General features: G+C 42.7%; 1 protein-coding gene across 2 annotated transcripts; it reads left to right on the forward strand.

Moving 5' to 3' along the window:
* The first annotated feature begins 15,510 nt into the window (after positions 1-15,510).
* SLC7A8 (solute carrier family 7 member 8) lies at positions 15,511-50,904 on the forward strand. Of its 2 annotated transcripts, XM_075276705.1 has the most exons (12): positions 15,511-15,758; positions 17,303-17,527; positions 29,572-29,776; positions 29,862-30,013; positions 44,150-44,275; positions 45,329-45,482; positions 48,157-48,280; positions 48,449-48,552; positions 48,839-48,935; positions 49,033-49,182; positions 49,413-49,590; positions 49,725-50,904. In XM_075276705.1, exons 2-12 carry the CDS (start codon positions 17,377-17,379, stop codon positions 49,871-49,873), a joined length of 1,590 nt encoding a protein of 529 aa, XP_075132806.1. In that variant the 5' UTR covers positions 15,511-15,758; positions 17,303-17,376; the 3' UTR covers positions 49,874-50,904. The 2 variants fall into 2 exon arrangements, with proteins under 2 accessions (XP_075132806.1, XP_075132807.1); XM_075276706.1 differs by lacking the exons at positions 15,511-15,758; positions 17,303-17,527; positions 29,572-29,776; positions 29,862-30,013 and adding an exon at positions 32,345-32,352.
* The last annotated feature ends 21,185 nt before the right edge of the window (positions 50,905-72,089 follow it).

Genomic DNA, 72,089 nt, shown 5'->3' on the forward strand with positions numbered 1-72,089 from the left:
GGGCACAGCCGGACACAGAAGGGAAGAAGGGTCATTTGGTTTTTGGAGCACAGACGGTTTGGTTTTTGGATGCCATGACACTTTTGTAGAGCTGAAACGCCAGTAATTTGGAATCCCCTGATAAATTACCTTATTTTGGAAACTACACCCCTGAAGGATTTATCCAGGGGTACAGACAGCATTTTTAACCCCCAAGTGTTGCTATAACTTTATATATATAACTATAACTGTAGTGGATTGTGAGAGGAGAAAATGACCATTTTTCCAGGAATACGTCCTTTCAGTGCCTAATATATTGTGCCCGACTTGTATCAGAGATGAACGCTCTAAAAGCTGTTGTGCCCGGGATACCCGTTTAACAGTTTTTGGAGTGTCTCTGCTGACATAAGTCGGGCACAACATGTTGCACACTGAAATGGCAAATCTGTAAAATTTTCATTTTTAACTTCTCTATCAGTTGCGATTTCATTTCTGGAAACTAAATAAATGCAACACTCAAGGGTTAAAAATTCTCGCTACACCACTTGATAAATCCCATCAGTGGGGTAGTGTCCAAAATAGGGTGACATGTCTGCGGATTCCACTTTATTGGCAATTCAGGGGCTTTGCAAAAGTGGCAAAAAAAACCAAACTGTGCTCCAAAAACCAAAATAGCGCTCCTTCCCTTCTGTCCCCGGTTGTGCCCAAACAGCCGATTCTACCCACATATGGCATTAAGTACGTTATCCGGGGTACACCAGTGTCATACATGTGGGCATACACTGCTATTTGGGTACCCAGCAGGGTGCAGATGTGAAGGAGCAATATGTGCTTTTGGAGTGCAGATTTAGATTCTTCGTTTTTGGACACCACGTCACATTTGCAGAGACCCTAAAATTGCCCCTACAAAATGGGGTCACTTCTTGGTGAATTCCAGTTTACTGGAACCTCCAGGGCTCTGCAAAAACATCATGGCGCCCAGAGGGTCCCTCTAAATCTGTATCCCAAAAGCTAAAACGCACAGTGGTCCTTCCCTTCTGAGCCCTGCTGTGTGCCCAAGCAGCAGTTTACACCCACATATATAATTTTTTGACCCCCGGGATGGCCCACTTAATAGTTTTAGGAGTGCAGGTCTCTGACAACACAAAGTGGGTGCAACGTATTGGGCACCGAAATGGCATATTTTTAAAAATTTCAATTTTCATTTTGTACATTAATTTTTGGGAAGCATTTTAGGCTCAAAATGATAATACCCCTTGATACATTCCTTGACAGGTGTAGTTTCTAAAATGGGGTCACTTTTGAGGGGTTTCCATTGTATTGATACTTTAGGGGCTCTGCAAATGCGACATGGCACCTGAAAACTATTCCAGCAACATCTGCCCTCCAAAATCCAAATAGCGCTCTTTCCATTCTGAGCCCCAGCATGTACCCATACAGCAGATTTTGGCCACATATGGGGTATTGCCGTGTTCAGAAGAAATTGTGTAACAAACTGTGGGGGGCTTTTAATTCTTAAACTATTTGCAAAATTAAAACTATGGCGCTAAATGGACAATTTATTGGGAAAAAAAGTAATTTTTCATTTTCACGTCCCAATGTTAATAAAATCTGTGAAACACCTGTGAGGCCAAAATACTCACTCTACCCCTAGACAAATTCTATGAGGGGTGTAGTTTCCAAAATGGGGTCACTTATAGGGGGTTTCCACTGTATTGGTACTTTAGGGGCTCTGCAAATGCGACATGGGACCTGAAAAATATTCCAGCAAAATCTGCCCTCCAAAAGCCAAATAGCCCTCTTTCCATTCTGAGCCCCGCCATGTTCCCATACAGCAGATTATGACCACATATGGGGCATTTCTGTGTTCAGCAGAATTTGTGTAACGAACTTTATGGAGCTTTTTCTCCTTTATCCTCTTGTGAAAATTAAAAATTTGGGGCTAAATTGACAGTTTGTTGAAAAAAAAGTAATTTTTCATTTTCATGGCCCAATGTTAATAAAATCTGTGAAACAGCTGTAGGGTCAAAATGCTCACTCTACCCTTTAATATGTTCTGTGGGGGGTATAGTTTCCCAAATGGGGTCACTTTTAGGGGGTTTCCACTGTATTGGTACTCTAGGGGCTCTGCTAATGCGACATGGCACCTAAAATTATTCCAGCAAAATCTGCCATCCAAAAGCCAAATAGCGCTCCTTCCATTCTGAGCCCCGCCATGTTCCCATACAGCAGATTATAGCCACATATGGGGTATTGCCGTGTTCAGGAGAAATTGTTTAACAAACTGTGGGGGGCTTTTACTCCTTTAACCCCTTGTGAAAATGAAAACTTTGGAGATAAAGTGACATTTTAGTAATTTTTCATTTACACATCCCAATGTTAGTAAAATCTGTGAAACAACTGTAGGGTCTAAATGCTGACTATACCCCTTGATGAATTCTGTGAGGGGTGTGGATTCTAAAATGGGGTCACTTTTGGGGGGTTTCCATTGTTTTGGTACTCTAGGGTCTCTGCAAATAAGGCATGGCGCTGAAAATTATTCCAGCAAAATCTGCTGTTCAAACACCCAGTTTCGCTCCTTCCCTTCCATGCACTGCCGTGTGCCCAAAAATCAGTTTACACCCACATGTGGGGTATTTCTGTGCACGGGAGAAATTGCACAATAAACTGTCAGATGCATTTTCTCCTTCAACCCTTTGTGAATGTGTTAATTTTGGGTCTAAATGAATGTATTAGTGAAAAAAAATGAAATGTCTAAATTTCACTGCCATATTATTTTTATTCTTATGAAATGCTTAAAGGGTTAACAAACATCCCAAATGCTGTTTTGAATAATTTGAGGGGTGCAGTTTTGAAAATGGGGTAATTTATGGGGGTTTCTATTATACAGGCCTTTATAATTACTTTCAGAACTGAAGTGGTCCCTAAAAAATTGGTTTGGAGAATTTTCTTGTAAATCTGGAAAATTGCTGTTACACTTGTAAGCCTTGTGACGTCCAAAATAAATTAAAATACAATCAAAAGATGATGCCAATATAAAGCAGAGATATGGGAGATAATATTTATTCATGTATTTGGATGGTATGACTATCCGCCTGAAAAGCAGAGAATTTCACATTTTGAAAATTGCAATTTTTTTCAAATTTCCATCAAATTTCCTAGTTTTTTTATAAATAAATGCAAAAATATTGATTAGTGTTTACCACTAACATGAAGTATAATGTGTTACGAGAAAACCATCTCAAAATCATTTGTGTAAGTTAAAGCGTCTCAAAGTTATTGCCATTTAAAGTGACACATGTCAGTTTTGAAAAAAGAGGCCTGGTCTTTAACATACTTTTGGGCCTGGTCCTTAACCGGTTAAATTTACTTGAGAAAGAAGTCGAGAGCTTTGAAACGTTGTAATCTGTCATCATTATGAGTTAGCCATTAAAAAAGGTATCGACTAGAGATGAACGAACACTAAAATGTTCGAGATTCGATATTCGTTTCGAGTAGCCCCTCAATATTCGACTACTCGAATCGAATATCGAACCCTATTATAGTCTATGGGGGGAAAATGCTCGTTTCAGGGGTAGGCAACGTTCAATAAAATTATACTTACCAAGTCCACGAGTGAGGGTCGGGCTGGATCCTCCGAGAAGTCTTCTCCATGCAGCGTCCCCGTGGCGTCTTCCGGCTCTGAATTCACTCTGCCAGGCATCGGGCCTGGGCAGAGCCAACTGCGCATGCCCGCACTACAAGCGGGCATGCGCAGTCGGCTCTGCCCAGGCCCGGTGCCTGGCAGAGTGAATTCAGAGCCGGAAGACGCCACGGGGAAGCTGCACGGAGAAGACTTCTAAAGGTAAGAGAAGAACCAGCATTGATTGGCCGACTGTATAGCATTCAGCCAATCAATGCTGGTTCTGCATCAAACTTTTACATTTGAATAGCGAGTGGTACTCGATCGAGTACGAGTATTTCGAATACCGTAGTATTCGATCGAATACCTACTCGATTGAATACTACTCGTTCATCTCTAGTATCGACTACTGAAGACTCTCAAGTTTGTTTGTTTTTTGTTTTTTTTTTAATATTTCCTACCCACTGGCTAACACGGTACAAAAACAACATTTTCCTTGCAGTAAAGTATAGGCACCTAAATATGATATCATTACAAAATGCATCTCATGATGCAAAAAAAAAGCCCTCATATGGTTAAATCACCAGAAAAATAAAAAATATAACTGGCTGCAGCAGGAAGGGAATAAATAAGCTGTGCGAGCGTATATTAAGATACACCACAAAGCTCATAAGGGAAAAGAAACCAGAAGTGACCCCCTTCTCCAATCAGAGCAGCTACTGGGAAAAAAATTGGGAATTTGGTGTTTCCAATATACTCCACACAGCTAGCATATTCACTTTTTACCATCTGCTCTACATTCATTTCTGGGAAACTAATGCTCTATTTACCCCTTGATAAATTCTATAAGGGGTGCAGTTTTTAAAATGTGATCACTCCCTAGGGCATTCCTCTTTACTGGTACTTTAGAGGCTCTGCAAACATGACATGACGTCCAGATACCAAACATCCAAATGTGCACTCCAAAAGACAGAGTGCACTCCTCTCTTCTGTGCCCTGCTGAGTATCCAAACTGAAATTTGTACCCAGGATAATATATTTAATGTGATATATGGATATAAACTGCTATTTGGGCACACAGCCGGGCACAGAAGGGAAAGAGCACCATGTGGACAATAAAGTGGAATGCCTTGACATGTGACACCACTTTGGAAACTACACCCCTGAAAGAATTTATCCATGGGTACGGTGAGCATCTTTAACCCCCAATTGTTCCATCAATTTATTTTTCCAGAAATTGAATACGTAGCTGATGATGAAAGGTGTAGATGGCAATTTTCTAGGAATACATCGTTTCACTACATATTATGTTGTGTCCAGCTTTTATCAGAGCTACATTGAGCACTGAAATGGAGTATGTCTGGAAAAACTTTAACTTCTCATCAGCTCCATATTCATTAATGGTAATTAAAAGAATGCAATGCTCAAGTCTTGAAAATGCTCGCTACACCACCTGATAAATCTTTTCAGCGGTGTGGTTTTCAAAGTGGAGTGACATGTCTGCAAATTCCACTTTACTGGCAATTCAGGGGCTGTGCAAAAGTGGCATGATGTCAAAGACTAAACTGTGCTCCAAACACCAAAAAAGTGTTCCTTCTGTGCCCGGCTGTGACCAAACAGCAGTTTATACCCACATATGATATTAAGTACATTATCCTGGGTACAATAGAGTCATACTTGTGTGCATAAACTATTGTTTGGGAACATAGCAGTGTGCAGACATGGAGGAGTGCTATGTGCTTTTCGAGGGCAGATTTAAATTGTTGTATTTTGGACGCCATGTTACATTTGCAGAGATCCTAAAATTGGCTCTACATATTAAGGTCACTTATTAGGGAATTCCAGTTTACTGGCACCTCCAGGGCTTTGTAAAAACAACATGGCCTCCAGGAAGTCCCTCTAAATCTATACCCCAAAAGCTAAAAAGCGCAGTGCTCCTTCCTTTCTGAACCCTACTGTGTGCCCAAAAAGCAGTTTACACCCACCTATACAACTTTTTTGTACCTGGGACAGCCCACTTAATATTTTTAGTTCTGTATGTCTCTGATGACACAAAGTGGGTTCAATGTATTGGGTACTGAAATTGTATATTTCTTTAAAAATTAAAATTTTCCACTTTGTACACAAATATTTGGAAAGCAATCTTGGGTTAAAAATGTTTATACCCCTTGAGAAATTCTATGTGGGGTGTAGTTTCTAAGATGAGGTCACTTTTGAGGGGTTTCCATTGTACTGGTACTCTAGGGGTTACATTGTATTGGTAGCAGGGCAGTTTTAACACATTGGTGAGCCCTGGACAAAGATTTCATAAGTGGGTCCCATCACCACCACCTACAAATACCTGACAATGACCTGCACAAATTATAATGCTCCCTCAATGGCCCCCACATATTATAACGCCCCTTAGTGGCTCTCACACAGTATAATGGTTCCCTAGATGCCCCATACAATATGCCTTTATAATGCAGGGTTGCACTTGTAACCCTGCAGCAGGGTTCAGCACACACTCAGCTCTGCTACATCTGAGATGCAGCAAAGCTGAGTGTGCAGCAGGGTTCAGCGCACACTCAGCTCTGCTACATCTCTGATGCAGCAGTGCTGAGTGTGCAGCAGGGTTCAGCGCACACTCAGCTCTGCTACATCTCTGATGCAGCAGTGCTGAGTGTGAAGCAGGGTTCAGCGCACACTCAGCTCTGCTACATCTCTGGTGTAGCAGAGCTCAACGCACGGCCAGTTCTGCTTCATCTCCAGTGTAGCAAAGCTGGCCATACTCTGAGCTTGATCTCCAGTGTAGCCAAACTGAGTCCCCGCCAGCTCTGCTTCATCTCCGATGTAGCAGAGCTGGTCGTGCGCTGAGCTTGGCTGCATCTCTGGAGTAGCCGAACTGAGCGCACGGCCAGCTCTGCTTCATCTCCGGTGTAGCAGTGCTGGCCGTGCGCTGAGCTCGGCTGCATCTCTGGAGTAGCCAAGCTGAGCACACGGCTAGCTCTGCTTCATCTCCCGTGTAGCAGTGCTGGCCATGCGCTGAGCTCGGCTGCATCTCCGGAGTAGCCAGGCTGAGCACACGTCCAGCTCTGCTACATCTCGGCATAGGAATGCATTGACCAGCGTTGATTGGCCGAATGCCATACAGAGTACAGCATTCGGCCAATCAACGCTGGTTCTGCCGGAGGAGGCGGAGTCTAAGATCGGTCTACAGCAGTCTCCATTCTGGTCTGATCTTAGACTCCGCCTCCTCACAGACGAGCCTCCGGCAGAACCGGCGTTGATTGGCCGAATGCTGTACTCTGTATGGCATTCAGCCAATCAACACTGGTCAATGCATTCCTATGGGAAAAAGTCAGCTCGCGCATAACGCAAGCTGACAGGGATCCCGACCAGATACAGCTGTGTGAGTGACATTCCCACCTAAATAAAGGTAATGTCTAGCTAACCTTGTCAGTACATTTATCCCTGTCTCACAGTCACATAGTTCACAGTCTCAAATTAACTGAATCCACCATTCGTATAAATTGGAGGTCTCTAGAGATGAGCGAACACCGTTCAATCGAATACATATTCGATCGAATATCAGGCCGTTCAAGGTATTCGATTACAATAGAACATCACGAGGCAAACGCAGTAAAAATTCGTACCCCCTCCCACCTTCCTTGGTACGTTTTTTGCACCAACAACTGCACAAGGGAGGTGGGACAGGAACTACGACAACGGAGGCAGTTAAAAAAAATCAGAAAAAGGAATTGGCTGGCTAAATCAGGTGACCTCCAATTTATATGAATGGTGGATTTAACATTTGACTAATTTGGGACTGTGAACTATGTGACTGTGAGAAAGGGACAGATCTACAGGCAGGGTTAGCTAGGGATTACCTTTATTAAAGGGGGAATGTTACTCACCCAGCTCTTTGGGGCTCCATCTCGTCGGGATCCCTGTCAGCTTGCGATATGCGCAAGCTGACTTTTTGGGAAATATCCACAAATCTGCAATTTCAAAAACCGTCATGTTGTTGTAAATCAGAGCATGTCAATGGAAATGCTGATGTTTTCCCTATAGGTATAACTGAAGCAGAAAGTTCACAGAGGAAAACTCTGCAGACTTTCTGTGAAAAGTGCATGCAATGCGTTTCTGTCGCAGATTCTCCCGCAGTACTTTATGCTTGCGGCTCCCTATGTAGGGCGTTAGGCTGTGTCCTTAAAGAGGATTTCCTGGCAAAAAAAATAATTTTCCCAAAAGTTCTATTAGTAATATTAATAAGTTAATAAGTGCATCCAAATACCTTTTCAGTGTTTTGAGTGATTTCTGGGTTCTCTTGGAACTACTGGCATTTGGACCCTGCATTTGTTTACAACAGGATCTTCCTGATCCTACAACTTCCATAATTTCTTCCTTTGCTCTCAGAGCTGAATCACTCCCCCCTCTCTCACACACACTCCCCCTTCTTGTTTAACTAGCCTGCCCACTATACCCTCAGTAGCCATCTTTAGGGTGCATTCACACGGAGTAAAATGGAGTGTAATTTGGAGTGTAATTTACAGTGTTGTTTTTTTTTTATGTTGTTCTTCCCCTGGGTCTCCGATTATTATACTCTGGGGTCTGAAAAGACCCCAGAGTATAATAATTGTTAATGGGTGTCCACAACGGGGCATAATAGTGGGTGAAGGGGCCACAATGGGGCATAATACTGTGTGCAGGGCCACTATGGGGGATAATACTGTGTGCAGGGGCCACTATGGGGTATAATAATGTGTGCAGGGGCCACTATGGGATATAATAATGTGTGCAGGGGCCACTATGGGGTATAATAATGTGTGCAGGGGCCACTATGGGGTATAATAATGTGTGCAGGGGCCACTATGGGGTATAATACTGTGCAGGAGCCACTATGGGGCATAATACTGTGTGCAGGAGCCACTATGGGGCATAATACTGTGTGCAGGGGCCACTATGGGGTATAATAATGTGTGCAGGGGCCACTATGGGGTATAATATTGTGTGCAGGGGCCACTATGGGGTATAATACTGTGTGCAGGGGCCACTATGGGGTATAATAATGTGTGCAGGGGCCACTATGGGGTATAATACTGTGTGCAGGGGCCACTATGGGGTATAATACTGTGTGCAGGGGCCACTATGGGGTATAATACTGTGTGCAGGGGCCACTATGGGGATAATACTGTGTGCAGGGGCCACTATGGGGTATAATACTGTGTGCAGGGGCCACTATGGGGTATAATACTGTGTGCAGGGGCCACTATGGGGTATAATACTGTGTGCAGGGGCCACTATGGGGTATAATAATGTGTGCAGGGGCCACTATGGGGTATAATAATGTGTGCAGGGGCCACTATGGAGCTTAATAGTGTGCGTAGGAATGCGGGGGGTGGGGTCGTGCAGGGTTTTCGGCGTTGGTCAGGGTTTTCGATGTCAGCCGGGGGGGGGGCCCATGTCAAAGGTTCGCCACAGGGCCCCGCCATTCCTAGTTACGCCACTGGCCCCTGCATAATATAATGCTCCACGGTGGCTCCTGAACAATATAATGTTATATGCTCCACAGTGGCCCCTGCACAGTATAATGCTCCATGGTAGCCCCTGAACAGTATTATGCTAAACAATGGCCCCTGCACAATATAATGCTCCACAGTGCCCCGGCATTGTATAATATGTTCCACATTGGCCCTTGCATGGTATAATGCTCCACAGTGGCCTCTTCATGGTATAATATGCTCCACAGTAGCCAACGCACAGTAGAATATTCTCCACAGTAACTCCCGCTCGGTATAATGCTTCTCAGTGTCCCCAGCACAGTATAATATGCTCCACAGTGAACCCTGCAAAACATAATGCTACAATGTGGTCCCTGCACAGGATAAGGCTCCACAATGGCCCCCACATGGTATAATGCTTTATAGTGGTCTCTGCACGGTATAATGCTTCATAGTGGCCCCCACAGAGTAGAATATGTTCCACGGTGGCCCCTACACAGTATAATATGTTCCACAGTGTTCCCTGCACAGTATAATAGGCTCCACGGTGGCCAAAGCACTGTATAATATGGATAGTTTATTTGCAGTCCATGGTATATGGCGCTAAATGACTCTGCTACAGGATTCCCCGCCACCCACTCTATTACACTTATCTTTGCTTCCTTTCAGGTCCACTGCGCATGCATAGGCAGCCGGCACACACAGCGAAGAGGTGGCCTTCCAGCGATGACGTCCCAAGATCAGGATATCCACAGGAGAAACAGGTAAGTATAATAGGGTGGAGGGGGCGGGCTTCTTTCTAGTGACGTTCCAGGGTGTGGACATTGATTAGCTGAAGACCCCTGATGTTTGGGCACATGGCAGGGTGCTGAAGGAAAGACATTCCAGTGGTCTTTTAAAGGGCAGGTTTTGCATTGATGCATTTGCAGAGGACCGGAGATAGCAAAACAGTGAAAACCCCCAACAAATGACCCCATTTTTAGAGTCTACACCTCTTAAGTAATGTATCAATGGTTATAGTGAGCATATTCACCTCACAGCTGTTTTACAGAATTTATTAACACTGGGATGTTAAAATAAAAGATTACTTTTTTCCAGTAAAATCTCACTTTAGGCCCAAATTTTTCATTTTCACAAGGACTTAAAGGAGAAAAAGCCTCCCAAAGTTTCTCTTGAATACATCAATATGTGGTTGTAAACTGTTGTATTGGTACATGGCGGGGCTTGAAATGGAAAGGGCGCTATTTAATTTTCCAGGGCAGACTTTGATGGAATAGTTTTCAGGTGCCATGTCACGCCTCCAAAACTCGTAAGGTACCAGTACAATGGACTCCCCCCCAAAAAAAACAAACAAACAAAAAACAACATTCCCCCCCCCCCACACACACACAATTTAGAAACTATAAACCTCAAAGAATTTAACATGGGGTATAGTGAGCATTTTGACCTTGCAGGTATTTCATAGAATTTATTACCAATGGGCCATGAAAATGACCCCTTCCCGACATCCACTGTAATAGTACGGCAGATGTCGGGTATTTAAATATGGTGGTCATTTAGGAACTGATCGGCCACCATAACCACGTGGTCTTTGCTGTATTTTACAGTATTTTCACCATTTTCCTGGTAGTACATGGGTGCCGCCATTTTGAGTAGGATCACCAGTGCCTGGAACAATAGGTAGGGGCCCAATCTGCATGATATATACGACTTTGTATGACCCTGCAGGGAAACTACTATATATACTAAGATGGGAAGAGGACATCGTTATGGCACTTGAGTTCTCAGATTGCTTAAAAATTGTAGGTACTACTGTGAAAATCTTGATCAATATGGCCTCAATTAATGTGGATTGGAAGGTCCTCTTATGATGGTATTTGATCCCTACTCAACTTGGTCCCTACTCAACTGGTCCTCCCCATTGTGTTTTAGGAGATGCATGGGTCGAGGGACCATGTATCATGTCTAGTGGAAATGTCCATTGGTGAGGCACTTTTGAGTATGGGTTTATCACTTGATACTGTCAGTCACAGGGGTTAACTATATTTTTTTAAAAAAAGCAGAGCAGGCCTTACTTAAAGCTCTGATTCCAGATATTGCAAAAGGGTACATGAAAATTAATTGGGTTTATCTTTTTATGGGCTAAACTGGTGATAGTGAGAAGTTAGAAGAAGACATCAATACCCTTGGGTATGGTTAATCAAAAATTACAGTGGATTATGGTCAATGATAGGCTAATTAGTTTGGTAACAGACTGATGTAAGAAATTAGAGGCCATTTGGTCCCTTGGATTACCCATCTGGAAAGCTCTGCATGAGATGACCCATCTCCTGGTCACTGCTCTGTGACAGTATTTTCTCAGGACACCCTCCCCCCTCCACCCCCAGCTCAGATTCTACGTTTGCCTTGTCTGTCTTTCTTTCTGTGACCATCTTTATCTGTGTGTTTTATTATTGCTCCTATCTGTCGCTAGGTTAACATTTGCACCGGGGGGGGGGGGAGGGGGGGGGGGGGGGGGGGGGGACCCGAACAATGGAGAACCGGACCGCTAAAACAGCATTTGACTATAACAGGGTCTGTCAGGTGTCCGCTGTTTTCATACAGAGAGCCGCGCAGATAACATTAAGTCAATTTTTGGCAGAGTCTTCAATGGAGATTCTGGTGCAGATGTGAACCCAGCCTTAAACATGTAACTGCTTATCTAAATTGATTAAATTGTTGATTATCGTTCTTCCTTAGGTTTGCATATCTTGTGTAACAAAGCAGATGCCTCTAGAATGTGACTGTTTGTGTATTAAATGGAACCCAGGAATTTTGAGAGAAAGCGAAAAAATCACACTTACACAGTAAATGAGGGTGTATCTTGGGACCATTCTCATGGTGCTTGAAGTTTAGGAGAATATTTATGATCTAGTATTGCTTTATTTATCTGTGTAATGACATTTCTATAGGGTATCTGTCATGGTAGGAGACACATTCACACTTTGCAGGTACATGATGTGAAGGTTTTTAGAGATAAACATAGTTGTAATTATTGTATCCTTGGTGAGACTAGAATAGACCCCTTGTCCTGAGAATTGTGCACAGATCAAAGGCATGTCTCACAGTGTAATGTGCTTCGGAAATAAAGGCAAAAGAAAACGCGTCATGTTTTCTAAATTGCAACTGAAAGATATTATCTTGCAAGCCATATGGATTCTGTGAAAAGTTCTCTTCTTTGTAATATGGGATCACTATATGTGGGCCAAGGAAAATATACATGGCTTCACGGAGATGCCAAAAAAAGGATTCATAATCTTTATTAAAAAAGCAAACAACCTGCCGAAACCAAAAGAGCGAGACAAAGGGCGGAACAATATCAGACCCAAAAGTCCATATCCAGGAAAACTGACCCACAAACGCTCCCGGTATCCTGGAGATGCTGGTGCTCCTGTAGAGAGGTTCCTCCTTTTGTTCCAATGCTTTGTTTAGTTCTCTTCTTCTTGAGTTATTTTTGAGTACTATGTGTGATTTACAAGCCTCAGTAAGGAGGGCAGCTTTTCTTTCACAGGAGACAGTTATATGTGATAATATATACTTAAAGTGAGTCTGTACAAAATGCCTCCCAAACTAATAATAGTGCTGTGTAGAAGAATATAATAGGAATAGAAACATACCTTTGTGGGCACAAACCAATGAAGCAATACAAAGATAAAAATCTTTTATGGCTGTGAAAATGAGTCTGCAATTTCATTAGGGAAAATTTTGCTTATAGACAGCCCCCTGCAAGTGCTCTGGCTCTTGCCAGCCTGTGCCCTCATCATCACTGTCCCCAGGTAAATTTGGGCTGCCTCTGATGCACTCGAGAAGGATGGATATATCCATGAATTGAGTTTGGGAGGGCTTTTGGACCTGATAGACTGCTTTTAAGCACTAATTTACTTGCAGAAAATGTTTTGTTGATAATATGTTCAGCATATAATATGCCTTCTATGTGTTAGGCTAAATTCACTTGGTAGATTTTGAAAGATACTTATTTTGTCCCCTAGCTGATTTTTTTTCAGCATGAAGAAAATGAAGTATTAAATTCCCATTGAAATGAATGGAAGGTGGAATTATTGTGGCAGATGTTGCAAATATTCTGCTATTTGAACTCACCTTTATAGGTTTTAAAGGGAGTCTGTCACCAGTGTGAAGCAATTGAAGTCAATAACACAGTTAGATAGGTTCAGGCTCACCTGAGTGTAAGGCCTGGTTCACATCTGCGTTCGGTATTCCATTCAGGTAGTCCGCTTGGGGACCCCCAAATGCAAACCAATACGCAGTAAAAGCCGTTACCTAAGAGACCACACGGACCTCATAGACTGCTTGCAGTAATTTTCTCTTCAAATGATTTTTATGAAACCACATGGACCCCATTATAGCCTATGGGGTATGTATGGTTTTTTAGATAATTGTTTTTTAATGCGTATAGGCTTCCATTCAGGAGGTCCCCGATCGAACTCCCCGAACAGAATATCAAACGCAGATGTTAACCGGGCCTAACATCCTTTTCACCATGAAAATCTGTGCCTCCATTGCCGAGATATTCATCTATTTCACAATATGGAAATGAAACAATCTGGAGCAGACCTGGGCAAAGCACGGCCCTCGGGCCATATCTGGCCCTCTGACTGATTCAGACCGGCCTGCACAGCTTGTCTAGGGGGCGTGTGTCTTAGTGCTGGCAGGACAGTGCAAGAAGATGGAGACATGTGGTGTGTGTCATAAGGTACTGACAGGAGAGTGTGAGATGCAGGGTGGAGAATGTGTGTGTGTGTGTGTGTCTGTCTGTCTGTCTGTCTGTGTGTGTGTCTGTATGTGTCTGTCTGTCTGTATGTGTGTGTGTGTCTGTCTGTGTGTGTCTATATGTGTCTGTACTTCTGTATGTGTCTCAGTAACCTAGGGGCAGAGATGGAAGGGGAATGTTATACTAGGGCAGAGATGGCAGATGGAGGGGGGACATGAAATGGGGCAAATGAAGGGGAATATGAAACTGGGGGAGAAATGGAGGGGGGGACATGAAACTGGGGGTAGATGAAGAGGGCACTTAAACTGGGGGGACATTAAACTGGGGACAACTGGAGGGAGCATTAAACCGTGGAGGAAGCTGTAGGGGGGACCTATCTGCCTCTAGTTGCCCCCAGTGTAATGTCACCCTCCAGCTACCCCAACGGTTTAATGTCTGCTTCCAGCTTCCCGATTTTAATGTCCCCTTCTAGTTGCCCCCAGTTTCATGTCCTGCTCCAGCTGTCAATTTATTGCCCCCCTCCAACTACCCCCACTGTTTAATGTCCCCCTCCAGCTGCCCTAGTTTCATGTCCCCTCTAGTTTCCCCCAGTTTAAACTAGGGCACCAGGAGAGGGACTTAATACTGTGGGGCAGTTGGAAGGGAACATTATAATGTGGGGGCATATAATGTACGGCTGACTGTAGGAGGATTATACTTTGTGGGGGCACATGGAAAGATGATTGGGAATGGGCGGAGTCAATGTAGAAGTGGGTGGAGCTAAATTTGCCATGGTGCGGCCCTCTAGCATAGTTTCAATTTCTTATGTGGCCCCATGGGAAAATTAATTTCCCACCCCTGATCTGGAGCAAAGAGGGTAACTCTATTACTACAAACCACTACACCACACTCTGATCTAATATGGCCTTCTTCCCTTCCTGGTCCTGTGAGTGACAGAAATTTCTTAGCCCTAATAGATAAAATACTAAAATGATAGGGTCATACAAAGCATAAAGAGTGACATTTTTTTGTGCATTGCGCAATAAAATTGTGACTTTTTACTTTGCACTTCTGGGTCGCTGACGTCATTTCTCCTGAAAATGAGAAAAGCAAATTTGAATCAGTATGCGAATCAGCGGTTTGGTGCAGCCAGGCGTGGCCGCCCCCGGATCACCTGTGGTCACCATTGTGACAGGTCCCGATTTGTGGAGATCACGGTCAAACCTCCGATGCACCAAATAGTTGATTTTTATATAGAGTAATGCCTGATTTTGGCAGAAGCAAGGTTGCTTCTCTATGTCACTAACAGTCCCTACAACTGCATCTTAGTGGTGGTAGACTGCCTTCAGTCTGGGAGATCAGATTCTCTGTACTAAGGAATGACTAATTCTAGAAACTGACTCATTCAATGTGCTATCATTTATATGCCAGTGGAGAAGCCAATATACTAATGGCATCATGGGTTCCTTTCAGCATATATCGCCTTTATGACAGTCTGCTGCTGGTAGATCCTGCCTGCCTATAGGACAGAGCTTAGATAACAGAGACATGCCAGGGCTCCCCACTCCTCGGGATCAGGAAGCAGGACATGGACGTTTCCCCACATCTGGATGTTTATCTGACACTGTTCAGATGTGTGCCCAGCCAGGGGGCGGAGCCTGCGCTACACATATAATAGCTCCCAGGCGGCCGGGACACAAACAGCTGAGGACGGCCGGGAAGACACAAGGTGCAGGTGTAAGAGGAAGGGACGGGGACAAGGAGGAGGACGACACACAAAGCCACCCGTGTCACCCACATACATGGTGACGGAGATCCGGCCTCAGCACCCGGGTGCCCGCTACTAGGATGACACAGCTCTGACACCAGCACACCTGACCAGGCACCGACATGCTGAGGACGCCCTGAGAGAAGCGACCTGGAGCTGGTGAGGAGCGGGCACAGGGGGCACTTAGAGGCTCCTGGATATGTATCTGTATTATAGGGCAGCATGGCTGGGGATATGCGACTATCATATAGGGTAGCACCCTGTACATGCTAAGATGGTGCTATAGTGTAATACCTCACAGGTCCCCACCATGGTGCTCCTGGTTACCTATAGAGTTAGTGCTGATCCTGTTACTGCTGATAGATCCCAGCCACTAACTCGGATGCTGGTGACTATTTAAAGACAAGCTAAATCTCTGTGTTATCTATGGATGGCTGGATCAATTGAGATCTGCTCTGTATACGTTTTGTACTTGGGAGAATTTAATACTATATATTGGGTGTTCAGTTACTGGGAGCGTCAATGATTTGTCCCTACTATAACAGTGGAGCACAGTCTCATAAACCCTGGAGAGATGTCCTATAGCCAAGTAGACATGTGACTTGCTATAAGTGGTTGTCAGTAATATATATGATGCTTGTATGCCTTCAGGCGCAAGGAGTTATAGGTCACACCTCTGAACTATCTATACCATACAGACACCACGGGCGTAGCTATGGCGGATGCAAGGATAGCAATTGTTATCGGGCTCAGGACCCTGAGGGAGCCCAAAGGTCTTCCTTCAACATAGGAAGACACCAGTATTATAGACAGTACAAGTGAGGGTCCCATTACATATTTTGCATTGGGGGCTAGAAGCTATACGTTACGCCTGACAGATACAACATAGAATTACAAGAAAGCTAATCCTAAAACATATAGTTTATTTTTAGTAAGGTACATCTAAACATTGGAAGGGCTAAAATGTGGCATATCTGAGATAAGAATTGCAAGTGGGAAAAGTTCTTTTTCTCCACACAGCAGACTTGATCCCTCTCTCTCTATTGCCTTAGCTTTGTACACACTGAGATGTAACACAATGAATACGTTTGTTATATGTTTTACATATAGAACAATCACTGCCACCTTTATAATACATTTATGTACAGCCGTAGATATAGCTAGCAATACCCCCTTGATAATTTATTAAAATTAGCAAAATATATAAAGTGCTGCTATGTTGAGGTATACAATATGTTAAGTTTGTTCTTGGCCCTTTTTTACCATCAGTTTGCCACTGTGTTGTTAGACAATAGGACTTTTAGCTGTGGTTAGCTGATAGTTTGTAGCACAGAGTGCCTGTGGCAGACAGCAACAGATCAAGAGATAGCGCCAGGGAACATCTACTCTTCAGTAAGATCCCAACAGGATAGATTGTCTTCACTTTGTTGGAGACTCCATTAAAATAACAGAAACCCATCTGACCCCATTATAGTCAATGGGATCTATTGTGCACCAATGGTGTCCTGGATTGGGTAACATTTTTCTGTTGGTATGACTGAATGCCCGATGGAGATGTGAACCTGGCCTCAAAGTTTTGTACTAGATGCATTCAATAGGTTTATATTCAGCATTTGGACACATAGGACAGAATTTGCAATGTTCTTTTTAGTATATGAGATAAATCACTGTGTACTAAATCATTCTTCTTTTCTTATGTACAGGTCTTGTAGATTTAAAAAACAAAACAAAAAAAAACTACTTTTTTCTGATATACTATTGTCAATTGCCAAACAAGATGGCAGAAGGTGCCCGACTAAGAACTAGTGCTGAGAAGATCCCCGAAGACCAGGCACAGGATTCTGGCTCAGGTTCAAGTTCTGGAGGAGGAGGTGGGGTGGCCCTTAAGAAGGAGATCGGGCTAGTTAGTGCCTGTGGCATTATAGTAGGTGAGTCTCATATTATGTATTTTCCAGCCTGGCTTATGCAGATGTCCAGATGTGTATTGTGTTGCTACTTTTAGTACTGAGATGGCCGTGCCTGTGGTCCTCTGTATATTGGTCATGGAACACATTCATTCAGCTCCTGCAACTCTAACAATGTTACTTTTTGGTGTCTCTGAGATACATTCTAGGGAAATTCTATAGCTTGTTAACCCATTGAATTTATATTATTGCTGGTAATTGTTCTGTATTATAACATTTTCTTTTAAGTGTGGAATAGTGCTCAGAGCAAGGGCGCAGAGACAAGTTACAAAGATGCGATTAGTCATGCAGGAAAACTCTATTACAGTAAGACTCTTTCTTAATAAGTGTAGGAGAGCTCATATACTTCAGAGTATATTCACGCCACAAATTTGTTGTATAAATGTCTATACTTGTCCTGTTTATCTGAATTAAACTGGCATTAACATGCTGCAGAAAAACCCCTATTCAGATGAAGTGGATCTTTGAGTTGCTCAAATTTCAGCAAGGAATCTGTTTTGTGTGAATATCACTTTATACCCGACTTTCTTTTCTTTTTTTTTAAGTGTTTAATAGGGCTGCTGAAGGTGCCATGAACATAAAAATACTTTACTTACCTCTCTCCAGGCCTCCATTTCCAGCCTCGGCATGGTCTTCAGTTTACAGGTCCCTGGGCTGCTTGTGCCAATCACAGGCCTCAATGGTCACCTCTTCAGAAAAGACACATCCAAGCAGTCACATGTGAAGAGGTCACCGCTGAGGCCTTTGGCTACACCAGTCACATACCACATGCTAACGTTGACCAGTAGACCTGTATGCAGAAGATCGATGCTGGTAAGACCTGGTGGAGGCCAGGGGATCAGTTAGACAATGCGCTCAGGAGCTCCATAAGTCAAACCAGTTTAGTGTCACAGTGGATTCACATCCACTGTGTAGGAATGTCAGGGGATGGTTATAGAAAAAAATATTTATTCTGGATTTACATGGTCGCAGTATGGCCATGTTTTAGGGTTTGTGTTATAACCACATCAACATAGCTTCGTTGACATCTTCACTATAGTGTATGGTGCAAAATGGTAGCTTCCTTGGCCAGCTAGTTAGTGTTAGGAAATCTCAATATCACTACAAGTGTGGCCATTGCACTACAAACAGTACTGGATAATAGGATCCAGCCTTCACACTGATGGAGGGATTAATGGTCATAGTATTTGCTCTGGTAGCTATGTACGCTCAAAGGCCAAAAAAGAGATTAGTTTATTTTACCTTCCTAACAAACCCAGAGATTAGAGAAGGCTTAATGAAAAGAGTGATTTGCCTATGTCTATAAGCCATTGTTTTCTATTCTTCATTATCCCAAGGCCATGTAGAGCTAGCATTGATAAAATGTGTATACAATGGGTACTCTATAATCTGCAGCTCCGACTATGATACAGTGACTGGTCCTTTTTGCAATGTACATTGAAAAGACATCTCCATTAATACCCAAACCCATAAGATTCCATTTCTGCTGACTATATATGTTCCATTCTCTTAACCTTCTTATCAGTGGGTTCAGATGTAGGGGCGAGGGGAAGGAAGTCACGTATTGCAGATCACATGACTTTACATTTTAGGAAATGGCTAATATTGCTGACTTTGCCTGTATGAATGACTGAGCAGGCAGCCAGTAACCCTGCCACGTGTGCTGCACAAAGTGTAGTAGTGTCCTGAGGTGATGTACAAAGGGCATTTTGTCATTCATGTCAATGAACTTTTGCACAATACTAGAGGTCTAAAATACTTACCTTGGCATTTAGTAGTCAGTACATTATTACTCTACATGCATGCAATGTATGTGTGAGAAACATTGAACAATATAACCAAAATCGTGTAATTTATTATGTCACAATATTGTCAAAAAGCCCCATATTGAAATCCAGTGAGAAGGTACAACTAGGACCCTGTCATGAATGTGTATTTATAGCACTCACAAAATGGCTGACTGAACATAATTCCTAGGCTGACCTTTATTTCATGGCGTGCACCTTCTATTTTCTTCCTCGCTTCCTTAAGTCTCATTTTAGTCATATTTTATGTTATTTGATATAAATGTGTGTTTTCATTGACCTGGTCTATGACACACGTCTGTGGATTCAGTGGAGAGTGTTATACAGATAGCAGCCTGTCATGTCCTAGGGCAGTGATTCTCCAACTGCATGTCAGGACTAATGTGTGTCACCATAGGCCGGATGTCACAGCAGAAATTCTCAGTAACATCTTCATGTTATGCACTGCACATAGTAGCTACGGTATTGAAATATTTATACTGTCATTTTTCATCTGTATTCAACAATTTCTAAGAATTTGTTCACATGTTGCAGAACTGCTTAAAGAACAATTTCATGTTATGCACTGCAGATATGAGTTAAAATATTGAAATATGTATGCTGTCATTTTTATCTGCTTTATTCATAAGGCTACGTTGCACAATTTTCTGTGACTGAAAAATCCCTTACATATGAATAGGGCAGTTTGTGCATCATGTGCACGGATTTTCATTAATCCCTTCACATACATTTTTTTTTTCAGTCGCAGACATTTCTGCAACAAATTTGCCACTTGTGAGCATAGCCGAAGAAAATGGCTTTATTCCCTATAAATATATTTATATGTGTGTGGTTGTGTGTATATTTAGGTCTGTATATTAATTTAGATGGTGAGTGATAATAATGAATGGTATGAACAATTACATTGTAAACTGAGGTTAGCACTGTGACATATGTTGGTGCTGTGTAAATGCAGCATATATTTCTGAGACCCTTGCTTGTTTTCTTTCCCCTCACTCATGGTATCAGTGTCTTTGTGTTCACCTTCACTCTGCAATATCTCAGGAAGCATGGCAGCTGCTTTTTAGCGTTTTTTCATTATCTCCCTCCCTTCCTCCTGCTCTGCATTCCCTTGTTCCCATCCTCTATATCTCCCACAGATTGTAGTATCTTTTCAGCCCTACTCTCCTCTTTTCACTCTGAATAATAGATGAGTGGGTCACGTGCTTGCTATTTATAGATAGCAGTGACGCCAGCAGTTGTGGTGATTCTGTATACGTCACTGAGGGTGATGATATATAGCTCCATTAATACTATCTATGTATTATAGCAGCATGTAATAAGTGAATCATGACAAGTCTGAAATCTGAATTGTATACTATATTATCTTTAAATTGACCAGCACTATTGCTATAATGTTACATAAGTAAGCTATGTTTATGTAAGAAAATGGTAGATAAAATGCAAAAGAAGCATTTCAGCCCAATATAATATATTTAATATATATATATATATATATATATATATATATATATATATATATATATATATATATTGGCCAAACATGTAACAGTAGTTTTGGCCGACTCCCCTTATACATGCATGCTCGCCTGGGCATAGGCATATGTTCTGAACAGAATAAAGTTAGTGACTTATCTCTGGAAGTGACTTATCTTCTAACTGCTGATAAGTTAAAACCCACCAGGGGGGAATCAGGAAGGACCCCTAATTACTCATTAGATGGTCAGTTGGTCCCTGAACAAGTTTGACTGATGACTATGGAATGTGTATGCGAAACTATATTTATATCTGTTTTTAGGAAGCCTGATTGATAACCAATATGCGTAATAGTTCCCTCAAGAGTTCCTGGGCTCCTGAACATCAAATCTCCTTCTTTAATAAAGATATAAGAGAAAGAGAGATGTATTGCTATATACTGCTAACACTAGCAGATTTATCATTCTGACCTCTAGTAAAGCTCGGAAAAGACCCATGGGGTTACGCTCCTGTGTTTTCTGATCTGAACAACATTTACCTCTTTGTTCTGGAAATAAAATATGAGAGCTGCTAATATTGAAGAGATAGTGGGAAGTCCCCAGTGAGATTTCCAAGGACATATTCACAGTTTCATTCCACACTTCAAAAATATACTGATAGGGAATTTACCCGTATATACTCGAGTATAAGCCGAGGGAGGGGGGGCTATGACCAGCTCAATAGTGATGTATAGAATCTCCCATAAAATAGTGGGAAAAAAAGAAGCTTTAAAAAAAAAAAAAAAGTTCTAAATCCCTCCTTTCCCTAGAATACATACAAAAGTAGAGAATTACTGTGAAACACATACAGATTAGGTATCCCTGTGTCTGAAAGTGCCCGGTCTACTGAATATAGGGGATCTGCAGTGCTCCTGTTCTGTCGGAAAGTGGTTAATAGGAGCACTGCAGATCCCCTATATTCAGCCAGGCTGAATTCCAAGTGGGGGAAAAGAATCCCAGTCCTCAAGCTCAGGGAAGGGGCAGACAGACAACCAAAACACCCCTTCACCAGCACTCAGCATCTACTGCACCCAAAAACTCAGACCATTTTAATTTTTTAAATTTTCCAGTAGCTGCTGCATTCTCCCCCCAGGCTTATGCTCGAGTCAATAAGTTTTCCCAGTTTCTTGAAGTAAAATTAGGGGCCTCGTCTTATATTCGGGTCGGCTTATACTCAAGTATATACGGTATATCGTGATCCCTATATGGAACAATGACTGACAATATCTGTAAATCACTGCAGAATTTGTTGGCGCTATGTAAGAAATCAAAATAAATAAATGATATCTTAAAAACAGGTAACATATTGCAGAAAGGAAAGATTCACCCTTATACAATGAGTGATGGCTATCATCCTATTCGATAACTGGAATACAGATGCCATGTAAGGCCGGAGACCCACATTGCGAATATGTATCTTTTTGGCCATGGCGGAAATGCGTCACTAAAAAAAGCTATACCAGTGAAAATACTGGCGTTTTCCATATAGGAATAATAGAAGCACTAAGTCTGCAAAGGAAAGCTCTGAGGACTTTATATGAAAAGTGCTGCGGAAAGAAATGGAATACTTTCCGTTGTGGTCTATTCTGCAGCTCGGTACGTGAGGTCTTAGCCTTACTCAGACTTACAAGGCCACTAAAATGATGCGTGCTAAGAGCTGCAAATACCTGTCACACAGACATACGTCAGTATTCCTAGAGGTTCCCTGAGATGTGAGGAAAGACGTTCTTCCATGACTTCTATTCATGACAGTCTATAACAGTATAGTCAGCCTCTCCTCAGCCTTGCACTAAAATATTATCTAATGTAGACTTGGTGTCCCTTCATTGCATGGATCGCATTGTATCACATTACAAATGCTGTCTTCCGCTTAGTGTTATACATGTTTCCCTCTCAGCATTGGACCTCATTGCACTTTCAAGGTAATGCCAAGGTATGAAGTCCATTAGAGTGGCTCACACTGTGCATGATCACTTGGCAGGTGTCAGTCTCTTATTCTTTTCTATTTCATAGAAGGATTATACTTTAGAGATAAAGAAGGGCAAAGGTTAACAAAAAGCAACATCAAGCAAATTTAAAAAACAACATTTTAATGCTAAAGGGCAAAGTTGGTGGTTGTAGTTCTTATCCATTTTAGTGCTGATTAGATCTAAGCATTGCGCATTGGAGTGCAATGTGAGAAAGAAATCATTCCAGAAATAATGCAGTTAAATAAAAACCTACAGAGTTGTATTGAAGCCCACCTAATAGATAACTATGAGGCACGACTACACAAAACATGTCACATGGCAGTGCTGTCTGTGGCTTTAAGGTGGCCATACACTTAACGTAACTGTTACAAACTCTGTGCCAATGCTTCTATTTCTCCACTCCCCTATAAATGCTGGAGGTCAGTCGAGTGTGCATATGTATCAAAGAATAGGGGGAAGTAAGTTGTTGCCAGACAAGAATTACTCACAATGCCCTGTCCATCTGCTGTTATGGCACTCCTGGATGTGTGCCATACAACTTCACCAGTCCAGATGAAATCTGCATATTTTTCTGACATCTATCTAATATGATGAGTTGTAGCCTAGGATATTTTCTCAACTACTTCAGAGCCATCATCGCAGATTCTGTTTAAAGTCAAACGTTTGTTTCCATCATACAATGGATTTGTCTCCATCGACATCTCTGTTTTTCTGTTCCTGGAAATGGAAAAAGGAACTTAAGAGGGTCCCTTCTGTTGGCTTTCTGGGTTTTTTAGACAGTAATTTTTCTTCCAACTAGAAAAACTGAAAGCCTTGGTGTATGAAAGGTGTTCAGTGTGTATCAATCAATCATTATGATAGTAAAACAGTCTGTTGTCCTGATTTTCTGACAGATGAAAACAGTGGACTGTAAAACTGGTGTGAAACTAACTTTATTATGTATAAGAGCTTAGGCCCCATTCACATGGAGCAAGAGGGGGGCGTATTTTGGCGCGGAATCCATGTCATAATTTCACAATGGTGGTCTATGTAGACTGCTAGCATACTTTTTCCGCTAGCGGCATGTTGCTGCTAGCAGAAAAAAGAAACGAGCTGCCCTTTCTTCAGGTGGATTCCGCTGCTGAATTGCCCATTCATTTGGGCCTAATCCAGAGTGGAAAGCCGCAACAGGGTGCCGTGCACTGCACCGGCATCCCGTCGCGGCAGCCGCAACGGAATATGCACACTCGTAATTGCGTGTGAACTATCCCTTATTCATACATCTGCATTTCACATACGAGCTGCATCTGCATTTGTTGCCATACTCATTCATTTCAATGTATTTGTTCAGATGTCCAGAAGCATGTCCTTTTTTTCATATACGCATCATCCCAGTGACAGTTTATGAGTCCATAGGAAAAAAACTGATGACATCCGTGTTGCTGGAACCAGTGTGTGACATAAAAAGTAAAAAGTATAGGTTAATGTAGTAAAGGTTGTTATAGTTAAGGTTTAATAATGGAAGAAAATCCGCAGTGAAAAAAACACAGCAAAAATGAAATACACAGCACAGGAAAAAAAGCCATATCAGGCATGGCTGATATGCAATGTATGGTACAGTGCTCTCCAAAGGATCAGAATCTCTCAATCACAGATTCTGAGTGCTAGTTTTAGTTGGATCCTCACTTGTCTGATATTATCTTAAACATAGCACAGAAACATTAAAGTCTTGTAAAGCCCCTCTAGACTAAGGCCCCATGTAACGAAATTTTCCATTTTACATTACGTTTTTGATGCATTTTATTTTTCCTTTCCCTATTAAACCTATAGGGAAAATGCTTGTGATTCTGCACTAATATTAATATTCAGCATTTTTCAAAAATGCATAAAAATGCACCCAATGTGTGTATGAGATAAATGAAATTTCATTCACTTTCCTGGTGCTGTAAAACGCAGTGTATATTGGCTGCATTTCCTTAGCAGCTGAAAACACTGCGTTTCCACAATGTGGCGCATTTGCTCTAATACATTTTAATAGACGTTAAGCGTTCTAGTTGCATCAGACAATGTTATTTGTGTTAGCCACATAAGAGTTGCCTATCAAACTGCATACTCGCACATTTTTATTAAACTGTTATCAGTTCTGCTGATTTCAGCTCTGATCTTCTGTAGCTGTGTTATTACATTTTATTGTACTCAAAAATGTTCTCGAAAGGAGGGAGGAAGGGCAATGTACCTTCAGCCCTCTGTAATATTATTTATTGCCAATCATTCTTAGCAGTAGAATTATTACCAAAGCCACACCCTAGAAGTCCAATGGTTGTTTTTTTTCATACGCATTCTTATAAATCCAACATGTTTATGTAGTAGAATAGTCTAAAATCCATATCTTTTAAATTATTGGCTTTCATTGATTTGGTCCTTACACAAGATGGGTTTGTCTTTGGCTTTAAGGTATTGTCTCATCAGAGCCAATCCCTTTAATGTACTTACTTCTCCTTTGAGAACGGACAATGGCTACTTACTTCTCCTGCAGTGGCCATTCAAAAGGCATGGTCATCCATGTAATGCCCCATATCCACCAAAGGAAGAACTATCACCCGTTAGAGGCTCTCCGCTGTAGCTAATATGATGTCTGTATGGCTTAAAGGGGTTGTCCCATCACAAGGATCCTATCTATACTGCTTGTTAATGTGGATGTAAGACTTTCCCTAAATACACTGCTTCAGCAAAACTGCTTTGTTTGTCCACTATCTTACTTTATTCAATTCGTTGTTGACACAGCCCTTGACTTATCTGCTCAAAAGTCAAGTGATGTATCTGCCTGCTCTCGGGAGGGGGGGGGGCTAAGTGCACGGGAGACAGCCTGTGTTTCTAGCTATTCCTGTGTCTACATCACGTGACCTAGCTCCCTGCTCTCAGATAGGGGAGTGGAGCTGCTTTCATTTCTGAACTCGTCTTCTGTTCTCCCAGTTATCAGGCTAGCTAATTCATTATGGCAGAAACAAGCAGTCTCTGTATGTAACACAGAATGGAGTTGCTCCTGCCTGTACTTCATAGTCCAATATTGTGCATATAGTGTTTTTTGAGGACCTTTGATGACATCACAGGCCCTTCAGCCGCCCCATAGGATCACGCTATGTGATGGGTGGAGCTACATAGTAATTTGGGGGCGGAGCTAAACGACAGGTTGCATGCGAAACCCCACCCACCAAATGACACAAGAAACCAGGAAGAAAGAAGATTTTACAGCAGTGAAGACTGGTGAGTATGCGACGTGGGAATACCCCTTTAAAGCAGGGTTGTCTATATGACACAGATTCTTGTGGACTGTTATACACATAAAAACTCTGAGCATTTGTAGTGCATTATTAGGTCAATATAATTTTAATACTAAAATCCTTTGCTTGTTATAACCGTCTATGACTCACTGGTGTAAGAAATGTGTTAGGCCCCGTTCACATCTGCATTCGGGGATTCCATTCTCCTCTCCACATGAAAAATGAGGGGAGAAAGCGCTGCAAGCAGTACTTCTCTCTCCGCATTTTTCATGCGGAAACCACACAGATCCCATTATAGTCTATGGGGTTGGCGGGTTTCCTAAGGTAACCGCTTTTTTATGAGGAATAGATTTCCGTTCGGGGGATCCCCAAGTGGACCCCCCCCCCTCCCGGAGCAGAAACCTGTGCGCAAATGTGAATCAAGCCTAAGAATGTAAAAGTAGAGCAAGATTTCTCTGTCTTTAAACAAGGCCTGTGTATTATGTCAGTGTTTCTTCTCACTTTTATTACTTCTACTATCTATGGTAAACTACAGTTTAAGCTTCACAATAGAGACAGTGTTTAGATTCTCGCTAAATATTAAGTTCCATTTCCTTCTGTGGGTGATAGAATTATCTTGCTCCTTGTACTATTGTCTTTCTGTACAAGATTCTAGTAACAGGAGAAGCAGCTTGCTCTACTTATTTATATGTCGGAAACAGTAGCGTCTTGATCCACTTATTTCAGAGTATAAGATAGGGATTCATCGCAAAATAACTGAAGCTGGACCTCCTCATGTGGATTATTTCAATAATTTTCAATCCATGCCATCCTGTCTCACACTGCCATTGGCTAAAGGATATATCACTAACTGTATGCTGTTCAATAAACGAAACCAAAAGTCTGTGGAATGGTGTGGTATTTATATAAATAGGGGGTGTGACATGTAAAAGGGGAGTGTCCTAAAATAATCGTTTGTTAATCGTAATCGAGGTAAAATTCAATTAATCATCTTTTTATTTATGACATAATCACCCAACCCTAGTATAAGAGTAAGTCAAGTAGCAGCTACACCTACTTAGTGATAGTCTTGTCTTGGTTTTGCTGTTTAAATGTGTACTGCTTCCTTTTTTGGAGGGAAAAAGACATGTATGTGAGGACCTTGTTAAGTTTCGCACTGAGGATCCCTTGGGCCCACTGGATAACCCCTAAGATTTGACTTTAGTACCCTTCAAATTTGTGTCTCCTCTGCTGGACAATTATTGTGTTAGCACCAGGGCCTACCAGAATTTCCTCTTACTCACACTAGCTCTGTTCCAGATATTGCATTGGGGCCCAAGACTTGTGCTGTACTTCTTTCTTTATGTAGTATCCTGCTAAATGTATCCATTGTCACATCTTCCTCCTCTCTTTCATGGACACAGTTCTTGGCATTCACTTCATTCCTGGGCAAATGAGGAGATTCTTTCTTCAGTCAACTGTGTACAATACTATTGTCTAATGTGGTTACAATTGTGATCGAACCTGCGGTTTCCATTTTTTTAAGCAGAAACCCAATTTGCGGTTGACCACAGAAACCAGCGGACCCCATAGACTATAATGGAGTTCGCCAAGTTTTTGCCCAAAATATGCTGATTACAATGACAGGCAACACCTACATACAGATAACACAAAATCACAGCACTGGCCACAACTCCTCTTTTTCTGTTCTTTGTACACTGACCTCTCCAGTTTATATGTTTCTGTGGGCCATATGGCTTCTGTAAAGCATATGTCTGAATGCTGTAAACAGCAGCTTAGGCAAGATGGCCACCCCCATAATTAATGTTAAAAAAAATTGAAAAAAATCTATAATATATGTACATTAAAAAATCTATTTATATAGATTCAAAAGTATTAGAAAATAAAACAATTTGTTACAGTATCGGGTACTAATTACTACACAAAAAATATATTAAATTCTTCCTTTAATACTTTACAAATTTTATACAACTTTCCCCATGCATTTTTCCTGTAGTATATTGTACTTTGGTTTCTCTAGGTATGATCTTGTAGCTTTTAGGATTATCCTCAGGTAGGTAAATTCAGTCTCATGATATCCCAAGCTGTAGGCAGTTAATTCCTATCACAAGACTGTCTGGGTTTAGATCTTATAACGTGCTGAACCTGTAATAGGATTCTGTGCTCTTTGGAAGCAGTGAGAAATCCTTTTAGTTTTTCCTTGAACTTTTCCATGACAAGGTACTTTAATACCAATGTAACTTTTTTTTATATAATTTGGAAAATGTAAGTCAGCAAATCTCAAATTGGTATTAGAATGCAATTAACCGGAAATAATGGTACATCAAACTGAAACTATACAAGTCTTCAAGTACATGTCTCATCCTATAAGTCAAAAGCCTAAAAAAACGGAGGAATTTGGTATGGCATCTTAGCGAAGGCTTACGGTAGGACTGTGTGTATAAATTGTACAGTCTAGACCAGAGGTTCTCAAACTTATTTTGTCTACCGCCCACTTCGAGAATTAATTATTTTCTAGCGCCCCCCCAAATTTTTTTACTTTACTACATCTTTTAAAGGGGTAGCCTCATGAAGCTTGATCTGCCTTCTAAGCTGCCTAAAAATCTTCTTTCTTCCTGTTTGCTCGTGTCAATTAGCCCCGCCCCAAAATTAGCGTGTAGCTCTGTATAGCGTGATCCTATGAGATGACTGAAGGGCCTGTGATGTCATCAAAAGGTCCTGTAGACTTGGATTTACCTTGTACGGAGTTTCCTAAAGGACCTGGCTCCTCTGCCCACTAACAGCCTGCTCTATATAATAAAGCTTTATCCTAGTGAACAGAGAGACCAGGTCCTTTAGCCCAGTAGGATTTAGACTGCTTTATATAAGAAAGCAGCACTTATTCCACACACCCCCCTCTATCTCACAGCAGGGAGCTAGGTGATGTGTATGTGATGTGTATGTGTGGTGCAGACACAGGCTGGCTCCTTACACTCAGCCCCCCCCCCTCTCTCCCCCCACACAGCAGGGAGTTATGTCATGTGGCTCCCTCAGCAATGAGCAGGGGGCCAGGTGCTAGTGCCCATAATGAAGTGAATAAAGTAAGATAGTGGACAAACAAAGCAGTTTTGCTGAAGCAGTGTATTTAGGAAAAGTCTTAAATCCACATTAACAAGCAGTATAGATAGAATCATTGTTATGATACCACCCCTTTAAATTAGCCATCGCCCCCCTAAACCGCTTCAACGCCCCCCAATCTTCTCTGTGCCCTTTACTGCCCCCCTATAGGCCTCCAGCGCCCACAAGGGGGCATTATCGCCCACTTTGAGAAAGACTGGTCTAGACAATAATGGACATATATAAGATATCCCTCTGCTTTGTCATTCAGTTATAATTTTATGTATATTTTCCACTTCTAATATTACCATACAAATTTTTCATCTTGATCCGACTAATATGAAATAAAATCTTGTCTTGTAGGAAATATTATCGGCTCTGGGATATTTGTATCTCCAAAGGGAGTGCTTGAAAATGCCGGCTCAGTGGGTATGGCCCTCATTGTGTGGATCGTCACTGGAGTCATCACTGCAGTAGGTGCCCTATGTTATGCAGAGCTTGGAGTCACCATACCCAAATCAGGGGGAGACTATTCATATGTTAAGGACATCTTTGGTGGACTAGCAGGGTAAGAGTTGTCCTTTTAAATCGAGAACACAGCATTATCCTGAGTTTGCTTCACAATGTAAAGCCAAATTTGTTTTGCTTTGCAGATTCCTTCGGCTCTGGATTGCAGTTCTGGTCATTTATCCCACAAACCAGGCAGTCATTGCATTGACCTTTTCAAACTATGTACTACAGCCTCTCTTCCCTACATGTTTCGCACCAGAGTCTGGACTCCGTCTATTGGCAGCTGTCTGTCTATGTGAGTATAATATCCTGGTAACGCCAGCTTTTGTTGTCTACTGAAGTACTATCTGTGGTCTTTAACCTGTAGATTACCAAAGCACACATTTTGTTTTTTTATGTCCATTGCGCTAATACTCTGTGTCTTTGGGGTAATAAAGCAATTATCATGTTAAGTCATTCCAACTATTAGTAATTTATTACAATGATGGAGTGGGAAAACAATCATACAGAACTAGAGCTTTGTGTGAGTGCCACCATTTGAAGCAGTCTTATTGCTGTCATAAAATATTATATTTAAAGGTTACAAAGATACATAAAAACTATATCAATCTATGTGTGTTCTTACTGTATGATGATAAATAATATTACTTTTCTACCAATAAACAGAATATATTTGAAGCTGCCCAGACAGTAACTAATTTCATAGGCAACACATGCAAAATGTATGTCTTTAATTAAAAGGGTTTTCCGGCAAATTTAAATGATATTTACAATTGATCAGAATTTTGAAAAAGTGATACCTTCACTGGTCCCTGTGTCACTCTGGTCCTGGTGCTTCCTGGGGCCCAGCTGACCCACAGGAAATCTGGGCACACTGGAAAGGCCTGTAAATGTCTGCTCAGCAAAGGGATTGCAGAGCATAGTCTTCTTTTAAAGAGGACCTTCCATTCATGGGAACATATCCTTACGGTGGCTGTAAACTAAATAAATGGATTCTAGAAACTGATTTCAGCTGGACTGATGAACTCTCTGATGAAAACCGTGAGGAATTGTTACAGAAGGTATATTGAAAATATGTATTGGAAACTTTTCATTACATAAACAATAACATTTATGGAAACTGGATAACTCCTTTAAAGGGGCTCTATCAGCAAAATCATGCTGATAGAGCCCCACATATGTGTGAATAGCCTTTAAAAAGGCTATTCAGGCACCGCTAAAGTTATATTAAACTAATCCCCAGTTTTAAACTAATACCCTAAAAAAGAATGTGATCTACTTACGCATTGTGCACGATGGGCGGGCATTCAGGGTGCGCCGTCTTCTTCATCCTCGCCTCCTCTTCCTGCGATGTCCTCCGGTCCCGTCCTCCTTCGGCGCTCGCGAACTGACACTGATATAAAAAAAATGGTCTGGGCGCATGCGCAGTAGCATGCGGCTTCTACTACGGCTACTGCGCATGCGCCCAGGCCATTTTTTTTTATCAATGTACGTTCGCGAGCGCCGGAGGAGGACGGGACCCGAGTACATCGGAGGAAGAGGAGGCGTGGATGAAGAAGACGGCACACCCTGAATACCCGCCCATCGTGCATGATGCGTAAGTAGAGCACATTCTTTTTTAGGGTATTATTTTAAAACTGGGGGGTAGTTTAATATAACATTTACGGTGCCTGAATAGCCTTTTTAAAGGCTATTCACGCATATGTGGGGCTCTATCAGCATGATTTTGCTGATAGAGCCCCTTTAAATCTTTTGGAATTCAACATGGCTGACCCCTTCGTTCTCAATGTAGATATGTGGTTATAAGAGATATGAAATGCCAGTCTTAATAAATGTACACCATTGTGTCATGCATAAAGAATAATAGGTTATTTGTAGCACATTATCTAGTTGGCCATTCTATCAGCTTTATATGGAATGAATCCCTGGTAGACATCATGGGCCATAACCAAAGGATGCTCTGCTTTTATCTTTGGCAGCAGTAAGGCAGTGGTATTGTGCTACCACCATTAATATACATTAGACGCCAGAATTAATATTAATAGTGAGATCCATGAAGTGAGATACCATTGCATTATTAGATATGTGAGAAAGCAGCTATAAATCATAGACATGAATATTGGCGATGTATTGCATGTACGAGAGAAAGAGAAAAAATTCCCACAAGGTACAGTGTATAAATAAGCCAGAGTCTCCTCCATTCGTGAATGCTGTGTACACACTACTGTACTTTCCAGGCATTGTAAATGGCTGACATCTATATGTTTAGGTCAAGACGTAGGAGTATGAAATCTCTTGTGAGAATCTCTTTATCAAAGCAGTTACCAAGTAATGATTGGGCCCTGGTTCTGACCTCAACCCTCGTCTCAGATGATACGGGGGATGGGTTGTTTTGGACTGTGCTCTAGACATGGTGCCTGGCTGCCGAGAGGAGAGGATCCTGCTTAAACTGGTTCCCTGGAAGCTCACAACATAGAGGAAGGGGGGTGTGGATTATGCAAGCACAGCTGGGCCTCAAATGTCATTATTCAGACAGGCTGATTACTCAGGGCTGAGTCAGCAAGAAGGTAGAGTGAAGGGAAGTGATAGGCTAAATCCACTGTTTGGAGGGTGAGATTAATGCTGTCTGTCTATGTGTTTCAAGACAATGTCACGCGTGTTTGTGTAGACTGTAGTTCAACTTTGACTGAGCTCTGGCGGTGAAATATCTGTGTAACTCCCATGTATGTGGATCTGTAAATGCGCTTGCGTTCTGTATTTGCTTCTCCTGGCAGATGTGGCTTTGTGATGTCCTCCAGCTCTCCTTGTACCGCAGGGTCACTGATAATAATAGTGACGCACACAATCAGACAATCCACAAATATATCAGCCTTGAGACTTTATGAAACCTACTCTAAAATTCTCTGGCAAACACATAAAGCTACTTTGTATAATTTTAGAGACAGTTTGAGGACATGAATCAGACTACATTTATTTTACTATACGCAATAGTATTCATAAAGAATATTCCAGTTAGGCTATGTTCACATCATGTTTGAGCCCTATGTTTGATATATATGCCAGGAAAACCTCCATAAGAATATGTTAAAGGGAGGCGACCAACATAAAAATCACTTCAAAACACTACTAAAAGCTATATGCTGTAGAAGTCATGGTTAGAGACAAAAACAACATGCTTTTTTGTGTCAAAAGGCAAATTTGCTGCCGAGACGGTCAACTTTTCAATATGTCCATGTTAGGATAGCAGATGCAGTTCAGAGCCAAAGTAAGAACCAGTACTCAATATACTGACTAAAATGGTTAACACAGCGCCGTGTGTCCAACATCCCCCGGGCCGCACTAATTCCAACCTCACAATGGTGTTCACCAGAGCCCCAGATGGTGGGGTTGGACTTGACTGCACTGTGGAGTGGTACGGGTCAGGAAACGCCAAACACACAGCGCACCACAAATCACATTGAAATCTCCTACCAGGAGATGTTTCAGATTGTGGTGTAGTTCCGGGGATCCAGAAGGCTGAGGCAGGTGGTTAGCAGGTGATGGCAGAGAGTAAATTGTAGTCATACAGTCTGGGTCGTCAGCAAGAGGGCAATGCAGTACAGAGGGAAATCCAAATGGAACGTTAAGCAGGCCGAGTGGTAGCGAAGTACAAAGCAGAGTTCAGGGAGCAGAAGTCTAGAGGCAAGCCAAGGTCATTAACAGGAACAGTCACAGTACAAAATCAGGAGGCAGAGGCAAGGTCAAAGGCCAAGGGTCAAAAACACAGGTAATCAGAACAGGAGGAACGCTTGCTACCAGGACACGAAGTATAACTGAATAGCCAGCGGTAGTCCGGAGCCAGAACTCTGCTTAAATGGGGTCTGGCCCGCTGCTAGGCTAAAATCGGTAGTCCCTCCTCCGGCTCAGGAGGAGACTGGCAACCCCTGCACAATGCTGCAGAGCTTCCCCATATAGGGATCACAATGTACTTTTTTTTATATATATATATATATATATATATATATATATATATATACACTCACCGGCCACTTTATTAGGTACACCATGCTAGTAACGGGTTGGACCCCCTTTTGCCTTCAGAACTGCCTCAATTCTTCGTGGCATAGATTCAACAAGGTGCTGGAAGCATTCCTCAGAGATTTTGGTCCATATTGACATGATGGCATCACACAGTTGCCGCAGATTTGTCGGCTGCACATCCATGATGCGAATCTCCCGTTCCACCACATCCCAAAGATGCTCTATTGGATTGAGATCTGGTGACTGTGGAGGCCATTGGAGTACAGTGAACTCATTGTCATGTTCAAGAAACCAGTCTGAGATGATTCCAGCTTTATGACATGGCGCATTATCCTGCTGAAAGTAGCCATCAGATGTTGGGTACATTGTGGTCATAAAGGGATGGACATGGTCAGCAACAATACTCAGGTAGGCTTTGGCGTTGCAACGATGCTCAATTGGTACCAAGGGGCCCAAAGAGTGCCAAGAAAATATTCCCCACACCATGACACCACCACCACCAGCCTGAACCGTTGATACAAGGCAGGATGGATCCATGCTTTCATGTTGTTGACGCCAAATTCTGACCCTACCATCCGAATGTCGCAGCAGAAATCGAGACTCATCAGACCAGGCAACGTTTTTCCAATCTTCAATTGTCCAATTTCGATGAGCTTGTGCAAATTGTAGCCTCAGTTTCCTGTTCAATGTCAAACCCAAAGCAATCTCAATACTAGATAAAAAACAAAGATACCTGCAAAAAACTCAAAGCACCAACTAAGTATCAATGTATAAATAACACAAAAAAATTCTTTTAATTTTAAATCTAAATTTATTGTTACAAAAATGTTTTTAATTGTAAAAAATATTGGTATCAGGAAAACAAACACATAAAAACATTTAAAAACACACAACAAGAGTGGAGGTCGCACTGGACTGAGCAGCTCCAGCAGGTGTATAATCTGCTAGTGGTGTAGGGGATGAGAACAGCCACAATAAAGGTGTGTATAGAGAGGCCCAGTATTTTGTATATATAAATGTAAATAGGCTCCTATTGCCCACAATATCACAAGATTAGGGCACTTAATTGAAAAATATCTGTAGCATTGCAAAGATCATACCCCCATCACCACTATATAGTAAAAGCATATAAGGTAACAGAACCAATGTAAAGTTACACACACATGCCAATATTACATAAGCCAACCTACATAGGACAAAATGTGAAGCATATATATAAACCACTGCTCACCAGCTGCGACCTCCACTCTGAGCCCCGACGGACCGTTTCAGAAGAAGCAGGGGCGAAACGGTCCGTCGGGGCTCAGAGTGGAGGTCGCAGCTGGTGAGCAGTGGTTTATATATATGCTTCACATTTTGTCCTATGTAGGTTGGCTTATGTAATATTGGCATGTGTGTGTAACTTTACATTGGTTCTGTTACCTGATATGCTTTTACTATATAGTGGTGATGGGGGTATGATCTTTGCAATGCTACAGATATTTTTCAATTAAGTGCCCTAATCTTGTGATATTGTGGGCAATAGGAGCCTATTTACATTTATATATACAAAATACTGGGCCTCTCTATACACACCTTTATTGTGGCTGTTCTCATCCCCTACACCACTAGCAGATTATACACCTGCTGAAGCTGCTCAGTCCAGTGCGACCTCCACTCTTGTTGTGTGTTTTTAAATGTTTTTATGTGTTTGTTTTCCTGATACCAATATTTTTTACAATTAAAAACATTTTTGTAACAATAAATTTAGATTTAAAATCAAAAGAATTTTTTTGTGTTATTTATACATTGATACTTAGTTGGTGCTTTCAGTTTCCTGTTCTTAGCTGAAAGGAGTGGCACCCGGTGTGGTCTTCTGCTGCTGTAGCCCATCTGCCTCAAAGTTCGACGTACTGTGCGTTCAGAGATGCTCTTCTGGCTACCTTGGTTGTAACGGGTGGCTATTTGAGTCACTGTTGCCTTTCTATCAGCTCGAACCAGTCTGGCCATTCTCCTCTGACCTCTGGCATCAACAACGCATTTCCGCCCACAGAACTGCCGCTCACTGGATGTTTTTTCTTTTTCGGACCATTCTCTGTAAACCCTAGAGATGGTTGTGCGTGAAAATCCCAGTAGATCAGCAGTTTCTGAAATACTCAGACCAGCCCTTCTGGCACCAACAACCATGCCACGTTCAAAGGCACTCAAATCACCTTACTTCCCCATACTGATGCTCGGTTTGAACTGCAGGAGATTGTCTTGACCATGTCTACATGCCTAAATGCACTGAGTTGCCGCCATGTGATTGGCTGATTAGAAATTAAGTGTTAACGAGCAGGTGGACAGGTGTACCTAATAAAGTGGCCGGTGAGTGTGTATATATATATATATATATATATATATATATATATATATATATATATATATAATCAGTATGTCTTTGTAGAAAGGGAGGAAATCCACGCAAACACGGGGAGAACATACAAACTCCTTGCAGATGTTGTTCCTGGCGGGACTTGAACCCGGGACCACAGCGCTGAATGCTGCGGAGGTTCTGGCCTGCCTCCCGGAAGCAGAGACTCAGCAGCGCAGTGGGGAAAGGGCTGGCAGCCTCAGCACAGCGCTGCGGAGACTCCATCCCTCCTCATAACAGTCCACAGAGCTTCATTCACCAAACCAAACTCGCTATGACGGATCCTATGTACAGCAGTAAAATGCAGAACCCAATTGACCTGTAATGTGTTCCCCACGTACATCACCAGATTTGTCATAATGTCTAGATTTCCAAGCAGGAATATGACCAATTTTCAAAGTCAGTAATATTTCTGAGATTATGTGTCTCCTCCCTTGCCCTTAGTTTCACCATAATGCTTTGTTACATTCAAGTGTGTGTTTTGTTCAGTTTTCTGACTTCTTCCTCCCCCTCCCACCCACAGGTTATTTCTGGTTAATATTCTCTTCCCTCCCATCTGTCTTCCAATTTCTTCCTGAGCTTGAAAACAAGTTGCCTGGGCTGGCAGAATGCCGTGATCCGTAGGACATTGTATATGTACACGAGTGATTTCCCAGTATTGGTGTGAGGGTAGGACAAACTAAAAGACTGAGCCAGTGACATCACATCAGCCAGCAGCTATGCGTGCAGAAGGTCCTTAGAACTTTGTGTATCAACATGTTCTTAGACTCCAGGAAGATAAACAAATTGCTTCTCATAGTCATAAGATGATATTTGTGAGAACGGTACTTGGAGGGAGCATTATGTAAGAAATCTTATCAGCCTGTTTTCATTCTTATAGTCTTCTCATAGTCCTTTAATATATATACTGCCAATAAATCTGCTTGAATTAAATGTCAGTATGAGAGTGCCAACAATGATCCTGGCAGTATGATCAACCAAGATTTACCATAAATTATAGTTGTATTGTTTATCTTCAGTTCATTCACTCTGGGCAATTATTGTTACCATTGATGGTAACTTTATGTCATATGTCAAATACACCTTTTTATCTGAATGCTTATTCAGCCGTGAAGTTATTTCTTCTGACATTCTATACGTATGTACACTTAGCTGAGCGTGCATATATTTTCAATAGGTAGAGTATGGGGAAATTAGATAGACACTGCCAGAAACCTCTTGCAGCAGCATGTCTCCTTTGTATAATAGACATAACATGCTCAACCCTTCTTTCCCTCAAACACTTGCCATAGGGGGAGAGATGTAACACCCTCATGCACATTAGATGGTCGTCTGATTCCTCCATAATCAGTTGCTTCAAATGATATTTATTGCCAAATATAAATACAAAGCCGTAATAAATCCTTCTTACAAGGCTGCCCAAACATACAACAACTTCAGAAGTCAGCCACCCTCAGCATTCAGGAGAAATAAATGAAAAGTTGTGCACAGAAAGGGCAGTAAAATTCGATTCACTCACATGTCCATAGTAACAGCAATTCTTATCACCAATCCAATAGATCAGAGTCCTAAAATCTCTAGTATGACATTCATCTATTCAGTGGCGTAACTACTGGGGAAGCAGCGGAGGCAGCTGCCACAGGGCCCGGGACATTAGGGGGCCCCGTGACAGCCGCTACCGCTTCATTTTTGTTTTGTTTTTTTAATAGGCCGTTACACTCCAGCCGGTAACGGCTCCAGCCGGGGCCAGGATCGGTAAGTGAAACCGCGGGCCCCGCAAACATCATTATTATACTCAGGGGTCTTTTCAGACCCCTGAGTATAATGATCGGAGGCCCAGGAGAGGTAAGCGAACATAACAAACAGTGTTACTTACCTCTCCACGCTCCACGAAGGCTTCGGGGCCTACTTGTGTGACGTCTCAGACGTCACATGACTGGGGCCTGCATCCTTATGCGTCGCGACGCAGGCCCCCAGTCACATGACGTCCCTGACGTCGTTGAAGATAGCCGACAGCGGGGAGCGCAGGGATAGGTACGTAACAGTGTTTATGTTTGTATCCCCCTCTTGGTCTCCGATTATTATACTCTGGGGTCTGAAAAGACTCCAGAGTATAATAATTGTTAATGCGTGTCCACAATGGAGCATAATACTGGGTGATGGGGCCACTATGGGGCATAATACTGGGTGATGGGGCCACTATGGGGCATAATACTGAGTGAAGGGGCATAATACTGAGTGAAGGGGCCACTATGGGGTACAATACTGTGTGCAGGGGCAACTATGGGGCATAATACTTTGTGCTGTGGCCACTATGGGGCATAATAGTGCACGCAGAAATGCAGGGGGGGGGGGTTGGACTGCAGCTAATGTGTGCGGCCAGGATTACGATGTAAGATTGGTGGGGGTCTGATTCTTGGCAGCCCCACGAGTGCTGTGGTCTCTTCACTGGTCACTAAGCACAGTGCCTCATTACATGGACCAGTCATGAAGCAGATTAGAAGTCTATGCTCTTTATTGCATATGCCTACCTATATGGTTCATTTTGGGTTTGTGTACACCTATTTCTGAGCTGTGTGCGCAAGTGGTCTTTGTTTTATGCTGATCATTTCTGTACAGGAAACCTATCTGTTTTTAAATCCCCATTGTTTTCATATTAGACTATGTCCTTATTTTTTTTCATATTAGAGCTATGTCATTATGGCAGGAGACATCGCAACTTTACACAAAAGCAACCGTAATGCAGATCTGAATTAGAATAAACATTTGTAATGACCACCAAAAGATCAATGATGAACAATGAAAGTATGGCTCAGCGCTGCCAAAATTGATTGAGGTATAAAAAATAACAAAACAGTTATACTCACCTTCCCATACCTCTATCTGGTTCCTCTTCTGTCCTCTTACAGTCTCCCGAGTGACGCCATGTGTCTCAAGCCACAGCTGAGGCCTGTGTTTGGGCCTCAGTGGTCATATGGGGCGCATCGACATTATGACACTCTATAATCAGATGACATCTAGAATATGTTATATCTATATTCTGTGAGGTAAACACAACCTATTGTTCCTGTTAGTAGCTATATTAGGGTCCATTCACACGGAGGAAAATGGCGCTGGATTTGGTGCTGAATTTCAGCGCTGAAAAAAAAGCCTCCCATTGACTTAAATGGGTTCCTTTTTCTGAAAAAGGAACCCATTGAAGTCAATGGGAGGCCTTTTTGTGAATACACCCTTAGACTAACGAAATGCCGAATATGAAATGATGCTTATAGGTGCTGTAAATATCCATGTACGCATGAGCTTAGGCTGCTTTTATGGGGGATATGAAAAACAGATGTACACTCTAGTGCATTTCCAAATTTGTTCCATGTTCCATCCATTTTTGATCCATGTGTTGTCTGTTTTTTGCTGGGGGGGGTTTCTGTCCGCAAAAACAGATGCTGTCTACTTTATTTTTCAGTGTAATTTTGTAATGAATCTGAAAAATGGATGAAACAAAGTCATCACGCCGATAATGTCTGTCTGCTGTCCACGCATTCATTATAATAGGTCTATGTATTGTCTGTTTTTTTCACAGAAAAATCACTAGTGTGAAAAACAGATCAACTTTTTTTTGTTTAATTTTCTATACTTTTTACATCACTGGGTCTGGACACACAGATCTCATCTGTTTTTTTTCCATGGACCCATAGCCTTTCACTGGTGTGATGTATCCATGATGTATTAGCATCAATGAAAAAAAGGACATGCTTTCTGATGTCTGAATAAACACATTGAAATGAATGGGTGCGTACCTCATATGAGGACGTATGAATAAGACATTTAAGGCCTTGGACATGTGACTACACACCAGTAAAAAATTTTGTACGTTTTTGCTTGTTTTGATGAGGCATTTGGAGAGCGATGGATGATAGACGTGTAACTGGTTGAGTGCTGTCAGCTCAGAATAGAATCATAAATTGTGAGTCATATAAAGAAATCTAGTTGCAGATTGCCATTGGCATATGTTATACAGTTGTGTCCACCATACGTCGTATAAAAACTGTACAAATGTCTTACCCACTATTCACTACAATGCTGCATATTCATTTACACTGAACTGTGTTCTAATGTAGTACATTTAGGGGTCTTTAGATTGAGCACATAGATACAATATCTATGTTTAAAGGTACATAAGCAAATAATAGTATACAATAGGCTTGCAGACTTGGATAATGTTCCCATAAAGAAGCCCTGTATGTTTGGACAGTAAATAACAGGATGACGATTCCTGTATCCAACAAAGGATATGAGTGAGATGGTGATGGGGGAAGGGTTGTGCTGCAACCACCCCCAACCCTGCTCTGTTTATCAGTCTCTGCACATAGTACTCCATACACACCCTTCATACATGTTATCGAATAGTAACTGAGTCCTTCTAATTCATATAATACTCATTATCTGTGCATTTTCTCATAGTTCATCATTCATTATCTTAATGTCCCAGGACATGTTGTTGGGTGTAGACATGAGAGAACGGTTTATGGCTTCCATATGGTTTTTGCTTTTCTCCTTTTTGCCCTTCTACATCATGCACAGACCTGACACCTAGGAAGTGTCCTTGCTCATTTCAGTTTCCCTTGCGTCATTGGTGGCGTGTCCGACTTGCCTCTACATAAGCACTGGAAATGGGCCATGGCTGATTAGTAAGATGGCGAGATGCCACCTCTTCTCTGCAGCTGATCGAAAAGATTTAGGACTTCATATTTAGTGTTTCATTTACGGTTATATATACTGTGTGTCAGACCTGAGCTCTTAGGAAACTGCACAGAATGATGTATTCAGATCAATACGTGTATCTGATCCAATTCCTCTGGGGCTATGCGGTATACTACAGAATACTTTTATATGCAGCTAACCAGTATGTATGTCATCGTGTGCTTTGTCGCAATACGGTAACCAGGGTATCTATACGAAGGTTGCACAATATTTGGCCCAAGGATTACATTACATTATAAATATAGAGCACATTCAGTTCTGAATGAAATGAGTGTTATTTATATTCAGCTTCTTTCCAATACACTTAAGTGTATTCTGGAACCCTGAGCAAGGCTTCAAATACAGGGTGATATAACAAATTACATTCTTACACTTAGCAACCTTGCATCATGTTATAGCAGAGGCATTGCAGGCAGTTAGGTGAAATGCAGCATGGCAGGTTAAGCTTGATTTATTGCTGCCACTGAGGCTGAGGTAGTAGCCTTAGATTAAAGGGTTATCCAAGATGAGAAAACATGGCTGCTTTCTTTCAGAAAGCACTCAATTTCCTCGAGGATAGAAAGAGGATCAAATATACGTATGATATGCCAAACCTCTATCCCTGCCCACACCCCCTTTGACTCCAGTATCATGCCCCTTTGTGGCCCCCACGCAATATAATGTCCCATTGCGTCCCCTACACAATTATACATTGTCCAGTGGCCCCACATAGAAAAATGCCTCAATTTTTGGCCCCCACACAATTTCCCCATGTGGCTCCTGCACAGTAGAATGGCTCCCTTGTGGACCGCACACAATAGCATGCCTCCCTTATGGCTCACGCATTGTAGTATGCCCTTCTTGTAGCTCCTACACAGTAGCATGTTCCCCTTGTGGCCCACACATTAAGATGCAAGAAAAAAAAACAAATACTTAACTCCTTATTCTCTTAAGAGTCTATTCCAGTCTCCACTGCTGGCAGCTTTGGAGCAGATATAGTTGAAGTCGGGAGAGCAGGAAAGCTGTTGGAAGGCATAGTCACATGACTTTGCCTTCTATCAGCCTTCTTGCTGTTTCGACCTCAACTATATCTACTCCAAAGCTGCCAGCAGTGGAGACTGGAATAGACTCTTAAGAGAATAAGCATTTAAGTATTTGGTTTTTTTAATATGACCATGCTACAGCTCAGTCCCATTCATTGGAATGGGCCTGAACTATAACATAGCTATTAGAGATGTGCGAACACTATTCGAAACAGCCGTTTCGAATAGCACGCTCCCATAGAAATGAATGGAAGCGGCGGGCATGCAAACTTTGCCAGCGGCCGGCCGCTTAACCCCCAGCGTGCCGGCTATGTCCATTCATTTCTATGGGAGCGTGCTATTCAAAATGACTGTTTCAAATAGTGTTCGCTCATCTCTAATAGCTATATAACAAACAATATGATGTCACTGCCTGAGAAGAGGAAGTGGAGCTGTTTCTGAAAAATGCAGCCATGTTTCATAGTCCAGGATAACTCCATTAAGTGGTTGCAGTGCTACCAAAATAAGAACCTGGCTCTTACCTTCTGCTGGATCTCTTCATATTACTCTTGAGAAATTGAACGCATAGAGCAGGGATTCCCGACCGGGGTGCCATGGCACAATCAGAATGAGAAATGGCTGCATGACTCTTTTTAAAGAGGACCTTTCACGTCCTCATAAACATGCGGTTTAATTCAGCTTTCCTTTCTGTGTCCTCGCTGATGCCATTACCGTAGCTCTTCAGTGTCAGAAGGGCGTTTCTAACAGTTTGCAGGAACGCCCCTCCTTACAGTAGTGTCTATTGCGCTGTACTGTGAGATGGGGCGTTCCTTACCGCCTAGCGATGACACTGAGCATTGAGGAATGCCCCAAGTACTATCAGGAGTAGGGGAGGCGTTCCTCATCACCAATGGAGGACATTGTTAGTTGTCAGTGGGTCACTGGGGAACATTATTAGTTGTCAAGGGTCCACTTGGGACATTATCACTTGCCTGGAGGCCATGGGGGTCCAATATTGGGTGTCTGGGGGCCACTGGGGAAGATTATGTGGTGTCTGGGGGGCCAATGGAGAACATTATTAGGTTCTAGGTGACACTGAGAGAAATTATTACTGGCCTAGGGGCCACTGAGGACATTATTATTTGTCTGAGGGTCACGGGGGAAATTATTACTTGCCTAGGTGCTACTGAACAATATACCCATTGGGGAGTATTACTATTTACCTGTGAATCAGTAAAGAGCATTATTAGGTGTCTGGGGGTCAGTGGAGAGCATTATTAGGTTGTGGGAGCCACTGAGAAGCATTATTATGTATGTCATGGCCATTAGGGAACATATACTGCGTGATGGGCCACTGGGGAGCATGATACTATATAGGGTCACTAAGGGAGCTGAAAAAAGGAGGATCAAGCATGTTGAAATCCATCTGCCCTATACTTCTCTTTTATGACTTCTATGGACTTCTGATGGGGGAGAGTCATGTGTCCCCATATATATTAAATATAGTAGTAGATTTGACATTTTGATGACCATCTAAGGCCCGGTTCACATCTGCGTTCGGGTTCCCGTTCGGGGTGTCCCCAACCTATCTGCATAAAAAAACGGTTACTTAAGGAAACCCGCGGACCCTATAGACTATAATGGAATCCGTGTGGTTTACAGAGCGAAAAGTGTTGCTTGCAGGACTTTTCTCTCCGCATATTTCATGCGGATAGGGGAACGAAATGACGCGAACACAGATGTGAACCAAGCCTAATATGTGTGGCCAACTTATACAGGTATTCTGACTTCATTTTTAAGATGAAACATAACAAAACATTACTCACTTCTCCCTGGTCCACCATTTCTAGCAGCAGGTCCGGTGTTCTGTTTACAGACCCCCATAACAACCACTGCTTGGCAAAAGAAGTTAGATTTCAGTAAAGTCCTGCAAAAAGACACCATGAATTCTCACAATTTCACCATATTCCTGGATTAGTTAATTTCGTGGGAAATCTCATTCCGAGCCATTAATATGTGGTTTCCATGTGTACTATACATTTACTGCATCAGTGCTGTATACTTTGGCCGCAAAGTCAAACTCATTCATCATGTGCCTGTCCTCACTCAGGACTCGCTAATGTAGATAAATAAAGCTTAGTTTTAGCTTTGTTGGTGTGGCTCTGAGTAAATGTTGCACTAAAATACAGTACTGGTAAATAAAGCTATTATAGAAGTAATACCAGGAATAGCCTCTAACTAGGTTTGTGTTTTTCTTAAGTGCTGCTCACCTGGGTGAACTGTGCCAGTGTACGATGGGCCACCCGAGTTCAAGACATATTTACAGCTGGAAAGCTGCTTGCATTGGGTCTTATTATAATTATGGGGATTGTCCAGATCTGCAAAGGTAAGGGTGTTTATTATTCACATATTTATATATAGTATGAGAAATATCTAGATTCAGGTATAATATATATCTTTAAAGGGAACCTGTCAACAGCTAAGGAGACATTTCCTTAAAGGAATTTTATCATTGGGAAAACTCATTTATAAGTAGGCATATATTTGCATAGCATTTAGAAAGGCTATTCCAGAAATACCTTTTGTTTGTTAATCCTCACATCTGTTTTTTAATTAGCCCAATTACTGAATTATCTTTATTGATATGCTAATTAGCCAGCAAGGAGCACCGGAAGTTCACTGAGCACTGTCTGCTGTGTGTTCACAGGGGGAGGCTGCTGCTGCTGACTGATAAGCCCTCCTGCTGTCACCTCCCAGCTTCCTTATGGTTTAGTGTCCCATGTTTTCCCAGGGTTCTCTTAACATAAGATTTTAATACTTACCGAGACATGGGTTTGCAGTAGTTTTTTCAGACTCAACTCTGATGCTCCCGAGCACATACGCAGCAAAACTGAAGTGCACTTGACTTTATCAGAGAAATGATAATCTACCCGTTGGAGTGAACAGACATGCTAAAGGTAATCTTACTTTAGCCGTCTAAACCACTGGTGCATAAGGACATCCTAGTCGTTTATTGTCCCCAATCCTGCTAACAGATTCTCTTTAAGGGTTAATGTTGTACAGAACCATAATGCGGCACTCATTGATTCCAATTTCTACCTCTTTATGTCTTTGATTTGATATCAAGAGTTCATATAAATCTGACAGAAAATAAATGCAATGTTCCATCAGATACCATGTTATGTAGGTATTCTCTTCTAGAAGCCTTCCTTCTATGAAAGATATCTTAGCGATATGGTAGCATATTGCAACACAGAATGCCTGGATGGCACTGCCTATGGTACGTAGGGTCTTACAAAAGTATGTAGTACGTACAGAGTTCATTCACAGACATGCCAGTTGCTATATTAGGAATAAAGGTTCAGATGGAAGAACAGTTTATTAGCTATTTTCTGTTTGCAATGTGCTTATTCTTACCATGGTGCCTGTTTTACATCAGGAGAGTATTTCTGGCTGGAACCAAAGAATGCTTTTGAGAATTTCCAGGAACCAGACATTGGCCTCATTGCACTGGCATTCCTTCAAGGATCTTTTGCATATGGTGGCTGGAACTTTCTTAACTATGTCACAGAAGAGCTGGTGAATCCCTACAAGTAAGAATTGCAAGCAGTGCCAACTACTGGTACTGGTACTACTACAATGTCATTTAAAAGATACATTACTGAAATGGTATGGAACATATCTTGTATTTCTTCCTGATGGCCCGGGTCTCTATTCCTTTTGTATGAATTAATTCTGGTTTGCCTATAGTCACAGGCTATGCTGTTAGGTTTCAAGAAAACCATGCATTGATCTATAGGGAGCTGTGGTGTTTTTGTACTTTCCTCTTTTTCCATGGATGAGGTCTTATTTGCATATTCCTTTCCAAGAATTCTTAGCTGGGCATGCATGGTCTAATAAGTTGCTGTACACCTCACAGTGGTGTCTGTTTAATGAGGCATAGTACTTCTTCTGACCTATTGTATTTCTTTCAAATGACAAGGTATATATTAGCCTTGAATAGTGGTGATCAACCCACCAGATAATGGGATCATGCGGGTCTCAGATGTATCCAGGGGCGTAACTACCGCCATAGCAGCAGGGGCAGTTGCCACAGGGCCCGGGACATTAGGGGCCCGGCGACAGCCACCACCGCTGCTATCATTATACTCAGGGGTCTTTGCAGACCCCCGAGTATAATGATCAGCGGACCGGGAGAGGTAAGGGAACGTAACAGACACTGTTACTTACCTCTCCACGATCCTGCCAGGCCTCCTTCCTTCTTGTCTGACATCTCTGACATCACATGAACCCGGCCTGCTTCCCGGGTCATGTGACGTCCGACGTCATAGAACAAGGACGGCAGCGGAGAAGACAGCGTAGGAGCTGGGGACAGGTAAGAAACAGTAATTTTTTATGTTTTTATTCCCCTGGGTGTCCAATTATTATACTCTGGGGTCTGAAAAGACCCCAGAGTATAATAATTGTTTATGGGTGTCCACTATGGGCTATAATACTGTGTGGAAGGGCCACTATGGGGGATAATACTGTGTGCAGGGGCCACTAATGGACATAATACCGTGTGCAGGGGCCACTAATGGACATAATACCATGTGCAGGGGCCACTAATGGACATAATACCATGTGCAGGGCTTACTAAGGGACATAATAGAGTGCGGAGGAGGGGGTCGGTCAAGGTCTTCGGGGGGGGGATGTCAAAAGTTCACCACGGGGCCCCGCCTAGTTATGCCACTGGATGTATCCAGTGTCTTTCCACTATTGAAGTGGGCAGACAGTGAGTTGACATTTTCCTCCACATAGACTAAAGTGCAGACTAAATACTTGCCCATTTGGAATACAGCCACTATGTAGTCTGCAACCACATGTCCCTCCTATAAGGTTCTGCCTAATGACCCATATGAACATGATTCCCTTATCCCATGTTGATCATCTTGGTACATCTCCTGGGCTACAGTGCCTAATGTGAGGTGGCAGCATCACGGAGCGATGCTGCCACCTGCTGGCTAAATTTATTACCCTCCCTCTAAAAGAGAAGATAGATCATTCTAAAATTTGCTGTGCCGATTGCTCCACAGAAGGATGGAAGCAGACCTCTCATTTCCCTTCACTGGCCAAGCAAAACCAACTTTAAATAAAGTACCTTTATTAAAGGGGCTCTATCAGCAAAATCATGCTGATAGAGCCCCACATATGCGTGAATAGCCTTTAAAAAGTCTATTCAGGCCACTGTAAATGTTATATTAAACTACCCCCCAGTTTTAAAATAAAACCCTAAAAAAGAATGTGCTCTACTTACCCATCGTGCACTGTGGCCGGGCATTCAGGGTGTGTCTTCATCTTCATCCACGCCTCCTCTTCCTCCGATATCCTCCGGTCCCGTCCTCCTCCGGCGCTCGCAAACTGACACTGATATAAAAAAAAAATGGCCTGGGCTTTAGCTTGCGGCTTCTACTGCGCAGGCGCCCAGGCCATTTTTTTTTTATCAATGTCAGCTCGTGAGCGCCGGAGGAGGACGGGACCGGAGGAAGAAGAGGTGTGGAGGAAGAAGATGGCGCACCCTGAATGCCCGCCCAGCGTGCACGATGCGTAAGTAGATAACATTCTTTTTTAGGGTTTTATTTTAAAACTGGGGGGTAGTTTAATATAACATTTACAGTGCCTGAATAGCCTTTTTAAAGGCTATTCACGCATATGTGGGGTTCTATCAGCATGATTTTGCTGATAGAGCCCCTTTAAGCTGAATGTCAGTCTAGTTAATGCAGCAATAGGAGGTTAGATCGCACAAAACTTGACTTATGCAAGATATAATATAGGATATATATATTTGTACTGGTGATTTTTTAAAAAAAACTTTTCTTTATTTTATTTAAAAATTTTTTTTTACCATTTCTGAAATCTTAAGACCAGTAATGCTTACTTCTTTAGTTTACTGACATCTGGTTCATGTTAGTAACAATGTAACTTGGAAGTAAGCACATTTCATTATCTTTGCTACAGTAAATCCACATGTACATGAGACATGATCATGTCACATGTGTGCCACGGGTTACTATGCAAAGTGAAGTAGTCTGTACATGTTACATGACACCGCTCTGCATTTACTTTTGATGAGAGTAACCTGTTCATACCATTATTTATAGCATTTCTATAATAAGATCTCTGTACAGATCCATGAACATTTTGGATTTGGTCACATTCATTAAACGATAACATGTGTAGGTCTCCCTCTAGTGGCAAGACCTGGCTAATTATTCTATCTTTCACCAGGAACCTCCCACGTGCCATATTCATCTCTATTCCACTTGTCACCTTTGTTTATGTTTTTGCAAACATTGCCTATGTGACAGCTATGTCCCCTCAAGAGCTACTGGCTTCCAATGCCGTGGCTGTGGTGAGTACTACTACATCAGTTTATTTTTTTCATAAACTGAATATGTACATATGGCGTCATGTTACATTCATGTATGTCACATGTTGTGAAGTTAAACTTGTAACATATATGTTATATCTATATGTTATATATATCTCAATTAATTCTTGTCATGTTATTTTTACTCAGACATTTGGTGAAAAATTGCTAGGTGTCATGGCCTGGATAATGCCAATATCTGTTGCTCTTTCCACATTTGGAGGTGTCAATGGATCTCTATTTACTTCTTCCAGGTAAGAGTTATGATGTATACATATCCTTACATCCCATAAAACAGTATCCCATTTTTATAATGGTTTGAGCATTGCATTTTTAAAGAACTGTGGCCAAAAAGCCTTAAAGGGAACGGTACTGTTGATGGCCTATCCGTAGGATTGGTGATCAGTATCTAATCATTGGAGGTTTGACACCCCAGATGCCCGTCGATCAGTTTTTTGAGCAGACTGCAGCGTTCAACTAAGCCCTGCGGCTTTTTCATAGTCACATAAACTGCTTTAATATAATTCCCTTCCGTTACAGGTTATTTTTTGCTGGGGCAAGAGAGGGTCATCTACCAAGTGTCTTGGCCATGATACATATCAACCGATGCACTCCAATTCCAGCACTTCTTTTCACGGTAGGACCCCAGTTTTTTTTACCTGTTCTCTTCTCCAACTTCTGCAGCATATACACTTACTCCAATATGCCATTTTCTCATGTCTTTCTCCCAACAGTGCCTCTCAACTCTACTCATGTTGGTAACTAGTGACATGTATACTCTGATCAATTATGTCGGCTTCATTAACTATCTGTTCTACGGTGTTACTGTGGCTGGACAGATTGTCTTGAGATGGAAGAAGCCAGACATCCCTCGGCCAATTAAGGTTTGTGGAACTGACTAAGTTTTTATAGCTATAGCAATGTTCTCTCAAGGAAAGGGGTAATTTGGGGTATTTGGAAACCACAGCTACACTGCCAGCTTCTAAAGCTGGTCATATTTTTTTGCATGTGGAGAAATGTCGTGAGAAGCAGCAGAGACATTTAGAGAAGCAGAAAGAAAAGGAAGAGAAGCAGTGGCTTGATTTGTTGTAATACTTTCTTATTTTTACCACAGGTTAACCTAATTTTTCCAGTGATCTACCTCCTCTTCTGGGCCTTTTTGCTTGTCTTCAGCTTGTGGTCTGAACCGGTTGTCTGTGGAATAGGCCTAGCCATCATGCTTACTGGAGTTCCTGTGTACTTCCTTGGTGTCCATTGGCAAAACAAGCCCCAGTGCTTTAATAACTTTGTTGGTGAGCACTCAATACGTGCAATCTACGTGCAATAATAGCATCTAAATCCTAAGTGTTAAAGATAGAATTTGACTTAGACATAGATTTCTTGTGTTATAGAGTAATTGTCTGTTTTGTGTTCTCCCCTTCTCCAGATGCAATGACGCGTGCAGGGCAGAAGCTATGTGTGGTGGTTTATCCTCAGATGGACAACAAGGATGAAGATGTCAGCGAGGAGACAAAAGAGCAGAGAGCTCCAATATACAAGCCAGGGTCTGAAGCAGAAGATGGTGCTCATGCCTGAGCTTCTTTATTCCTCCACTCCAATCCCACTACCCTTATAAACCCATGCTGTCAGGATCACACTGTTCAGCCCTGCAGAGATAGACGAACGTGTGTGTATTTGTGAATGTTTATGTGTGCGTGCGCCTCGGTGTGCGCATAGACTATGCTGGTTATTATATTTCCTGTCTCCATTGCCCTCAGGTAATAGTGGTGTCCCAGGGTAAAATCACTCAGATTGAAGTTAGTGCTACGTATTTGTCTGTTTTACTTAGACATGCCATTGTGCATTGTTTCTCTGTAGCTCTATCTCTGCTGTACTGTGGAACTGTTATTTTTCACCACTACATACAGTGTCCTTAATACTATACTAGTATTCCTGATGGGCAGCAGAAGGAAATGCAGCACTGCTGTCTGGTGACCTTATGTCTATGCATTTTACGTGAGAGAAAATCTAAGTTGTGTGTTTGTCATGATCCCCAGCAAAATACACCTAAAGCTTAAAATAATAGGTTGCTCTTCATGATGGGCCACAGTGGACTTTATGTATGGCAGATCGAGGTACCTGAAAAGCTTGTTGACCAACCACCTACACACTCTTTCCATGACTCTGCTCCTTAAAACTGAACATTTCATATGGCATCACCAAAATAACATTCAGTGCTGAATGAAGGTTTACACCTGACAATCATGAGACGTGCGCAAAAATGACTCCTTGGACTTTCTGCAGCCCACATGTGGACTTCATAGCCCATGCAACTGGTGCAAAAGAAATCCATGTTCTACAGTGTGGTCTCGGATTCTCCTCTCCCTGACGTTCCAGGACACACCACTCCTTGTTTCGATTTTAGACTGCGGTTAACCATAGCCCCTTGAGGGCACTCCAGTCTCTTTCTACCCTAATGTCCTATTTACACTCCAGGAGGTCTGGGTAAATATTTGCCAGGTGTTTTAATTCTCCAGAATACTCTACATGTTTTATATATATATATTTTTTATTTAGGATCTATTGTCTCTGAATGTAATAAAATGGATCTTGTGCCTTTTTGGTGATGATGGCTGTATGTGTGAAGTAATGTGCTTTCATGTTGGTAAATGTGAAAATAAGGACACACAGTATTATTATTCCTATGACAAATTCTTGTCACGTAAAAAGTGCAGAAAATAGTTGGGCAGCAGATATATGTCATGCGCATGGGGCAACTACCAGCCAATATGCTCATGAATCCTTTTATTCCTTTTGGATCTAATCTCAATTTAGGGCCCCTTCACGCGGCGTAAGCGCTTGTCTCATTCCGAGCCGTAGACGCGAGCGCTTCTAAACATTTCCCATTCACTTCAATGGGAGCGCTCGTAAAGCCGGCTTTACGCGCACTCCCATTGAAGTGAATGGGAAGTGTTTAGAAGCGCTCGCGTCTACGGCTCGGAATGAGACAAGCGCTTACGCCGTGTGAAGGGGCCCTCAGAGGTCAATGCACCACTATAGGCAGTAGCAAAGATATGTGAACGAAACCTTGGTGAGGCCACAACCTTATAACAAAGTGCATACAACTGATTCATTTTTAGATTGACTCTATCTAGAAAGAAACATTTTATGTCATCATTCTAATAAACCTTATTCTATGTGACCTTATATCCTTTGATGACAAAAGAACCAGACATTTTAAAATCCAACATACCTGCCTCTTCTTTCAACAATTTTCAAAGGAAGGTCAGAAGGATGGTTGGCCATTTTCGCCAAAATGGACTGTTTCAGCAGACAGTCTTCAAATGTGTATGGCCATAGTTTTATAAAATAACTTACATGCACAAAGGCTATTTCATTCTTAGAGTATCTGAATGCTTGGGTATAATAGTATTATAAGGGAATTGCTAATTGTGCAATTCCCCAGTGGCTGCTGAAACTATGAAGGAAGAGAATGACAGAGACAGTGAGTCCTAAACTTGACCCAGCCCCTGTCCCTGCCTACTTGCCTCAGCTACCCTAGGTGGTGGCAGGGTAACTGGGCAACAGTCCCTTACTGAGTGTTACTCAGAACAGGACAAGACAAACAACACAGAAGCAGAGTCAGCAAGCCGAGGTCAAACCAGAGAGACAAACAGTACCACATCGAAATCCAAAAAAGTAGTAACAAGGAAAGCCAAAGGTCAGAAGTCATTAATATTGTAATACAATAGCAAAGAGAGCCACTTAGCAAGGACAGAGTTACAATAGCCTTCAAAAAAATGTGGGCTGATGACCTGTTTATTGGAAGTCGAGAACCCGCCTCAGACTTGATTGGCAGATAGGCTGTCAATCACAAAAGTAAGGCTAAGACTATTAGCGGAGTAGAGGGAAACCAAGGTGAAGGAAATGGGTGTGGTAGAAAGTCAATTACAGATATGAGGGAATAGGACAGTGTTTCCTAAGCGCAACAAGAAGCTAAAGCAAGGAATCATAACTGAACACACCTCCTCCACCTCAGTGTGGCACAGAGACCCAAACAAGCAGAGATGTTACAAGTAGAGATGAGCGAACAGTAAAATGTGCGAGATTCGATATTCGTTTCGAGTAGCCCCTCAATATTCGACTACTCGAATCGAATATCGAACCCTATTATACCCTATGGGGGGAAAATGCTCGTTTCAGGGGTAGGCAACATTCGATCAAATTATACTTACCAAGTCCACGAGTGAGGGTCGGGCTGGATCCTACGAGAAGTCTTCTCCTTGCAGCGTCCCCGCGGCACCTTCCGGCTCTGAATTCACTCTGACAGGCATCGGGCCTGGGTAGAGCCGACTGCGCATGCCTGCACTACAAGCGGACATGCGCAGACGGCTCTGCCCAGGCCCGATGCCTGGCAGAGTGAATTCAGAGCTGGAAGACGCCGCAGGGAAGCTGCACGGAGAAGACTTCTAAAGGTAGGAGAAGAACCAGCGTTGATTGGCCGACTGTATAGCATTCGGCCAATCAATGCTGGTTCTGCATCAAACTTTTCTATTCGAATAGCGAGTGGTACTCGATCGAGTACGAGTATTTTGAATACCGTAGTATTCGATTGAATACCTACTCGATCGAATACTACTCGCTCGAATACTACTCGCTGATCTCTAGTTACAAGTATTTAGCAAAAATGTAGACATTGTTTTGCACTACGCATATTTTTACTGCACAATAGCTGTATTTGTGTTGTTGATATTTTACTATGTATTGGAGCTCAATCTTATTTACATATATCCTTTACAGTTTCTATTTTTTTACTCATTTACTTCATTTGCTGCATTTACTGCTTCAAGTTGCTTGTACATTTCTGTTTGTTGCCCTTGGAAATAGACAGTAGTTTAGGTCCACCCCACTGTAAGTCATGTACCATCACCCTTTGTCTCCTACTGTATATCTGTTATCTCTATGTATCTTATGCACTCGTACAATTTACTTCTCTCTGTGAACAGAAAATAAGAAGATTTCTGAATGTAGTCTTAGATGAAAAAAAGACAAAAAGAATCATTACAAGATAGGTAAGTTTCATAGCTAAGTTAGGTTGAAAATGACGTATGTCCAGAAGTTCAGTAAGATGATTTACATGAAGAAGTCTGTAACATTTTATTTAGACTTTGATGTTTTTTAGGTGGAATTTCCTTAAGGGGTCCTACAGTACATAAGCCCCTGAGGCAGAAACTGAGATAGGTTACAGATTTCTAATAGATACCTCATATATCTGATCTTCCAATTCCAGGTTATACAGTAAAAGGGGAAGGTAATGATAGTAGCAGATCTCAACTAGTGATATCAGAACACCACTTCCTGTACTGTTGGTACCGTATTCTTATACATCTACCCAACCCCCTTAAGGTCCAGTGAAAAATGAGTATATTAGAAAGTCCTCCCTCCCTTCTAAAGTTTATTGAGCAGTCTCTATGTTTTTGAATTCCCAAGATATAATTATAGTGATAGAAGTGACCCTCCCCACCTCTTATTTTCTCTTCATTTTACATAAGCCCCTACTCCGTACACAGTGAGAAGCAAGAGACATTTGTTTAGAGCAATCAAAGTTTCATGCTAAGAACTTGTTCACCCATGTAAGTTTCTTTGCCATGTGGTGCCTATGATCCATGAAAACATAAGACATGCTGTATTCTTTTTGGCATCTTGGGTCCATTCTCATGGATCTGATTCACCCATAAAAGAGAATGGGTCAGTGAAAACAACAAATCCCACTTGGATCTATTAAACATGACAGAGAATCAGCCTGGCTGTGTGAATCGAGCGTAAAACACACACATTTTATATATATATATATATATATATATATATATATATATATATATGTATATATATATATATATATATATACATATACACTCACCGGCCACTTTATTAGGTACACCTGTCCAACTCCTCGTTAACACTTAATTTCTAATCAGCCAATCACATGGCGGCAACTCAGTGCATCTAGGCATGTAGACATGGTCAAGACAATCTCCTGCAGTTCAAACCGAGCATCAGTATGGGGAAGAAAGGTGATTTGAGTGCCTTTGAACGTGGCATGGTTGTTGGTGCCAGAAGGGCTGGTCTGAGTATTTCAGAAACTGCTGATCTACTGGGATTTTCACGCACAACCATCTCTAGGGTTTACAGAGAATGGTCCGAAAAAGAAAAACCATCCAGTGAGCGGCAGTTCTGTGGGCAGAAATGCATTGTTGATGCCAGAGGTCAGAGGAGAATGGCCAGACTGGTTCGAGCTGATAGAAAGGCAACAGTGACTCAAATAGCCACCCGTTACAACCAAGGTAGCCAGAAGAGCATCTCTGAACACACAGTACGTCGAACTTTGAGGCAGATGGGCTACAGCAGCAGAAGACCACACCGGGTGCCACTCCTTTCAGCTAAGAACAGGAAACTGAGGCTACAATTTGCACAAGCTCATCGAAATTGGACAATTGAAGATTGGAAAAACGTTGCCTGGTCTGATGAGTCTCGATTTCTGCTGCAATATTCGGATGGTAGGGTCAGAATTTGGCGTCAACAACATGAAAGCATGGATCCATCCTGCCTTGTATCAACGGTTCAGGCTGGTGGTGGTGGTGTCATGGTGTGGGGAATATTTTCTTGGCACTCTTTGGGCCCCTTGGTACCAATTGAGCATCGTTGCAACGCCAAAGCCTACCTGAGTATTGTTGCTGACCATGTCCATCCCTTTATGACCACAATGTACCCAACATCTGATGGCTACTTTCAGCAGGATAATGCGCCATGTCATAAAGCTGGAATCATCTCAGACTGGTTTCTTGAACATGACAATGAGTTCACTGTACTCCAATGGCCTCCACAGTCACCAGATCTCAATCCAATAGAGCATCTTTGGGATGTGGTGGAACGGGAGATTCGCATCATGGATGTGCAGCCGACAAATCTGCGGCAACTGTGTGATGCCATCATGTCAATATGGACCAAAATCTCTGAGGAATGCTTCCAGCACCTTGTTGAATCTATGCCACGAAGAATTGAGGCAGTTCTGAAGGCAAAAGGGGGTCCAACCCGTTACTAGCATGGTGTACCTAATAAAGTGGCCGGTGAGTGTATATATATATATTTTAGGGATACATAGTTGTATATTTTCATATTTTAAATACATGCTTTGATTTCCTACGTAACACTTTAACCCTTTCCCACTTAGCGCGGTACTATTATGTTGCTCTGAGCATATAGTTAATGCTCAGAAAACTAATAGAATGGCACCATTCTATATTGGGCACAGGATCTGTGCCTGCTACATGCCTTCCAGATCTCAGCTGTACTATAAAACTGGGATCCAGAAATAGCTATAAGGATCTAAAAATGTTCCAACTCTGGCAGCTTAATTCCTAAGATGACATGATCAATAGTGTTCATGGAATCTGGGTGGAAATGGATGACCCAGAGTATAATAACAGCACCAAAGCGAAGGGCTGAACCTCACGAATATCCGTGAATTTCGTGGGGTTCACCTGAAGTGGCTCCAGGTAGGGTCTTGGAAGCATTTTATACTGTGTGGGGTTACTGGGGGAAGCATATGATACTGTGTGTGGATCATTGTGTAATATATTATACTATGTGAAAGCCACTGTGGAGCATATAATACTGTGTGGGGTCCACATTGGAGTATATTATACTATGTGGGCCACTGTGGAGCGTATTATTCTCTGTGTGGAGCCCGTTCACCATTCACATCACACGCCATTGGTTTTCTAGCAGCCATGCACTATTATTACAGGCTGTAATTACATTCCATGGTTATTATAAAACAGATCCTGTGCAATGCAAATACTTAAAGGGGTTGGCCAGTTTTAGACCAATATTGACAAACAAATGTACAATAAAAAGATATACAATTTTCCAATATACTTTCTGTATCAATTCCTCACGGCTTTCCAGATCTCTGCTTGCTGTCATTCATTCTGTTACTTCTACAGGATAAAACTCTGACCATGGTCATGTGATTTACGGTCCATGGTCATGTGATGAGCACACAGGTGCCGCTCGTTATAGTCACAGCACAGTAATCAGACATCTGCCTGGTAATCACCTGTGCACCTGTGTGCTCATCACATGACCATGGACCATAAATCACATGACCATGGTCAGAGTTTTATCCTCTAGAAGTAACAGAATGAATGACAGCAAGCAGAGATCTGGAAAGCCATGAGGAATTGATACAGAAAGTATATTGGAAAATTGTATATCTTTTTATTGTACATTTGTTTGTCAATATTGGTCTGAAAGTGGCCAACCCCTTTAAGTAGTCATGGTGCTCAATAAAGCACCACAATATCTTCAAACAGTTGATCAGTAGGGGCCCTGGGTGTTGGACTCTCTCTGATCTCTAACACCTTTTAGACTGGTAGGTCCCTGCAGATCATCTGTTTCCCACAGCCTAAAAAACGGGGACCTAAAAAACTGAAACCTTATCCGCTTAAAAAGCAGTTACCGTGGAAAACCATGGAACCCATTATAGAGTATAATGGGGTCCGCCGAGTATCCGCCCAGTCTCTGCTCTAAATCGGCGAAGAGAAAAGTCCTGCTTGCAATGGAATAGGGGATGGAGTCCCTGAATGGTCACATAATGCTAGTGTGACTGCAGCCTTAAAAATATATCAAAGTTCAATACAGAGATCTCTCTCATGATCTATTTATATCCAGGACTGTAACTAAAACAAAGGGTCTCCCTATTTCTAGGGAGAAGAAAGTTTCTACACAAACAGAGAAGTGAAACTATACTCTCTACCAGAGAAAATCATCTGTTAATTTGCTAAAAAGAGTTCAGAAGAGGTCTGGATGTCTTTCTGGAGTGTAACAACATTATTACAGGTTATATTTTCTAGATTTCTGGAGATAGGTTATTCATCCAGGGATTTGTTCTGATTGCCAAATTTGGAGCCTGGAATGAGTATTTCTCCATAAGATAAGGCAAATAGGCTGAACTGAATAGACACATGTCCATAGACTGGGAGACTGTTCCAAACATCCTGGAGAACTAACCACAGATCTTATGTGAATATAGGCTTGCTCAAATTCCTATTCTCCGTATGTGATCTCAAAGAGACTGTGTGATGTTGACATGTGTGCTCTATGTGGGTCAAGCCATCACTTCAAGAACTCCTCCTCTAAAGAATGGTCATACCAAATATTGACTTAAAGGGGTTTTCTGGGCAAAAAATTTTTTTTATTTTTTTTTTAAATGTCTGTTAGCACTATTAATGATTAATGGGTATCCAGATTCCTTTAGCAGGGTTTTGAGTGATTTCTGGGTTTCCCTGGCATCTTCTGCATTTGTTTACATGGATAGCTTCCTGTTCTTTTTATCCTACAACTACCATGTTGCATTACTGTTCATTCAGATCCCCGTCTCATTTCTTTACACCCCCTCCCTGTTTCCCTAGCTAGCCCGTCCACTACTAGCCCTTCAACTAAATAACTCAGTCCATGCCATTATACTTACCTATATTCCTGTCCAGATCATTTTGGCATAGGAGATCACTTCCTTCTATCCTTTTCCTCTTCATGTCTGCCAGCATGCCAGGACTCTGGCTCTATTGCGCAGGCATAGGATGCCAGCAGACTCAAGAAGAAGAGGAGCCAGCCCCCCTGAAGGAAGTGATGTTTTATGCCCAGGAGATCTGGACAGGAAAACATGTAAGTATGATGGGGAGGGGGGTGGGAGTAGTATTGCTGACGTTCTGTTTCCAGAAACGGAACAGCACCGGAAAATCAGAAAATGTGCCTAGGGTGGTCGCATTATCATGCCAGCGATCTAGGTAAAGTAAGTTAGAAGTTAGGCAGGGAGAGGGTGTTTAGTGTTAAAGTATTATTTTATCCTGGAAAACCCTTTTAATTTAGATTTCTTTCTTCTTCATTCATCTAATTTTGTTTATTGATGAAATAAACTATAAACACTTTGAAGGCATTCATACCTTACAGCATTTCTTCACAGTCGACATTCTGTTTTTCTCTCCGTCGCCAAGCTCCTGTTGTTACGTGTGTGCGCATACCACCCCCAAAGTATTGAATGGCTCAAACAATGGATAATGGTCATGTTTTCTACTTTGACCTGTTTTGTCCTTTCAAATATTTCTTGTCTGTAGAGAGCAAAAGTGAAAGAATGATCTCTGTGTTATATTTTTCTCAGTATTTAATGGGAAAAGAGAAGTGACATGTTATGGAAAATAATAATAATGGAGACATAAACTTTAGTAGTTCCTCTAAAAGAAAACATGACTATGTAAATCGTGGGTTATGTTCAAGGACAATTGGAAAATGTCCATATATATTTGTAACAGAAGCATTCTTAGACTTACTTTACTGCAATCTCACGTTTCTTGCTTATTTCATTGGGGGGCACAGCATCATGGGTATAGACCTCGTCACTAGTAGGCTAATATTAGGAGTAACAAAACATGTCAGCTCAGGCACTGGGCTATAACCTCTCCACAGCCACTATGCTAGCCATTTTTAGCCTAGTGTCCTTAGGAGGCAGGCACGATCTGTATCAGGTCTTCTGCTTTACACCGTTTTTATTTTCTCTTATCTTTTCAGGTGCGGGTTATTTTTGGTCCATTTTAGGGTTCAGGACATGTTAGTGGATCTTGATTCAGTGTTCCTTTTTACTTCTTTGTGTCTCTCTCCTACTGCTGCGGTACAAACTGGCTAGCATAGTGTCTGTGGAGAGGGTATAGCCTAGAGGTAAAGCCAACAGCTTTTGTTATTCCTAGCGTTATCCTCCTAGTAGCCAGGTCTATACCTATGATGCAGTGTCCTCCAATGAATACAATAAGAAAAGGATTTTCTGGTGGGTACAAAATCCATTTTTTTCTTTATTTCCTATAGAGAAAGCCTATGAGAAAGATTAACTGAAATTGGATGATTATCTGCATTGCAAAGGTTTAATCCTCAAAGATGCAGAGTAGTTTAGCTATAAAGGCTGTGACCGTTTTCATATTTTCCTTAGTTGCCTTCCCAAATTCACAACTTTTTTTTTTTCTGTCGATAGAGCTGTGCAAGGGCTTATTCTTTGTGTGACAAGTTGTACATTTATTTGGCACCATTTTGAAGTACTGTCCCCTTTACTAGCCCCCACATAGCATATTGCCCCCCCCTTTTTTTTCCCCCAGTATATTGTCCCCTTTACTGTCTCCCACGTAGTATGTTGTTTCCTTTTTTTTTTTCACCTTCACGCAGTATATTGTCCCCTTTACTCGCCCACACACAGTATGTTGTTCCCTTTTTGGCTCTTACACAGTATATTGTTCCCTTTTTTGGCCACCATACAGTGACACATTAGGCCTATTAGATTATTCCAACAGGTAACAGACAATAATTATGACTTGCCCAACCCTGCTCCAGTCCAGGCCTACCTCCACTCTGGCTCCTGTATGCTACCACATACTTTGACCATATCGTGAGCAACGTCTTGGACGTTGTTCAATGTCTGATCATAGTGTGTGATCCTGGAGTCGAAGCAGAGAGCAGGGACAGATAAGTAGGAAATATTGGCACTTACCGGTTGGAATAATCCAATATATAATTGGCAATTAAAAAAAAAAAAAGCTTTATCTTGGAGCCTCCTGCAATTGCATGGAATGTGTTATGGCTAAGTCTGCCCCTGCTTAGTAAATATGTGCTAATGTGTTTACTTTTGGTAAAAAATATTTTGGTCACCAGGGGGGGATCACTTTCCAACTTGGGTTTGACAGCAAGTGGACAGGAATAGGACCTGTCCTGATTATTGCTCATGGCAACATACACCGGACTGTGAAAATACACGGTCGTGTATATGGGGTACTAGAAAAGAATGCGTCATTGAGCTAGCCATGAAAAACATGGCTATCACATTGAATGTGCACATGTTTTTGTGCATGAGGTCTAAGTTGGGAACACTTGGGAAATAATATATATTATAAGTGTAAGGGAATTGCTAGGACAGTTAATTCCCAGTAACTGTTTAAACCCTGGGACGGGGCACAAGAGACAGTGAGCTGAAGCCCCCAACTTTCCCTTCCTATTGCCAGACCCTATCCTAGGTAATAGGCGGCAACCACGAAGACGTTCCCTCCCTGAATATGTGAGACACAAAACGCAGGCAAGACGAACAACAACAACGGGAGGTCAGCTATAGAGATGAGCGAACACTAAAATGTTCGAGGTTCGAAATTCGAATCGAACAGCCGCTCACTGTTCGTGTGTTCGAACGGGTTTCGAACCCCATTATAGTCTATGGGGAACATATACTCATTAAGGGGGAAACCCAAATCCGTGTCTGGAGGGTCACCAAGTCCACTATGACACCACAGGAAATGATGCCAACACCTCTGGAATGACACTGGGACAGCAGGGGAAGCATGTCTGGGGGCATCTAACACACCAAAGACCCTCTATTACCCCAACATCACAGCCTAACAACTACACACTTTACACACTCAATACCACCTCTCTGACAGTAGGAAAACACCTTGAAACATGTGTATTTGGCACTTGCAGTGAGGAGAGCTTGTCACCAGCAGTGAATTTGGCCCTTGTAGTAAGTTGAGGTTGGCACCAACATTTGTTTTGAAAATCAGGGTGGATTGAGCCTCTAACCAGCAGAGTTTGGGCAAATTCATGGTGGAGGGAGCCTCTAAAAACCCCAGTTTGGACCAATTCATGGTGGAGGGAGCCTCTAAAAACCCCAGTTTGGACCAATTCATGGTGGAGGGAGCCTCTAAACAGCCCAGTTTGGGCAAATTCATGGTGGAGGGAGCCTCTAAAAACCCCAGTTTGGACCAATTCATGGTGGAGGGAGCCTCTAAAAACCCCAGTTTGGACCAATTCATGGTGGAGGGAGCCTCTAAAAACCCCAGTTTGGACCAATTCATGGTGGAGGGAGCCTCTAAAAAACCCAGTTTGGACCAATTCATGGTGGAGGGAGCCTCTAACCAGCCCAGTTTGGACCAATTCATGGTGGAGGGAGCCTCTAAAAACCCCAGTTTGGACCAATTCATGGTGGAGGGAGCCTCTAAACAGCCCAGTTTGGACCAATTCATGGTGGAGGGAGCCTCTAAAAACCCCAATTTGGACCAATTCATGGTGGAGGGAGCCTCTAACCAGCCCAGTTTGGACCAATTCATGGTGGAGGGAGCCTCTAAAAACCCCAATTTGGACCAATTCATGGTGGAGGGAGCCTCTAACCAGCCCAGTTTGGACCAATTCATGGTGGAGGGAGCCTCTAACCAGCCCAGTTTGGGCAAATTCATGGTGGAGGGAGCCTCTAAAAACCCCAATTTGGACCAATTCATGGTGGAGGGAGCCTCTAAACAGCCCAGTTTGGGCAAATTCATGGTGGAGGGAGCCTCTAAAAACCCCAGTTTGGACCAATTCATGGTGGAGGGAGCCTCTAAAAAACCCAGTTTGGACCAATTCATGGTGGAGGGAGCCTCTAACCAGCCCAGTTTGGACCAATTCATGGTGGAGGGAGCCTCTAAAAACCCCAGTTTGGACCAATTCATGGTGGAGGGAGCCTCTAAACAGCCCAGTTTGGACCAATTCATGGTGGAGGGAGCCTCTAAAAACCCCAATTTGGACCAATTCATGGTGGAGGGAGCCTCTAACCAGCCCAGTTTGGACCAATTCATGGTGGAGGGAGCCTCTAACCAGCCCAGTTTGGGCAAATTCATGGTGGAGGGAGCCTCTAAAAACCCCAATTTGGACCAATTCATGGTGGAGGGAGCCTCTAAACAGCCCAGTTTGGGCAAATTCATGGTGGAGGGAGCCTCTAAAAACCCCAGTTTGGACCAATTCATGGTGGAGGGAGCCTCTAAAAACCCCAGTTTGGACCAATTCATGGTGGAGGGAGCCTCTAAAAAACCCAGTTTGGACCAATTCATGGTGGAGGGAGCCTCTAAACAGCCCAGTTTGGGCAAATTCATGGTGGAGGGAGCCTCTAAAAACCCCAGTTTGGACCAATTCATGGTGGAGGGAGCCTCTAAAAACCCCAGTTTGGACCAATTCATGGTGGAGGGAGCCTCTAAAAACCCCAGTTTGGACCAATTCATGGTGGAGGGAGCCTCTAACCAGCCCAGTTTGGGCAAATTCATGGTGGAGGGAGCCTCTAACCAGCAGAGTTGTGGGAAAGCAGGGTGGAGGGAGCCTCTAACCAGCAGAGTTGGTGGAAATCAGGGTGGAGGGAGCCTCTAACCAGCAGAGTTGGGGGAAATCATGTTGGAGGGAGCCTAGTATTAGCAGAATTGTGCAACGCTTATGGTGGATGAGTATGAGGATGTGGAGGAATTGGAGAGGTTGAGTACAGACATGGAGTTTCATGTTGGGGTGCTTTACACAGGTGGGCACAAAAATGAAGGCTCTATCCAGTGGTGGTTCATTTTTATCAAAGTGAGCCGGTCGGCACTCTCAGCTGACAGACGGGTGCGCTTGTCAGTGATGATGCCACCGGCTGCACTGAACACCATCTCAGATAGGACGCTGGCGGCAGGACAGGACAGCACCTCCAAGGCATATAGGGCAAGTTCAAGCCACAGGTCCAACTTCGACACCCAATACGTGTAGGGCGCAGAGGGGTCGGAGAGGACAGGGCTGTGGTCGGAAAGGTATTCCCGCAACATGCGCCTATACTTCTCACGCCTGGTGACACTAGGACCCTCTGTGGCGGCACTTTGGCGAGGGGGTGCCATCAAGGTGTCCCAGACCTTAGACAGTGTGCCCCTCGTTTGTGTGGACCGGTGAGAACTTGGTCGCCTACTGGAGGAACTGTCCTCCCTGCCGCCAACGTCACATGCTGGAAACATCTCCATCATATTCTGCACCAATTGCCTGTGGCAAGCATTGATGCGATTGGCCCTCCCCTCTACCGGAATAAAAGACGAGATGTTGTTTTTATACCGGGGGTCAAGGATAGCAAAGATCCAGTACTGGTTGTCCTCCATGATTTTGACAATACGCTTGTCGGTTGTAAAGCACCCCAACATGAACTCAGCCATGTCTGCCACAGTGTTAGTTGGCATGACTCCTCTGGCCCCACCGGAAAGTTCAATCTCCATTTCCTCCTCATCCTCCATGTCTACCCATCCGCGCTGCAACAATGGGACGATTCGAAGTTGCCCGGAAGCCTCCTGTATCACCATCACATCATCGGACAACTCTTCTTCCTCCTCCTCCTCCTCCTCCTCCTCCATTAAATGCGATGAAGCGGACAGATGTGTGGACCTACTCTCCAGCTGTGACGGATCGGATGCTATCCCTGACTCCTCTGTGTGATCTGAGTTATCCCTGATGTCAATCAGGGATTCTCTCAGAACACACAAGAGCGGGATTGTAAGGCTCACCATCGCATCCTCAGAGCTCACCCTCCTTGTGGACTCCTCAAACACCCGTAGGATGTCACAAAGGTCTCTCATCCATGGCCACTCATGGATGAGAAACTGAGGCAGCTGACTTTGTGGCACCCTAGGGTTTTGTAGCTGGTATTCCATCAAAGGTCTCTGCTGCTCAACCACTCTATTCAACATCTGAAACGTTGAGTTCCAGCGTGTGGGGACGTCGCACAAAAGCCGGTGTTGTGGCACATGCAGGCGTTGCTGGAGAGATTTTAAGCTAGCAGCGGCTACTGTCGACTTGCGAAAGTGGGCGCACATGCGCCGCACTTTCACCAGTAGCTCTGGAACATTGGGGTAGCTCTTTAGGAAACGTTGCACCACTAGGTTGAAGACGTGGGCCAGGCATGGAACATGTTGGAGTCCGGCAAGCTCCAGAGCTGCTACCAGGTTCCGGCCGTTATCACAAACGACCATGCCTGGGCCCAGGTGCAGCGGCTCAAACTATATTGCCGTCTCATCGAGGAGGGCATCCCTCACCTCGGAGGCAGTGTGCTGTCTGTCCCCCAAGCTGATCAGCTTCAGCACAGCCTGCTGACGTCTACCAACGCCAGTGCTGCAACGTTTCCAACTCGTAGCTGGGGTCAATCTAACAGCGGAGGAGGAGGCGGTGGCGGAGGAGGAGGCGGTAGAGGAGGAGGAGGAGGGGGGTGTTCTTCTCGTGTCCCTGCCAGGAATGTTAGGCGGGGAGACGAGGTACACCGGGCCAGTTTGGGAAGCAGTCCCAGCCTCAACTACATTCACCCAGTGTGCCGTCAGTGAAATGTAGCGTCCCTGTCCGCATGCACTTGTCCACGCGTCGGTGGTCAAGTGGACCTTTGTGCAAAGCGCGGAACTAAGGGCCCGCCTGATGTTGAGTGACACGTGCTGGTGCAAGGCGGGGACGGCACACCGGGAGAAGTAGTGACGGCTAGGGACGGCATAGCGAGGTGCCGCAGTTGCCATCAGGTCCAGGAAGGTGGGAGTTTCAACAAGCCGGAACGCCAACATCTCCTGGGCCAGCAGTTTAGCGATGTTGGCGTTCAAGGCTTGCGCGTGTGGGTGGTTAGCAGTGTATTTCTGCCGCCGCTCCAATGTCTGAGAGATGGTGGGTTGTTGTAAAGAAGCGCCTGATGGTGCCTTTGATGGTGCAGGAGAAGGAGATAAGACAGGAACAGGGGAGGATGAGGGAGAAGTCAACAAAGTGGCGGAGGCAGATGAAGTGGTGTCCTGGCTCGTCCTCTGGAGTGCATCGCCAGCACAGTCAGCAGTGGCAGTGGCAGAGGCAGTGGCAGAGGCAGTGGCAGTGGCGTGAACGGCAGGCGGCCTTTGTCCTGCCGTTGCTGCCTGCCACTGATTCCAGTGCTTGGATTCCAAATGACGGCGCATTGAAGTGGTGGACAGGTTGCTCTTCTCAGAGCCCCTAATCAATTTCGAGAGGCAAATTGTGCAGACAACACTATATCTGTCCTCGGCGCATTCCTTGAAAAAACTCCACACCTTCGAGAAACGTGCCCTCGAGGTGGGAGTTTTTCGGGGCTGGGTACGAACTGGAACATCTTGGGAGATTCCGGGTGTGGCCTGGCTTCGCCTAAGCTGCTGACCTCTGCCTCTGCCTCTAGCTACCCTTTTTGGTGCTGCACTTGCCTCAACATCCACACTACTTTCCCCGCTTGACATCCCCCCTGTCCAGGTCGGGTCAGTGTCCTCATCATCCACCACTTCCTCTTCCAACTCCTGTCTCATCTCCTCCTCCCGCACAATGCGCCGGTCAACTGGATGCCCTGACGGCAACTGCGTCACATCATCGTCGATGAGGGTGGGTTGCTGGTCATCCACCACCAAATCGAACGGAGATGGAGGAGACTCTAGTGTTTGAGCATCTGGACACAGATGCTCCTCTGTTAGGTTCGTGGAATCGTGACGTGGAGAGGCAGGTTGAGGGACAATGAAAGGAGCGGAGAACAGCTCTGGGGAGCAGGAACAGTTGGGGTTATTGTTCTGTGAAGCTTGGGAATTTTGGGAGGAAGGAGGACAAGACTGTTGGGTAATAGGAGGAGAGGAGGCAGAGTCTGACTGGCTGCTGGACAATGTGCTGTAAGCGTTCTCTGACAGCCATTGCAAGACCTGTTCCTGGTTCTCGGGCCTACTAAGGTTTGTACCCTGCAGTTTAGTTAATGTGGCAAGCAACCCTGGCACTGTGGAGTGGCGCAATGCTTGCTGCCCCACAGGAGTAGGCACGGGACGCCCTGTGGCTTCACTGCTACCTTGCTCCCCAGAACCATTCCCCCGACCTCGCCCACGGCCTCGTCCACGTCCCTTTCCGGGAGCCTTGCGCATTTTGAATTCCCAGTTAGAAATTGGCACTATATACCAGTAGCAAAAATTGTGGGTGCACGTAACCCCAATATATTCTTTGAATTCCCAGTCAGACAATGGCACTATATACCAGTAGCAAGAAATGAGGGTATTTGTAACCCCAATATATTCTTTGAATTCCCAGTCAGACAATGGCACTGTATACCAGTAGTAAAAATTGTGGGTGCACGTAACCCCAATATATTCTTTGAATTACCAGTCAGAAACTGGCACTATATGGCAGTAGCAAGAAATGAGGGTATTTGTAACCCCAATATATTCTTTGAATTCCCAGTCAGAAACTGGCACTGTATACCAGTAGTAAAAATTGTGGGTGCACGTAACCCCAATATATTCTTTGAATTCCCAGTCAGACAATGGCACTATATACCAGTAGCAAGAAATGAGGGTATTTATAACCCCAATATATTCTTTGAATTCCCAGTCAGAAACTGGCACTATATGGCAGTAGCAAGAAATGAGGGTATTTGTAACCCCAATATATTCTTTGAATTCCCAGTCAGAAACTGGCACTGTATACCAGTAGTAAAAATTGTGGGTGCACGTAACCCCAATATATTCTTTGAATTCCCAGTCAGACAATGGCACTGTATACCAGTAGCAAGAAATGAGGGTATTTATAACCCCAATATATTCTTTGAATTCCCAGTCAGACAATGGCACTGTATACCAGTAGTAAAAATTGTGGGTGCACGTAACCCCAATATATTCTTTGAATTCCCAGTCAGAAACTGGCACTATATGGCAGTAGCAAGAAATGAGGGTATTTATAACCCCAATATATTCTTTGAATTCCCAGTCAGACAATGGCACTGTATACCAGTAGTAAAAATTGTGGGTGCACGTAACCCCAATATGTTCTTTGAATTACCAGTCAGAAACTGGCACTATATGGCAGTAGCAAGAAATGAGGGTATTTGTAACCCCAATATATTCTTTGAATTCCCAGTCAGAAACTGGCACTGTATACCAGTAGTAAAAATTGTGGGTGCACGTAACCCCAATATATTCTTTGAATTCCCAGTCAGACAATGGCACTATATACCAGTAGCAAGAAATGAGGGTATTTATAACCCCAATATATTCTTTGAATTCCCAGTCAGACAATGGCACTGTATACCAGTAGTAAAAATTGTGGGTGCACGTAACCCCAATATATTCTTTGAATTACCAGTCAGAAACTGGCACTATATGGCAGTAGCAAGAAATGAGGGTATTTATAACCCCAATATATTCTTTGAATTCCCAGTCAGACAATGGCACTGTATACCAGTAGTAAAAATTGTGGGTGCACGTAACCCCAATATATTCTTTGAATTACCAGTCAGAAACTGGCACTATATGGCAGTAGCAAGAAATGAGGGTATTTGTAACCCCAATATATTCTTTGAATTCCCAGTCAGAAACTGGCACTGTATACCAGTAGTAAAAATTGTGGGTGCATGTAACCACAATATATTCTTTGAATTACCAGTCAGAAACTGGCACTATATGGCAGTAGCAAGAAATTAGGGTATTTGTAACCCCAATATATTCTTTGAATTCCCAGTCAGAAACTGGCACTGTATACCAGTAGTAAAAATTGTGGGTGCACGTAACCCCAATATATTCTTTGAATTCCCAGTCAGACAATGGCACTATATACCAGTAGCAAGAAATGAGGGTATTTATAACCCCAATATATTCTTTTAATTCCCAGTCAGAAACTGGCACTGTATACCAGTAGTAAAAATTGTGGGTGCACGTAACCCCAATATATTCTTTGAATTCCCAGTCAGACAATGGCACTATATACCAGTAGCAAGAAATGAGGGTATTTATAACCCCAATATATTCTTTGAATTCCCAGTCAGACAATGGCACTGTATACCAGTAGTAAAAATTGTGGGTGCACGTAACCCCAATATATTCTTTGAATTCCCAGTCAGAAACTGGCACTATATGGCAGTAGCAAGAAATGAGGGTATTTATAACCCCAATATATTCTTTGAATTCCCAGTCAGACAATGGCACTGTATACCAGTAGTAAAAATTGTGGGTGCACGTAACCCCAATATATTCTTTGAATTACCAGTCAGAAACTGGCACTATATGGCAGTAGCAAGAAATGAGGGTATTTGTAACCCCAATATATTCTTTGAATTCCCAGTCAGAAACTGGCACTGTATACCAGTAGTAAAAATTGTGGGTGCACGTAACCCCAATATATTCTTTGAATTACCAGTCAGAAACTGGCACTATATGGCAGTAGCAAGAAATGAGGGTATTTGTAACCCCAATATATTCTTTGAATTCCCAGTCAGAAACTGGCACTGTATACCAGTAGTAAAAATTGTGGGTGCACGTAACCCCAATATATTCTTTGAATTCCCAGTCAGACAATGGCACTATATACCAGTAGCAAGAAATGAGGGTATTTATAACCCCAATATATTCTTTGAATTCCCAGTCAGACAATGGCACTGTATACCAGTAGTAAAAATTGTGGGTGCACGTAACCCCAATATATTCTTTGAATTCCCAGTCAGAAACTGGCACTATATGGCAGTAGCAAGAAATGAGGGTATTTATAACCCCAATATATTCTTTGAATTCCCAGTCAGACAATGGCACTGTATACCAGTAGTAAAAATTGTGGGTGCACGTAACCCCAATATATTCTTTGAATTACCAGTCAGAAACTGGCACTATATGGCAGTAGCAAGAAATGAGGGTATTTGTAACCCCAATATATTCTTTGAATTCCCAGTCAGAAACTGGCACTGTATACCAGTAGTAAAAATTGTGGGTGCACGTAACCCCAATATATTCTTTGAATTACCAGTCAGAAACTGGCACTATATGGCAGTAGCAAGAAATGAGGGTATTTGTAACCCCAATATATTCTTTGAATTCCCAGTCAGAAACTGGCACTATATACCAGTAGTAAAAATTGTGGGTGCACGTAACCCCAATATATTCTTTGAATTCCCAGTCAGAAACTGGCACTATATGGCAGTAGCAAGAAATGAGGGTATTTGTATTCCCAATATATTCTTTGAATTCCCAGTCAGACAATGGCACTGTATACCAGTAGTAAAAATTGTGGGTGCACGTAACCCCAATATATTCTTTGAATTCCCAGTCAGACAATGGCACTATATACCAGTAGCAAGAAATGAGGGTATTTATAACCCCAATATATTCTTTGAATTCCCAGTCAGAAACTGGCACTGTATACCAGTAGTAAAAATTGTGGGTGCACGTAACCCCAATATATTCTTTGAATTCCCAGTCAGACAATGGCACTATATACCAGTAGCAAGAAATGAGGGTATTTATAACCCCAATATATTCTTTGAATTCCCAGTCAGACAATGGCACTGTATACCAGTAGTAAAAATTGTGGGTGCACGTAACCCCAATATATTCTTTGAATTCCCAGTCAGAAACTGGCACTATATGGCAGTAGCAAGAAATGAGGGTATTTATAACCCCAATATATTCTTTGAATTCCCAGTCAGACAATGGCACTGTATACCAGTAGTAAAAATTGTGGGTGCACGTAACCCCAATATATTCTTTGAATTACCAGTCAGAAACTGGCACTATATGGCAGTAGCAAGAAATGAGGGTATTTGTAACCCCAATATATTCTTTGAATTCCCAGTCAGAAACTGGCACTGTATACCAGTAGTAAAAATTGTGGGTGCACGTAACCCCAATATATTCTTTGAATTACCAGTCAGAAACTGGCACTATATGGCAGTAGCAAGAAATGAGGGTATTTGTAACCCCAATATATTCTTTGAATTCCCAGTCAGAAACTGGCACTGTATACCAGTAGTAAAAATTGTGGGTGCACGTAACCCAAATATATTCTTTGAATTCCCAGTCAGACAATGGCACTATATACCAGTAGCAAGAAATGAGGGTATTTATAACCCCAATATATTCTTTGAATTCCCAGTCAGACAATGGCACTGTATACCAGTAGTAAAAATTGTGGGTGCACGTAACCCCAATATATTCTTTGAATTCCCAGTCAGAAACTGGCACTATATGGCAGTAGCAAGAAATGAGGGTATTTGTAACCCCAATATATTCTTTGAATTCCCAGTCAGAAACTGGCACTGTATACCAGTAGTAAAAATTGTGGGTGCACGTAACCCCAATATATTCTTTGAATTCCCAGTCAGACAATGGCACTATATGGCAGTAGCAAAAATAGTGGGTGTATATAGCCCCAATTCTATTGCTAGGGGACTTGCAGGGTATTTCTGGGGTGAAGGTGGGGGGGCACACCGTTGGAACGGGTATCGGGGGTATATATCGGGTATACGGGAATACACTGACAGTGTATTCCATTCAGGATCCTGGGAAAGCTGGGTTGCGGCGATTGAGCCCGTCAGTGCCACGTTACACTGACAAGCTTCTCCCTGGAATTTAGCTCTTACAAGAGCTGTTGTGGTTGTCTTCTCCTTCCTATCCTAGCCTGTCCCTGCCTACCCAGAATCTAACCCCTAGCTAGCTGGACGGAAACCTCCGTCCTCGGTGAATTGCAAGCTCAGAATGACGCGAACCTGGGCGGCGCTGTTCTTTTAAATTAGAGGTCACATGTTTTCGGCAGCCAATGGGTTTTGCCTACTTTTCTCAACGTCACCGGTGTCGTAGTTCCTGTCCCACCTACCCTGCGCTGTTATTGGAGCAAAAAAGGCGCCAGGGAAGGTGGGAGGGGAATCGAGTAATGGCGCACTTTACCACGCGGTGTTCGATTCGATTCGAACATGCCGAACAGCCTAATATCCGATCGAACATGAGTTCGATAGAACACTGTTCGCTCATCTCTAGTCAGCTAGCCAAGGGTCAGTAACAGTCGAGCGATGCAGTGCCAAATCAGAGTCAAAAGAATAGTCAGTGAGTAAAGCCAAAGTTCAAGGATAATAGTGTAAGCAAAACAGGGACAGTAAGAGCAAGTATGCACACGGCAATAGCAAGCATTGGTGTGAATGAGAGCCAAGGCTATATAGGGAGGAAGAACCCACCCATGGAGTTGACAGGAAGGCAGGCTGTCAATCACAGGCAAGACAAAATTAACCACTAAATGGACAGGGGCAGAAGACGGGTGTGGTGCAAATGCAATCACAGAACTAGAGCAGAGTTCACACAGTGTGACCAAAAACTTTAAGCCGAGAACCAAACTGCACCCGCCACAGCACACGAGCAGAGGGTGGTGCAGTGACCCGAACAGGCAGAGATGTTACAATAAGGCTGTGCATTACTACTTCAATGTGGGACTACAGTCTCATTCTATAATCGCACTTTTGTATATGGGACAGTTGTCCTGTGGTGAGGCAGTGACTTGCAGAATCATAGATAACTATGATTCTGTTAAACCTGGTCTCTGGACAATGTTCAGGAAATACAGCCAACATACGGTCTATATTTCATGGACTAAATATGGCCATCTGAAACTGGCCTCAAAATAAAAAACTTTACTAATAGGTATCTGATGACATGGATACTTTATAAAGGACACAACAACCATGAACAATTACTAAGTATATAAATAATATACATCTACTAGTTTGAAAAACCAAGGAAACCTGTACTTAGCTATTTTCCCAATTTTCCTTAGGCTTGTAAAATAAAATAATATCGAGTCCAATAAAAAGTTACACAAACAAATGACATAAATATTTATATTTGCATGTAATATAAGAAAAGAAAGCTTTCTTTAACATGTAGCATCACAAAGCGAGAAATGTTACTGCGGTGACAAAAATTTGAGTGCCTTCTGGTTATGAAAGGGTTAGAACGTTCACTTAGGCAGTTCCTCAAATGAAATTCTAGGGAAATATTGAAATAAACATAACCATTGCTCTTCATGTATATGTTTACTGTCAACGGATATAGCTTTGAGGTTTGTTATTTGCTTGATGCTTGGGTGCAGCTCAGATGCATATTAATATTATTATTATTAGCAGATATTTTACCTATTTTGCGGCCGCAAAATAACGCAG

The sequence above is a fragment of the Leptodactylus fuscus genome, chromosome 1 (assembly GCF_031893055.1).
Source record: "Leptodactylus fuscus isolate aLepFus1 chromosome 1, aLepFus1.hap2, whole genome shotgun sequence".
Taxonomy (NCBI): Eukaryota; Metazoa; Chordata; class Amphibia; order Anura; family Leptodactylidae; genus Leptodactylus; species Leptodactylus fuscus.

Excerpts from the sequence above, each read along its gene's own strand:
- SLC7A8 (XM_075276705.1), top strand. The coding sequence starts at position 17,377 with ATGGCAGAAGGTGCCCGACTAAGAACTAGTGCTGAGAAGATCCCCGAA. Across the intron at positions 48,281-48,448 it reads CTTCCAATGCCGTGGCTGTG|ACATTTGGTGAAAAATTGCT; the intron begins GTGAGTACTACT and ends ATTTTTACTCAG. Across the intron at positions 48,936-49,032 it reads TTCCAGCACTTCTTTTCACG|TGCCTCTCAACTCTACTCAT; the intron begins GTAGGACCCCAG and ends TTCTCCCAACAG.